This window comes from Dioscorea cayenensis, chromosome 3, assembly GCF_009730915.1.
Source record: "Dioscorea cayenensis subsp. rotundata cultivar TDr96_F1 chromosome 3, TDr96_F1_v2_PseudoChromosome.rev07_lg8_w22 25.fasta, whole genome shotgun sequence".
Classification (NCBI taxonomy): Eukaryota; Viridiplantae; Streptophyta; class Magnoliopsida; order Dioscoreales; family Dioscoreaceae; genus Dioscorea; species Dioscorea cayenensis.
The window spans coordinates 16,547,235-16,619,323 of NC_052473.1; the positions used below are offsets into that span (position 1 = coordinate 16,547,235).

Here is a 72,089-nt window from a genome sequence, read left to right on the forward strand (position 1 = left end):
AACCCCAGTGGGGCTATGATGCATGTGCACAACCCACACACCTCTACGACTCCTGTTACACTCTCCAAAAAAATTGGACGAGCAAAGACTGAGCTAAGAATAAAAAAAGAATTCGACTAAAAACATTGAGTCAACACACAAGAAAATACCGAAACACCACATTATCCATATTATTAGTGACTCCTCGATTAATGCCGAGCCTTCCAAAAATGAAAGAAGTATATATAATATAATTTTTAAACAATAATTATAAAAAAAAGGTTCATAAGCAATTCTATAGTGTTTGCACATCTCCTATTGATATCATACAAGATAAACAAACCTTAATTGCATTAAAGTTGAATAATATCCATTTATTCAACTTCTACTTAGGTTGAGATATAAGTAGAATGCAAAAAGATGACAGGCAAAAAAAAATTTTCTTGTAAAAAGAAATAAATCACATGGAGTAGAGTACAAAATGACAACAAATAAAAAATAACTAACTGATGTAAGAAAATTGATGCTAAGTACGACAAAACCACCTTGGATCCACAATGGCGAATGTAAGTATAACGAAAAATTGATCAAACATATAGGTAAGAATGACGACATTAAGGAGATAATTGTTGTGGAAAATCACTCTTCATAGAAAGATCAAAGGAGATCAAATAAACAATATTTTCTTCTTCATAATCTAAGTAAATAACACAATCCAAATGCTAAAACCAATCAAAGTGAAAAGAATTTATATATTTTATTTCAGACTTTTAAATATCAGAAATATTGGAGATACCACAATGCCCTTCTGCAAAACACTCTTTTTTTCAGCTTCCTTTTTGGATTTTTTAACTCACTAAAAGCACTCTAACAATATTGAAATGATTGTTTCTACTTCAACAATCACCTTATAAACTTATCTAAAAATATATATTCAAAGAATTGTTCTCAGATAAAGAATGGAGATCTCAAATTTGATTCTTACTTGATTGGATTGAAGTTTAATCCACATGCATAAGAGATGAAATCATTAAAATTCTAACAAATTTGGAAGGTAACAACTCATTGATTCTATATAATTATTTACAAGCACTTCAAATCTCATCCTTTAGAGAACAAACAGTGGTGAAGCATTTTCCATTGCTAATGTGCATAAACTTAGTAAAGATAAATACATACTCTAAATGTCACACTGATTACTTTTCATGTGACATGTCTACGGATTTTAAAATAAAAACCTTAATATGTTTAATTTGAAAGCAATGGTGACAACAAAAAAGCAAGAAAATTTTAATGATCACAATGAAGTTGACACCAATTTGCTAATTAGAATGCCATTATAAACTCTAGCAATAGAGAGGAAAATGAAAGATTTGAGAAGAATTATGCAAGATTAGTGAACACAAATACATAATATAAATACGAGAAAGTTAAACATTCTAGCAAGGATTCTCAGTCAAAGAACTTACATTCTTGGTTGTCCTCTAGTCAGTTGGTTACACAACACAAACAAAGGACCATTTCAATGTATGGCAACACATAATTTAGAAAACTTCAATCTTCCTATTCCATTGTGAATAAGAACTATTGGATCCAAAACAAGAGGAAAAGGAATTCAACAACTTGTATCATATTATATCAACCTTAATTAACACACTTTCGTGCAATTTGTTCTTATGCTTGCCTTTTAGAGAATCAATTCCAACATCAACATCAATGATAGTTGCATGGTACACTTGATACTAAATTTGTTAATATGAGTTTCTTGCATCCTCTGTGTTGGCAAAATCTTATGTAATGGATTCCCTTAATACAAGTTAAGCTTATGGCCACTAATTAATTTGGACCTAATATTAATATTTTTATTAACCATAAACTCTAACGAATAGTAAAATGCACAAAAAAACAAACCATAGATTCTAGTGCAAATAGAAAGAAAAGTCTAAATTTACTCTTGTGTTGCTAGTTCACTCAGGTAAACAATAAACAATAATTGAAAAAACAACTAGAATAATTCTCTTTCCAAAGAAAAAACTTTAACAATGTTTAAGCCCCGCCACGTTCTATGTAATTTTTTAAATGTAGAGGAGAATTTTCACATACTGACTAGTGGTTTCTAGAGTACCCGTGGAAGATTGACCCTATATGAATATCAACTCCTAAAAACTGTCTATCGTTCTTACGTTATAGTTTTCATTCATAACATTTTATGTAGGGATGCCTCATTATTGCTTGTGATTACAACCCAGTTCTGCCTTCATGTTCAAATTCCATTTTGTTTTTATATGCTTATATTTACTCTTGTAATTATAAAAGAGTTGTAGTTTATTCACTTAGAGAAAAATAAAAGAAAAAATTTAACAATGTTACAAATATGAGAGTCCTTGTATTTCTTGGGGTAGGCATGGATGAAAACTAATAAAGACAAAACACTCCACTCTAGAGATGAATTTAAACAACTTTTCACTTTAGGGACCAACAACACCCTCAACTCAAAAGGTTAAAAAGTTATCAAGTTTGCGTGATCCCATTTGAAGACTTAGGTTTTCTCATATTCATGCTCCAAAATATTAATCAATCTAGGTTAAAATTAATAACACACTTGCATTCAAGAGAACAACCATATTTTAATCTAAATACGAAAAAAGCCTAAGATTTTTACAATGATAAATGTTATACCCAGTGTTTACTGTAGATTACTATAGCCCATTTCTATAGATTTTTCAGCCCTACATCAGTATCGACTCGATCCTGTAGCAAACCCGGTTCAGTAGCGACTTGTTCTCGTAGAAGCCTCGGGTTTGATAGAGGCTGGCAATCTGTAGTGCCAGTATCGTAGTGACCCGAAAATTTTTCCCTTAAAACATTTCTTCTTCTTCTTTTTCTTCTTCTCTTCTTCTTTTCCTTGTCTTGGCCGAACCTTCCCATTTTTTTCTTATTTTTTTCCGCGAAGTTTTTCCGGCAAACCAAGCATCCTATCTCTTCCTCCTTCACCATTGAGCTTGGTAAGCATAGATTTATGGTTTTATACCGTATTTATTCTTGTATTTTCCTTGTTTTAGTTTTTTTTTCAAAACCTAGAATTTCTCCATGGATTTGCATGTTTATAGGTTTAAATTGAAGCCATTGAATTGTTGATCTTGTGTGAGAATGTTGTAGAAGAAAATTTGTGATTTAGAGTTGTAAATTGGGAGAAAACCATAGTATAGGGCTCGGTTTTACTGTAGCAAGTTCGAATTTACTGTAGCACCGGGGATATTTAGTTGTTTCTTTGATTTCTTTGGATTAGATTGAAGCTAAAACCCCTAGGAATTCATTGGTAACCTTTAAACCTAGTTTTTGAGCTAATCTTATGATCGAATTAGGGTGGTTTGTTAGAAAAACTTAGGGTTTTTTTCTTGTTTGTTTGTTTTTTTGCTAATTTTTGTGGTGTTTTTGTTATGCTTTTGGTAAGGAGAAGAAGTCTTGGCTCGAGGCAAAAGACTTAGCCGAGGAGTAGCTTACGAGGAAGATAAATTGCCGATCCCGTGAGTGGAATTATTTAGCATAGCTTTTATTAGAAGAATGCCAATAGCTATATATATATATATATGCATTTCATGTTTTTAAGTAAGTTTTTATTGATTTATACTTGTTTGGTAATTTGGTGAATGATAATTATTGTTGAGGCAAATCTTGGATGTCTCTTTTGGCTTTTTGTTTTGTTATCGTGGAAATTGTGATTGATATATGTATCCATGAGTTTGTGAAATCTTTATTTTTGTTTGAAACTTGAGTTTTGTTATGGAAATCTTTGATTTGGTGAAATCCTAGGCTTGAAGCAAATTTTTGGATTGTTGAAAGGAAAAAGGATTTCCATGTTGTTGCTTGTGTTGGGACTTGCAAAATTATTTTTGTGTTAAAAGTTTGGGCTTTGCTTATGTGTTTATCTTGTCCTCGTGCAAAATGGTCGAGGTATTCTTGATTTATGATCATGGTTGGATATTGTACTCCGAGTGGAGTTGTATTTTATTGTGGTGATTGTTTTGGTGATATCCTACTACAGTAGGCGGTTTTCACGGCCAGCCTATTGAGGTGGCGTGTCAACCGGCTGATTACTACGAGGGCCGCCTCGTGGGAGTGTAAAGCCCCGATCGGATATTCATCGGGTAGCCGGAGTCACCAACCGGTGAACTCGATGGGTCAACGCTCAAGGGCATGAGTACCTTTGGCGGCTCTAAACCTAGTCATGGCCACGGCGAAGGTTTAGAGAGTTTTCTAGACCATGTTATGTTGGGTGAGTGTTGGGTATTGTGTTTATTTATTTCAAACCCATGATATTTTTGTTGTTTTTACTTGTATTTAAAAACCATGCTTTTATGATTTTTTTGTGTTGTAAACCCTAGTTGGGGTAAAAAGAGTTTTTCTTGGTATTATTATGTTTTTTTAATTCTCTTGAAGGCTTCTATTATATGTAATAATGTTTCTAAACTTGTATTACTTTGGTAAAAGCATTTATTTTGATGATTCATTATTATTATTTTTTTGTTGTTGGTGTATTTTTTTCTGCTAAGGTTGTGCTAATCCCTCCCTCACTCGAGTAACTTGAGTTACTCATCCCTCTTTCTTCCTCCCGCATCGCTGCGGTAGTAGGTGTGACCGTGTGGCAGCAGACTCGGCATTTACTACTATTCTATCATCTCGTTGTATTTCCTTCGGCTCATGTATGTTGTTGTTGTCATGGAACATGTTATAAGACCCTATGGATCCACTAGTGTGTAGAAAAACTTGTTGCATGGTTTAGTATTTAAATACTCTTAAACTTCGTGTATTACCATTTCCTCATCGCTGTTAGGGTTGTTTCCCGCGTATTTTTGTGAACCTCTATATTTTCTCGTATCCCTATTGTTGTTGTTGTTGTTGTTGTTGTTGTTGTTGTTGTTACTCGCTCGCTGTGTAACATTGTTTCTTTTCTCGCTCTATATCTGCGATATGTATATTGTTGAATTTCAGGTGTGTTGATTAGCCTTGCGGCATCCTGAGGGTTGAGTGGCAGGGTATCCCTCCTCGGGATTGCTGCAGCGATTGTCGCGTCCCGTGGGCCCGCGGGTCGGGGCGTGACAATAAATCAACGATTAGTCCATTTAAAAGACATCTTTTTTCATAGCAAAACGAGACCATAAATTGAATTTGATTCCACAAATGTATGCTCAATAGCATCCAAATCACTTGTCAATAGCAACAATGCAATGATACATATAGACAACAATACAAACTAAACCAAATATCAATGATGAAGTAGAAAATAAAGGTTTGGGATCAAACCTCCTCCACAAGCTCCAAGTTCTAGTATCTAAGAAGAGAAAGTGATCCTGTTTACCAACAAGGGCCATGTGCCCTTTTAGCAAATTGTTTCAAATTTAAGTCTTTTATGTGAAAATAGGCAAAGAGGTCTCATGTTTTATGAGGCTCTAGTTTCAGCACTTGTGAGAATTTTTAATAAAAAATATTTATGAAATATATAAATCTTTTTACAACATTTTAAACAGTAAAAAAATAATTTGACAACAGCCTCTTGGCCTCCTAATACTATGTCTATTTGTGTTTTTTTACAAAGAAGGCAAATTCAAATCTCAGCTCGTATAAGGTGAGAGTTCCAATGTATGAGGTATTAACTTCACATCTATACAAGCTATGGATTATGGCTTGTTCACTTATTTAAAAACAAATTGTAATGCTTAATGTTAAAAATATTCATATTATAAAACTAATCATGTTTTAACCATGTGATTTAATAATGCCGCAATAAAAAAACTGCTTATAAATGCTTTTTGATAGATGCTCCCTTGTTTCTAAGCAGGTTGCAAACAATCCAATTAATCAAAGTATGGCATTATGTTTATAGTATAAATATGTTTCCTCAAAATCCTACCATTATAATCAATTTGGATGGCATGTAAATTAACAAGATATAACGACCATTAAATTCAAATATAGAGAACTGTAATTATTAACAATTTAATGCCATCAAATATAGCTGATTTCCACATCATATTGTAATATTTTTCAAGAAGCATATTCCTGATACTATATACACAAAATATTTTACAACATCTTATAAACATAATTACTTGTTAACAAAATATTAATACTTGGCAAACATTTATCATTATTATAATCTAAAACCAAATAATTTGTTATATTAAAAATACTTAATTTTAATATGTATTAATTAAGGTTTTTTTTTCACAAATGCAGCAATCGTTTTAAAAAAAATTGTACAAAAAATGCACTAGTCACAATGGCTTAACGATCACGTATGAATTTATCATATCGGGTGAGTTTACACATGCGACAATAAACATCTACTATATATATATTTAAGATAATATCATAAATTATAAATTCATAGTAGTAAATTTTTTTTCACATATAATTTTAGAGAAATAAAGAATGCTTAGAATATAATTCATCTTGTCAGGAATTTATATTGAGATCTAATAAAATGTTTCTTCAGTGAGTATAGATAGAGATGCTTTGTTGAGGATTTCAGAATTCCACGGTTTGCATTGATTGTGAATTTGTGATATTTGGAGTGGTAGGTGTTGAAATTTATAACCATGTCCACCGGCCATTGTTTACATTTTATACTATCTGCATAAAGTCACTTTAAAAAAACAAAAGACAGTTGGTTTTTAGGATAAACATTTTCTTTACTGCAACAAATATACAATCAAATTAAATTGACACTTACATTATGGGAATAGATTTTTTACACAAAAAAATTGGAAAATAATTTTGTAATTTTAGGGTAAAATTTTACTTATGCAGTTAATTGAAATCCATAAGATTATTTTATTATGTTTCACACAACATGTCAATTCTAATAATAATAACACCAAATCAGTTGCCCTTTGACATCATAAACCACCTTAAAAATAAGAAAATTAATATTTGATTTATTTTTTATATTTGTCTTATCATTGCAACTAGATATTAGGAGTCACGTCCTGGTAGATTTCCTATATATATTTGAATTCAAAATTATTTACATAATCAATCAAAGCTTTTAATCAGTACCATTAAAACGTTGATTTTTCCAAATTGTTAATTTTTTATTTGACTTATATTAAAAATAAGTTTTTTTTTAAAAAAAAAAGACGATAAAGCACTGGAACTCAGAGACGTTCACATGTGAAGAGTAACGCTCAACGCCGACCCACGTGCTCTCACCTTACATAGGACATGAGATTCGATCATGGGTCTTTCTCGAAATAAACGTCATGCAAAGGATCAATACCAATTAACCTAAATTGTGTTGGTTATTAAAAATAAGTTGACGGTAATAATTAAAAAAAATCAAATTTAAATTATATAATTATTATAAAAATCATATAACACAATAATTCCGTTGCAGAGATTCCTGGTCATAATAAATATTGTCCCGGTTGTTGCATTCACTCACCAAAACTCCCAAGTCTCATTCTACGCATTGAAGTGGTTACCTTCTCGATCTATCTCCATATGAACGCCTTAGAGAGCTCCAGCTCCGATCACGACCCCCCTGCCGGCGCCGGCGCCGGCGGAGGCTCCGGCAGGGGGAGAGAGCTCGTTTACTCTGGCTGGGTTTATCATCTTGGAGTCAATTCTATTGGCTATGAGTATTGTCATCTCCGTTTCTTGGTTCTTCGAGGTGACTACGTCGCCATGTACAAGCGCGATCCCCATGATCATCCGGGCATCGTCAGTTCTCTCTTTCTCTTGGTTTCTTTGAGTTTTTTGAATTTTTGTTTTGGTTTTTGGTTGGTAGTGGAATTTCATTTGGGATGTACTTTGTGATTGATGATTTGGTGATGATAATATGTGATAGTATTGTTTGTTTAATTGTTTTTTTAATTTTATTTGGAATCTTTTTGTTTTGGGATGAATGAGTGGAATATCTTGAATGATTGATGATCAGATGTTTTTTGATAGTGTTGTTTGTTTGTTTCTTCTTCTTCTGTTTACTTATCTAGCAATTATTCCTTTTACTGTTAGTTTGGGATCTAAATGACTTTTCTGGATGTTTTTATTGGTCAGAATGATTTGCCAATGCTATACATGCAACAAATACTTCCCAGAAGTGAAGAAAGTGGTTTTTACTTAAATATTTTGTATATTTAAAATCATTTGGTTTGTTAGAATTTATAATAAAAGGAATAGTCTTTTACATTATTTCATTGGTTTGTGGAATTTGTTTCTAATCACTGTAGTTAAGAATATCTTATTTTACTAAAGATTTTTTATATTGTTATTAATTTATTTTTTTTTATTTTACTTCCTTTTGAGACACCTACTATAAATTTTGCTCTTTCTCTTATCTAATTCACTTAAAGATGTGACCAAATATTTGACCAAGTATCTTTCTCTTATCTATAAGTATCTGACCAAGTTACTGTCAATAACATGCTGTTGATGCTCATGATATGTGGTTTCCCTTTCATCATTCTACAGAATCCAATTAGAAAAGGAGTTATCAGTCATAATCTTATGGTGGAAGAACTAGGACGCAGGAAGGTTAATGATGGGGTAATGCTTGAAACATTGTTTCTTTCCCTTAGATAAATGGTTTAGATTCTTAAAAATATTTAATTTTAATTGCTGATGGGGAAGTAGTTTATCATGGTAGTATCTTTTTAGTTTGTGTATGTTCGAATATTTGTTGCTATGTATATCATTTTCTGAATACCTTATTTATATAGAATCTAATGACACTCTTCTTTTTCACCCAGGATGTTTATGTACTAAGGTTGTACAACAGGTTAGATGAGACTAAGAAAGGAGAAGTAAGTGATTGCTTTTCTGAAGTTTTTAATATGATAAATGAAAATTTATCATGGTGTTACTTATTCCAATTGTTTTGGTTATTGGGTGGCATTCAAAGGCGAATCAATTCCGTCCAATATGTTTGGTGTTGTTGAAACTAGGTAGTGGTTGGTAATTTCATGAAAATATGTGACATTGGTAGTGATAAAATAAAAATGCATCTGGACAATTTATTATTTTTCTAATGTTTCACATCCTATTTCATTCTTAAATGAAGATTCTACTCTAATTCTTCTCCTTATGCAATTATCCGAACTATCTGTTTTTCTATGATATTATATTCTGTGTTAGTAGGGTTTCTGTGAGGGCAATGAGAATTATAGAATGGATTGTTAATAATGCTTGAACGAAAGAAATATTATTGATTAATGTCATCTAACCTATAGGCAAACCTTCCCATAGTAAGGCATATGTTTCACCATAAGCAGAATAACTGACTTTATTGACATATTTTGCCAAGTAGATGCATTACATAACCAGAAAATTAGATTTACAGAGAGAACTAGGATAGGAGAGCTTAAATTTATTGAATTCTCACCAAATCTTTCTATTTTGAAAATCTCAAATGTAGCCATTGACATAGATAATATAAGAAAAACCAATTAACATGTTGGTGGGTGTGCAAATTTGAACTGAATCACCATGACACCATGTTGATGTTGGAGTATTCATGCATGTAATTCCTTTGATGGTATGAATACGGTATTGTTTTACATTGAAAAAGGAACGATAGTCTAATGGTACTATTGACTTTGAAACCTACCTCAGAGATGAAGACAAATAGAAAGGCTTTGAACATGAAAACTTGTTGTATCTTCATTCTTCGAATGAGGAGCTTTAACCTGATGTAACTGGTAAATCTATTGCTTAACTTTGCTAGATTGCTTGTGCTAGTGCTGGAGAAGCGCGCAAATGGATTGAGGCATTTGATCAGGCGAAGCAACAGGTGCATTATCTTTTCTTAACAAGTCAGTAAATTAGCTGTTACTCAAGCAATGTGTCTCCTTTGGGTGTTTCTATTTAGTAGTTGTATAACATCATATTTGTGTGGCTTCAGGCTGGTGTTCTTACATAATTTTGTGGCTTGTTGTTACTATATAGTTACACTGAGATAAAAGGCAGTGTCTTTTTCTTTTTTTCTTTTTTAAATTTTATAAACCCATCCTAATAGTCTGCTTTCTGCATACCACCACTTATCCAACATAGGCCAAGGGCCAAAACCATGGCCACTGGGCAACTGGATATGCATGACTGGAATGCATGTCAGGAGGAATGAAATTATACTGCTAGGGTGCATGACATCTGATCTGCAAGGCAGCCAATGTGCTTTTGCATCTGTTTGTCATTTTTTTAACTTTGGATGATTATTTGTAATGATTGAACTCTTTCTTACATGTTCTAACTTCTTTTTCCACGAAACTTTCAAACAGGCTGAGAGTGATCTTTTAAGGGGCAATAGTCGACATAGACTGAACACTGAGACTGAGTATGCATTAGCTATTAAATGTACATTACACATGCTTGAAGAGATGCTTTTTTATTATTTTTGTTAGAAATTATTCGGTTAATGGTTCATCCTTATTTTTAATCTCGTAAAACTTTTTCTCTATGAAAGGCTTAACCTTGAAGGACATCGACCTCGGGTGAGGCGTTATGCGCATGGTTTGAGGAAGCTGATAAGAATAGGAAAAGGTGAATATCTCACTCAGATTTTATTTAAAAAAGGATTAGATTAATATAGTCCAGTATACTAAGAGACCTTAACCAGTTGACCTTTTTCCTCAACTTCTGTTATGCTCTAACATAAAATTCATTGACTTATGCTATTGTTGTTTGTTTGTGTGTGTATATGCATGCATGCAGTGGATGCATGTCTCCACTACTTGATACTTCTCTTCTTTTTGAAATTAAATCTATCTTAATGCACTTATGGACCTCTTTTATGTTTTTTATCTTAACTTTTCTGATGAAGTAACAACTAGCAAGTGATGAAAGATACTTTGGGTGGAGGAATCAATCTTCTGTGAATATAGAATTTTAATGACGCCTGGTTATAACATGGTGGCCGGGTGGTGCACTATTTTATCAGAGTCTGCTTGTTGGCATGGAAATTTAGCATGTGTAGATCAAGGATCGGTGTATCCTTAATAACTAATATTCAAACACATTGTTATTGTTGTTTAATCACTGTGATACATAATCTGCACAAACCATATTGTTAGAAAACTTATTTCAATTGTGTGTTGAATGTTGTCTATGGCAATCTTAACAGTTTTGATCAATTTTGAATGACAGGTCCAGAGATGCTTCTTCGCAAATCTTCAGAAGTGAGGAGGAATATGCAAAGAAGCACAAATTATGAAGGTGATGTTGGAGATGCAATTGAGGCTCATGAATGGAGATGTATTCACACTTTACATGGTAACAAATATACTTTAATAGCACATCATGCATAAAATAGCAAGATATGATGAAAAATAGATATTACAAAAACTAACTGATAGTTTTTGAAAAAAAAAAAAACCCCACTGTCCATTGGTGTTATAGAGATTTCAATCCTTTTTCATCAGCAATATGGTCAAGAAAAAATCTGGACTTAGGTATTGTTTTCTTTGTGTTTGGAATGCATCTCTTTAGGGAAGCAAATTAAACAAAAATTTACAATGTTAACATTTGAGTTGCAAATCTTGAAATTGCATGACAATTCCTGTCAATGATGCATGGACTGGAAGTTTTGGATGAGGACTGAGGAGGGAATAAAAGTTGGGTTTAGGTTTTTCAGTATGAATTTATTTTGAATGGAAACCAAACCTTGACTTAATTAATTCTAATTTAAAAAATATTTTATGGATGAGATTATATTTTTCTAATTAATGGATGATGTGTATTGGTAATTAATGAAATTCAATATTAATTAATTATTTAAATTTTTTGTAAAAATAATTTCCTATTCGACGTTCCAAAGATGGTATTTGATTGGAGAGGTGTTTACAAGTTGGGAGATGATCAGGGTTATACCATAGGTCAAGCTGATAGCCTATAAGTTTTAAGCCAAACAGGCTGCATTGCTACTACTCAATTATTTTAATTAGAATTGCAATCAATTATGCAAACTCCTGATCTTATAGCTAGGGCAAGGAATTTGTTGGTCATGTTCAGTTGACCTCCTAGTCCTGCAATACATCTACAATGTTGGTTCTTGGAAAGTACTGACTGTCTCAGTAACTTCTTGTAATGTTCAATATTTACAAGATTTATTTATAGAATGTAAAGCTCTTAGAACATCAAGCACTTCCTCCTTTCCTGCTGGTTATCTAATGGTAATGTGATTTTTTGTTTACAGGAAATAGAGTTTTTGAAGATGTATCTAATACAAAGGTATTTTTCTGAGACTAAATTCTGAAGGTTTTCAATATAGCTTGCATAATTGTCTTTTGGTGAAATATTAAATTTGTTATTTTCGAGTTATGTTTAGTTGCAATCGCAGAGGTACCAGGAGTAATAAATAACATTTGCCCACTTGATATATTTTTAGCATGACCATAGAATGAGCAACTGAATCAAAGACACAGATAAAAGCAGAACATGTGGATCAGGATATTGAAGATATTATTTCTGATAAATTGGAAATAAAGTAATTGGATCAAATATACAGGAATTTTCATTTAAATACAGAAGCAATTGTAGAAATCTTAGTATCAAACTGGCAAGTCATACATTAGGCAAAATCTGGCCCACATCAAAGGTTTGATGTCTGGATGGGGTTAAAAAAAACTAGATGTTTGAATTTATTTCAGAGGAAAAACTTATATTTGAAGTTGACCATTGTGACTTATTTAATACTAAATAAAATAGATAAAAATTAAAATAGTAATTTTAAGATTCGGTGTTTATATTAATTATATTAATAGATTTATTTATTTAAATATTGTGAAGAGATGTCGGTAGGCTAATCACAAATGCTTGGGTTTTTGGTTGAAGGTTGGAGGATAAAATGGTTGAAACCATTTTAAAGCAAACACCACGAGTTGATGCAGATTTAAGATGACATGAATGTAAAAACAAAAGTAGGTTCCAAAGCCAATCAGGCTCATTAATTTTACAGTACAATATTGCCCTTTGAATCAAGATTTGTGGCCTATAGGATACCATAATGCTCTTCTTTTATTGATAATCTATTGTTCGACCTTGATGATTTGTCTAGACAAACACCAGGGCTGCCAAGTCTAATGGAACTCATTTATTAATATTATAGGCCCAACAGTAGGGTTGTTTAAATGGGGATGTAATTTGTCAGACCTTGATTTGTTCTGATCATGAACAAGTGTATTAACATTTCCAGTTGACACTTATCAGATTTATCATCACTCATTCGGATCTAAAATATTTGAGATAAACTTTGTAATCTGCATTAAACCAACCTGTACCTATCTAGTAGCAACTAATCAGATCTCAGAGGCTCATCACATATGAAAGTTCTGGCAATGGGCAGCTGTTAAAAATCTTTTTTTCTTTTGTCCCATTAGTCATGGACCATTTTAATCAATTTCCAAGAGCCATCTTTTTCCTTGTTTTTTTCACTTTTTTTTCTTTTAATTATTATGCACATTCTTTATGCATGGTCTTCAAGTCATCCGCTTCATTTATGACTCCATTAATGCTACTTTCTTATGTAGTTATCCTTTGGATGCCCCAGGAAGGCCATTTTTTGTGAGCAGGATCATTTTTCATCTATTTCACTATGCTGATTAAACTAAAACAAATTTGATGTTTGGATACAGATTTTGAATACAAATTACACATAATTCTGACGGCCAATCTTCTATTGACTTTTTATAAATTATTCATGCTCTGGCAGAATTTCTGTTACTGCCTCTTGTATAAATTATTTGCTTTAAAGAATATTTTAGAGGCAGCAAACCAGCATATTTCTTTCACTATAGTTTGCATTTTCACATTTGTCATGTTCAATTTCTTTCTTTTATTTTGTATTTACACTGTTAATTTCTTTCTAAGAGTTTGTTTTCTTGTAGAACTTTTCTGGAGTACTACACTTTTGATAAGCCCTGTGGTCTAAAAATTTTTTAGAGGTCGTAACCCAGCATATATCTTTCACTACTTATATCTTTATCTTGGTCATAAGCATCTTTTGCTCTTATACATGTTGAGTGAGGAATTTCAGATTTAAGTTTGCTTGATATTGAATAACTATGAATTTCCATCTAGGTTAACTAACCTGATTGGTTGATGAATTGCCTTGGAAAAAATGATTATGACCAGATTGTCTCATTTCTTGTAGGCTGGCAAAGGTATCCTTCTTAAAACGGTTGGTGTTATTGATGCAGATGTAGACACCATATTTGATTTAGTTCTCAGCCTTGACAAACATATGCGATATGAGTAAGTTAAGCAAATTGCATATTTGTACCTTCTACCATATGTGAATTGTTCTAAGAGTGTGCTTGCAGGTGGGACACATTAACAGGTGACCTAGAAGTGGTTGATTCAGTAGATGGGCACTACGATGTTGTTTATGGAACATTTGACCCGAAGCGGAAACATTGGTATGTGGGAACATTTTGGCATGTTGTGAGTAAATGTTGGGCAAGATATATAACTGTATTTAAATAATAGTTCTCATTATACGCAAAAATCATATATATATATCTTGTCCCTCTGGTTGTCACAAAATCCTTCCTATGTGACTTCACTGAGTTTACTCCTTACTAGACATGCATTTGTTTATGATCTTAATGTTTTTACTCAAAATTGCATTTTTTTAATGAGTTTTCAGTTACCATTGACCTAATTGAGCTATGTTTCTGAATTTTATTCATGCCTCGTGATATACTTCTTAGGCACATCACAATTTTCTCCATATTACACATTTCATTATGAGCCATATTACACATGCCAGTGACCCAATTCACCATGATTCTAAAGTTGGGTGACCTAATTGAAAATTTTTATAATTTAGTGATTTAGATAGGAGTACAGGAATAGTTGGATGACCAACCAGATAATTTACTTTTTTTTTTTTGTGCAACACTGTTACAAAGTAATTTAGTTGAAAATTTTGAATTTCGTACCTGTAACTGAGGACACTGAGATGACTTGTCTGAACCACATGAGTCTCACATTTGAAAACATAGAGCTGCCTGAGTATCAAATCGCAAATTAGTTAATGCTAGTTTTTGGCTGATCTGACCAGCCAAGTTGATCCAGTTTCATAAGATATTGCTTTCCAGCAGACATTTAATTCAACATCTCTTTCATAGGAAACCCTTCTTTGTTTCAGGTGGCATTCTAAGAAGGATTTTGTCTTTTCTAGGCAGTGGTTTCGTGGGCAAGATGGGGCATACAGTAAGTATTAATTTAATCTCTTTTAGTCTTCTGTAACATGGGTTTAATTGCTCATCCAAAGTGAATATATTTTATCTTTATTCCAAATCGTGATGACAGTAAGCTGATTTTGTTTATTTTGTTCTTCAGTAAGAAATATGAAATCTGCTGTAACTCATTTGCACTGAAACTGACTTTACTGACTTGATTCTGTTTCTGTGGTGCATATCTTGTTTAAAGATTCATTTGATGGAGTCTTGCTTAAATTTTTGATTCTATGACCAATCCTCACTTACTTCTTCTGTAGCTATTTTACAGCTTCCAGTTGTCCACAAGAAACAGCCTCCAAGATCTGGTTATCAGCGTATAAAAATTAATCGTAAGTTATTTTTGATATATCATTGCACTCCAATATTTTGTTGGAGTTGGTTTTTCTGTTTTACTGAATATTCGTGGTGTTCCTATTATTGATAGTGTTTGATTGTAGGATAACTTGGAATGACTTTGGTTTGCAAAGTCATTTCAAGCTATCTGACTAGGCAAAATAGCTTTGGATATGAGTAATTCCTTTTACAAAATTTGATCAATTTGATTGGTTAATGGTTTATTTGTTTTTGTGTAAATTGAGCTAATTCAATTTGAATTGAAAAGTATTTGTTTTGATTAGTACTTGGTGAATGCTCTTGATAATTTGGAAAGACAGGATAAAAGTTCACTCATATACATAGTGAAATTTCCTAAACCCTATTCCACATTGTAACAACTTACTCCAACCACAACCAACACCCTACTTCTTGCATGCCGCTGAACTCTTTGCCTTTGGCTTTGAGGAGGGCAACCTTACCTTTGGGCACCCAAAATTCCAACCGAAAACTTCCCTGCTTGACTTTATTGGTGTTAGTTTAATGATCATTGATCACCCTCCTATTGAACATGACTTGATGATTATGAAATATATATGGAAATATGAGCAATTTAAGTTGTACCCTGAGATGGTCCATTACAAGAACATTTGTTTGCTTAACCTATTCCTCCCTTGTGTAAATTTCATGATGCTTTTTGATTGCTTGCTGTATATGCATTCCTTTACAATCGATGTAGTGATCATAGACAATATTCAGACATCTAGTTTTATATTGCAGCTTCAATTTGGGAAATAAGAAGGCTCAACTCATCACTATCTCCTATAGAAAAATCACTTGTGACACAAATTTTAGAAATCCAGTGTTCTAGCTGGGACAAGTGGAAAAGGCATTACAATGCAGATTTTGGAAGAAGTATTCCCAATGCTTTATTGTGCCAAGTAGCAGGTTTGTCACCTATTCACAAATTCTAAATAGCATATGCTTGTGTATTTCCTTTTTCTTGGGATTAATTGATTATCTTCTTGCAATTTGTGCTGTCTGTAATTTCTTTATAATTTTGGTAGTTAATGTTCTACTTATTATTTAGCTGCATTAATCAATGTCCCAATATAAAGTATTTCATATCTAATTAATCAAGAGATTTTACGTTAATGTGTCATGACACTTTTATGAGTCTTGCTTCGAGTTCATTGATGTAAGCCTTTTCAATCAAACTGTTTCATGTATAGGATTGAGAGAATTTTTCAGAGCAAATCCTTCATTGACATTTGATGCGCCATCAACCAGTGCGTCTCCCAGTTCTTCTGATGCTGCAAATGTCCATACTGGATTTGAGGATTCTGAAGTACATGATGAGTTCTATGATGCAATTGCTAATGATAACTCTTTGGAAGATGAAGATAGTGATGATGATATTGAGCCCCCTAAGGTGCTGTCAGTGAACTATTTTTATTGATTATAAAAATAATATACTGCATTGAAATTCTTCATCATTCAATATCTGGATGATGTCTATATTTAACATTATAACTTATAAGTGTGTGTTTTCATCACAGGCTGGAAAAGTCAGGTTAAAGAACGTTTCATGGGCCATTGCAAGCTTGGCCTTAAAGAGAAGTCCAGGTTAGATTTGATGTCCACCAGTTTTTAATTAATTCTACATTCAAACTGCAGTCATTAATCATGCTAGACTTTCACAGGTTCTCCACTTAGCAAGTGACGCATGCTAAATGGATAGCATGAGTTCATTTCATTGACCTTCTCTGCAATCTTACAATAACTATTTTACTCTCACATTATATTTTGGATCATGAGATCATCTAGTCATTTCCTAAAGGGGAACCTTGGCTCCAAAGATATATGGACTGTCATGAAAAGTCTAGATTCTTGTTGTTGTTGTGTTGTTATTTATTTATTTATATTTTAATTCAGATCATTCCCAAAAGTTTATATTTCTCCAATCAGTAAATGCTTTGCTTAGGGAAAATTTACATGGTCAATATCTTCATATGCCTCAAAATCAATTTCCCTCAGATACCACGCAGGGCTAGTGGTTGTGCTTCTACTTCACTACTCCATTAGCTTATCATGATGTTTAGCATAGCCAGCCCCCGCCAGGGTGCCTCTCCATCACCCAACCAAGTGTTGAATGTGCTTTGCCTGTTTTGCCACCTCCATTGTCAGCTTGATGTAATCTTGAGTACAGCTGATAGTTATATCAATGCCCCCATAATACTTGGTGTTAAATGTGAGCAATTGCAAGAACCACTATTCTTAGTTTGCTTAGGGCCAGGGTTTAGCCAATGCTACACCTTGTTTGAGCACTTTCATGAGTATGTAGAACTCTGATTTTACATGCTCCACTGAATCTCGGTTCTTGCTTCTTGTTGATGTATTCCATGAGCTCACTTCCTTGAGATAGGACTGTAATGATGCTCACTGCACAAGTATTGCATTCACCTGTTTCAGGTGAGCACAATGTGCTTGGAGAGTTATGTTTTGAGGAGCTTGTTGTCTCCTTCTTAGAGTCATACTCTCCATTCCTTATACTTAGGTTTTAATGTGGAATTAGAACTTTAACTCCCAATGAATTGGTTGATTAAAGCTATCCCATGAAAACTGTGCACCTTCACTGTACAAGGTATTGACGACTATGATGGCTATGTACACTTGTTGATAATCTAAATTAAGAATATCTAGCATGGCTTCTGGAAACAAGATTTCTTGATGAGTAATTCATTCTTCTGTAAAGCTTCACTCTATGTTTCATGTAGGTATTCAAAATGTTCCTCTTTTGTTCTGAATTTAAATGTCATCATAGTTGAGAACAATGATTTTGTCAAGTAAAAGGCATGCTAATATTTAGATGTTGATAATAGTTGATGGTGGAAAAAGAAAGAAGTGAAAGTAGATATTCTTTAATATAAAATATTGAAAAGAATTGACGGACCCAATGGTGGTGTGATTTCAGTTGTTGGATAAACTAGGATTAGCAGGAATGAGAGTTTTGGAATTTGAATTTGTATTGATGGAGTGCAACAAGCCCAAGTTTCTCGTCTTGTTCTTACATCCATGGCCTAACCCCCTATTCTTAGGCATGTAACATCAACTTACTTCTTCAAGGCTTTTCTTGAAGTATTTAATGTCCTTGTTTCCCTCCTTCCTATTTCTTTGTATAAGCTTATCACAACTTCAAGCTTGGCCTTATCTTAGAAACTTCGTAAGTGACTTAGATTTCCGGAAGGCCAATTATTTTAGTACTCCTTCCTAACAGTGTCACAAAGGATTCCAGGCATGCAATGTCAATAACCTGCTCACTTATGCAGTGTTTTTATAGTTCTACTGCTTTATTGGTTGTACTTTCTCTAAATCTATTGACTGATTGTATTTCACTTTGTCCTACTGTTGAAAAGTATAATTCTTTGTCCTTGCAGTGTACAATTTGTTGTTCCAATGGATCTTTTTTGATTCATTTTGTTACTCACCTGTATTCAGATGCTTGATTTAAGGTTCTTTTATTGTGTACTCTCTGTTAGGTTCTGATTTTTAAAAATAATTCTTGTGTATAGACAAATGTTAAAGTACTCTTCAATTCGTCCATTGGCCCAACCTAATCACTGTATCCCCAATAGCCTTGAGTCATTAGTGAGCATGTATCATGTGTTAGATGTAAACTAAATGTATCATCTAGGCCTGGTTCAACCCAAAAGCTTAGCTTGTAGAATGAGAGACCCAGGTTCATATATTCAAATATATATTTTCCAAATTAACTTATTTGGGACTATTAGTTACGCTATCATATACCATTGTCACTGTTCCTCATAGATGTTTTTGTATCTTTTTGATGTTCAATAGTATTTTTGGTTTGCGCCTTGCATGAAGCAAGAGGGCATAGTTGTGGAACATTATAGTGGCTAGCCTCGCAAATGTTTCATACCAAAGACTTTGAACAAGAAATTTGTTGGGAGAGTCCTTTGCTGTTTTAGATCTGTTTTTCTTTTGAAACTTTCATTTCTTACTGACTTGCATCCATTCATGTTGAACTTCTTTAGAAGGGCAATTGTGTAGTTTTGAGACATAAATATTCCTTCTCTTAACTTGCTTTGATGCCAAGGAATATGCATAATACCTACAACACCCATCTCAAATCTCTTCATCATGTCTTTATTGAACTCAAAAGGTTTCTTCTCATCATTTCCAGTATATGTGAGATTAAAGACAAATACAAAAAACTATGGGATTTTTGGAGTTATTCTGAGTCTTTATAGATAGTGTTGGTTCATTTGTACTCGTCTTGAATCCTTAATCCATGTAGTAATAATTTGGCTCTGCCACATTTGTGGTTCTTGCTTTAATCCACAGAGAGCTTTTTTTGAGTGTGTAGATCATCAGCTTCTTTGTGTTGAATCGGCCATGTTTTTCTCTTTCCACCCACTTTCCTGTGCACTTTTGTTTCTGCTTCTGCCATCTTGATTCTCAAGTAAAATCTTGGTTACTGGGTTAAGGAAGGATTTTATCAATTCCCCAATGCAAAGGAAATGATATTTAGGAATTTACTATACCATCTTGAATAATCTTGGAATCATTTGTGGCAATTGAAGGTTTTCAGCTAGAAAACTATCATCTCCTTTTTATTCTGAATAAAATGTAAATTATCTTGTATGTTTTTGTTTTGTTTTGATTAAAGATCACCTTTTTTTAATGAGAATATGATAAGATGAAAGTGGACTTTTGGTCCCTAAATTGTACCCCTATATTCATGTTGGTCCCTGAACCCAAAAAAGATTGGTCCTTGAACTAGGAAAGAGTTCAGGAGCAATTCCTAAACTACAAAAAAGGTGAGTAGTTTTGGTATCTGTTCAAATTTTTGTTTATTTAATCCTTGAACAAAATGAACACTCTTTTTAGCCATCAAAATAAAATTGCAACTATAGTGTTGGCGAAAGTGCACTGATACCAATATGATAATTGATAACGCTAAACATCTAATGACCTTTACCACAAGCTTCTCCCTTACCTTAAGTTTTCTATTGTGTGCAGCTTCTGCTTCTGTAGAGAATGCTGAGTTCGAGGCAAACGTGCCCCCTATCAGCATCAATCTGAGACAGTTTCATGGTTCCTTACACCTGGGAAAAGGTGAAACTGATTCTAACTGTTGGTCTTCTCCTAGTGGACAAGGTTTTATGATAAGAGGAAAGAATTATCTGAAGGATTCCTCTAAGGTATGACTGTATCCATTCTTGAAGTTTCTATTTTACCATGATCTTAACCTTGTTTCCTTTACTGGTTACAATATTGAATGTTTGACAGTCACTTCATAAATGTACTGATGTATTAATTTAGGTGACTGCTTCATTAACAGTTTTTTTATTGGAACCTTGGAGGTATGCTAAATCTCCCAACTTCATAGAAAATATCATCTTAGACTATGAAGTAGTAAGATCATAATATCATATCCATCTTCATTGGGAGATTATGGCAACAGTAGTATACAAACGAAAATATTGTCCAAAGTCTATAATGAAATGTTCCAAGCTCAATCTAATCCTCTGACAAGCCATCCTCATGATCTGTAGAAAAACTGGCTGGTCCCATCCTTAATCCATACAAATTCTTGCCTGGCAATTACATGGGGCTGCATAAGACAACAGAAATAGGCCCTAATAGCAACCTTGAAAGGAACTAACAAAGCAGATGAATGAACAATGTCTGATGGGTTGATATGGTGCTGGAACTGCACCTCTCTAATTTGACTGTCATTTGTGTGGTGTCTTTACTTCTCACAATCTTCTGTCACCCCCTGATGTATGACCCATTCTGGTCATGCATAACTCTTTCTTTGGCAGGTCAATTTTTTTCCTTTAGTTAGCTTTGCTTCTTGAAGTTCTGCAGTTAAATTGGTAAAAATCTAATGATCCAAAAAATTTGGATTTCCAACAATAATGCTCTTGGAAGTTTTTTTTTCTTGTTGTTTTCATTTTTTACCTTCTAATTGCATGGGTAGCCCTGAAAATTTGTTAAATTTTTTATATAACATGCGAAACCAAGATTCTTGCGGATATTAATAATAGAGCTCATTTTTCATACATGCCTATGCAAAAATCTTGGTTTTACTGAGTTTGTGAACATATTATATATTATTTAGGGTTATATATGCATCTAACTACACAATTGTTTCATTGTTGTTTTTGAACATTTGTTATAATAACTATGCTATTTACTGGTTTAGCAGTGAATTTTTTTCATATATCTATGTGAATAGTTTGTTTTTTTTTTTTTCTGTTATTCCCTTGTATTGTAATTACGCTAGTTCACCAACTTATGTATTATCTACGATGGCTGCAGTTCATGGTTTATTGTTTGATCTTGATCGATGGGACCTAGTAATTGTGGCTGAAAGGAATTACATGGTCATCCTGTAGTATCTTTTGTAAGCATTTTATGACTTTAGTGGTTGTTAGTAAATTTAACATAATACAAAAATATCTAGCACATTTCTACTAGATTAAGCTGAGAGGAGAAATAAATGCCAATTTCTATAGAAAGCTAAAGAAAGGGGGAAATGGACTAAAGAAGGTAGCGGTTGGATGATTTATGATGTTGGAGAAATGAGGGGTTCCCAGATTATGTGTGCTGCAGCCCTATGGTTTGAGTGCATCATATTTTAATAACATAATCTCTTTTATTATTATTTTTACTGCATCATATTTTTTAATTAAAAATTCATTTTCTTACTATTCAGTTTTATTAGTTCTCATACATTAGAAACTGAAATAGGTTGTAGGAGGCGATCCCCTTTTGAAGCTCATAGCAGTTGATTGGTTCAAGGCTGAAAATAGCATCGAGAAGGTTGCATTGCATCCAAATTGTCTTGTACAGGTATGATGAAGAAATTTGTTTCTCGAGCTTGAATACTGTGAGTGCAAATTTTTGTTACTTTTAGATGACAAAAAATTTATCAACTAATCTATCAAGCAATATCAATTATTTCAACCTATGACCCAATACTTTTGAAGCTCTTAGTAGTTGATTGGTTCTAAACAGTTTGGTGGTTTTAGAAAATGGTTGGGTTCTCATGCTTTGACATGTGAATATATTTGATAACAAGCAATAAAAGACAACTAGCTTTTGCTTTATGCACATTTGATTATACAAAGATAGATCAGGCCTCAATTATCACTCGGGATAATTTTGCTGATGATCTGTGAGCAACTTGTGCCATTGAAGGTTATGCACAGAGTGATTCATCACATATTGTATTATTCCATATGTTCACAAAGTGGCAAATATTTGAACCCTCTTTCTCATGGATCGAACGTTATTATGTGACATAAACTTAGCTTTATATGATCATTGGTAAGAATTACAGAAAAGAAGAAAATTATTGTTTGCAAGTCCTTCAATCTTGAAATGGTTTGTTGACTGCCTTTTCACCTTATGATGCATCTTAGGAAGGTTATATTTTTTAGCAGTTGTGTGGCTATTGAATTTAGTTTAGCTAATTCTTTTTCTCTTCACCAGAACTCAGAATTGTGTTTGCTTTGTCTAATTCATTTTGTCTTTTTCATCAGTCAGAGGCAGGGAGGAAGCTCCCATTTATTCTGGTCATAAATTTGGAGGTATATGCTGATTGCTATCTTGCTTCTTCCCCGTGCTAACATTATATTGTGGTTGGTGTTTAAATTTATGAAATTTCACCTGTTATACTAATGTGTTTAGGTAATATCAATATCTACCAACACTGTAATGTTTTTGTTTTGTCAATGCTTGCACATTGCTCTCCTGCTGAAATTCTAGGTTGTTTAATGAATGCTTTTTTTGACAACACCTTCTGGCCAAATGAAATTTCAAATGTCATGCCAACTTGACTTGTGTTATTCATGTAAAAACTATTTTGTTGGGAAATGCAGGATGATGATGATGATGAGAATGATATTCAATTGATAAAAAATAATACCAAATCAATGTACCTGTCAAGACTCAGGCTTTTGAAGTTAATGCTTGTATCTCTGAGAAAAACTAAGCATGAAATTGGATAAACAATTGATAACTATATCTCAGGAGCTCAAATTTTGGATTACACTAGATAAATAATCCATGCACAAACACTAGTAGGTACTGAGAAGAAATTGTTCTACATGAAAATGCCATTTGAAGTAATTTTTGTTTGTGACATATCTTCAAGTATCCTAGATTGAGGTAGATTGTGGAATGTCCATGCAAGGAGGGCATCTAATTTTCTCTTTACTGAATTGCTAGACTTTATTAAGAATGTTGATATAATTTTAGTTGAATTATGTTTGATATTTTGGTATATTAGAAAGTCTATATATTATCAAAATATGATTAGTATCTTAGTAGATCAGGTGAGTCTATATTTGCTATTATTATTAGTTGGGAACAATTGCCTTATTTCCTGATATTGTTTTCAGGAAAGATTTTACTTCTAGTGGTCCAGTCCATAGAAGACTATCTGATATTATATTGAGCATGGAGGTTTATTGTATTGTTTTGGTTTTTATAATATATTTTCTCCATTTCTCCTCCTTTCCTCCTCTTTTTCTTTAATGCATGGCTCTATTTTCAGATGGACCTGATAGAAATGAAGGAAATGTTTCTTCCTTTCATTGTACAACCTTACAATTATATATACAGCTATAGATAACAGTAACTGATATGTACAATAATATAGACAATAATAGTTTTCAGTTACACATAATTTTAGGCTATAATTACTGTAACAGTAGCTTAATTTCCTCCTCTTTTTCTTTAATGCATGGCTCTATTTTCAGATGGACCATCATCATTCTCTTCTTTTATTTCTTCACATTAGAGTTTGGTTAATTGGTTACAATGTGGCTAGTGGAATAGACTAATTGGTTACATTAGTAGCTAATGGTCCCACATTGGTAAGGCCAGAAGGTTGAGAAATCTGAGACGCATCTCAGGTGTTCCTTATCTCGTTATATGTGTGTGGGTGTGTGTGTGTGTGGTGATAAGAACATCTTCCATCTTTGTTAGTTTGTTTCTTATTTCTGTCAGATTTCATCCCAATGCCTTTTGCTTTGTGTTATTCTATTGTTGTTTCATAAATTTTCAGATCCCCGCAAAACCAAACTACAGTTTGGTTCTCTATTATGGCGCTGAAAGGCCTATAAAAAAGGAATCCTTGTTGGGTAGATTTATAGATGGGGCCGATGTTTTTCCGTGATGCAAGATTCAAACTTATACCAAGCATTATAGAGGTACCAGTTATTTTACAGCCACCATATATCTTAATTTACTTCTGAAAATTGCTGTGACTCGTGAGGGCTTATTTTGTAACTTGATAATCTATCAAGGGTTATTGGATGGTTAAGCGAGCAGTTGGCACTAAAGCCTGCCTCTTGGGGAGAGCTGTGACATGCAGATACCTCCGCCAAGATAACTTCCTGGAGGTATGAACGTTCAGATTTGTTATTTCTCCATGATGTATTGTAAACTGTTACCCATTTCCTGGTTTTCTGTGGTCTAGTCACTTCTTTGAGGTTAAATTCTGTCTTAGGTTTATTTTAGTCACGTCTTAGAAACATCATTGATGAAAGCTCCTTCACAAGTTTACACATTATTCCTGAAATTACTATTGATGTGTGTTTGGAAAACATTCTTTTGCAGATTGATGTGGACATTGGCTCTTCATCAGTTGCAAGAAGTATCATGGGTCTAGTTCTTGGCTATATTACAAGCATTGTTGTGGATCTCGCTATCTTGGTTGAGGTAAGTGACTTTGTGATTCAATGTTGTAGTTCTTGAAATTTTATTTTATTTTTTTCCAGATTAAACAGTGATTAGTTTTCATATGATGACATTTTAACTTCAAAGTGCCAAGTATTAAATTGATTTTTGTTATTTCACATATTATTTGACTTGAATAATGGTATTATAACTCTTATTTGATTATAATAGCCCTCATTTGGTTTTTTTAAAAATAAAAGTAGATATACCAAATAAAATATATTAAAAATTAGAATTACATTAATGACAACAACAATAACAAGCCATTAGTCCCAACTACTTGGGTTCAACTACATAAATCCTTTTTTCCCATGTCGCTGTCTCAACTGCCAAAGACTACATAAACTAAGCTCAAATATATCATTTCGTAAAGTTACTTGTTAGGTTTACCTCTTCCTTTTCTACGACTGCCCACTTGAAAAGCTTCCACCTTTCTTATGGGGGCATTTACCAGTCATCTAGTGGACATGTCCATACCATCTTAATTGATTCTTTCTTAAATTGTTAGTAATAGGTGTCAATCTCAATCTATTTAAGATAAATTCATTTCTTAATTGGTCTTTCCTAGTAATTTCTGAAAATCCATCTCAACATTCTCATCTTAGCCTTGCTCATTTGTTGAGTATTTTGTTTCTTAACCACCCAACCTTCTGACCCGTACATCGTAGCTAGTCTAATAATCATTCTATAAAACACTTACCTTTCAATGTAAGAAGTATTTCTATGATCACATAGAACTCCAAAAGCTTCCCTCTATTTTACCTAAACTTCTTTAATCCTATTTTTGGCATCTTCTACAGTTTTCCATTATTTTAGGTTATAGAGCCTAGGTATTGAAAAATTTTGTTTCTACCAATCTCAATGTTGTTTATATTAGCCTGTCTCATACTTCTATTCACTTTATTATTGAAATTGCATTTTAGGTATTCTGTCTTTACCCTACTTAACTTTAAACCCTTAGCATCTAAATTGTTTCCCCAAATCTCCAATTTTAAGTTGACACATTCCCTAATTTCATCAACTAAAACAAAATCATCGGCAAAAAACATACACTAAGGGATTTGATCTTGAATATCTTTGGTCAACTCATCCATAACTAGAACAAATAGGTAAGGACTTAATGCCATTCATAAAAGGAAGAACAAAAATAAATCAAGAAATTCAAGACTAACAAAACAAGTACTAAAAAGTACGTAAGTTATCGCAAGTTCTCAAAACCTTGTGATTGATCTCTTTTGTTGTCAATCGAGCATAATCAAGCTTTGCCCAAGGAAAGGTTAGGCTCCTGTTAATAAGAGAATTGGCATCAATAATCTTTTGGTGCTTAGATGAATAAACTGCAAGAAAGGAGAAGGAAGTTGTGGAAAAAAATAGTATTCAAAACACATCTAGAATAGTGTACATGTAATAGATAATGCATTATGGAAAAAAAAAAAGAAACAAATCATACAGCTAATTCTCCTAATATTATAGAGTTGACTAAGCCATAAATTATGGCTCATCAATCCCTACAAATCTGTCATACGATTCGTGAGTTCCTAAAGATATGCCGTAATTTCTAAAAGATCAGCTATAGATCATTCTTCTTTTTCACACTTCCCCTCATTCTTGTTTAAATGTCTTTCATAGCCAGCTTGCCAATTAGCTTCTCAAATTGCTTTCTTAGGAAGTCTTTTCGTTAGAACATTTGTCACTTGTTCACCAGTCAGTATATAGTTCATACAAATCAGTCCATTCTCTTTTCTTGATGAAGTGCTTGTCTACCTCAACATACTTGATTCTATCATGAGGAGTAGGATTATGAGCTATTGAGATTGCAGTTTTATTATCACTCTACACCTTTATGAGAGAAGTACTTATGACTTTCAATTTATCTCAAATCCTTCTAATCCATAACACTTCACAAATTCCATGAGCAACTGATCTAAATTCAGTTTCTACACTGCTTTTTTGCCACTACATTCTGCTTTTTACTTCGCCAAGTAACAAGACTTCCTCCAACAAAAGTACAATATCCAAATGTTGATCTCAGCCCAATCTGCCTCTATGTATACTTCAATTTGTAGATGACCATGTCTTTCAAACATTAAGCCCTTCTCTGGTGAACCTTTTAAATATATTAGAATTTTGTACACTGACCTCAAAGTGTTCTGGACCTGGTAAGTGCATAAATTGGCTTACCATGCTCACTGCAAAGGCTATGTCTGGACGAGTATGCGATAGATAAATTAGTCTACCAATTAATCTTTGAAATTCTTCTTTTTTTCTTTACTTCTTTTGTTTTGGCATGTTGGAGCTTCACATTTGAATCAATAGGTGTTTTTAGCTGCCATGCATCCAAGTAGACCCTGTTTCTTTAAGAAGATTTATCATATACTTCCTTTGAGAGACAAAGATACCCTCTTTAGATCTAGTGAAATTCCATTCCTTGGAAATATTTCAAAGCTCCCAAGTCTTTGATCTCAGTCTTTTGCAAGAATCTTCTTAAGATTTTTATTTCATCAAAATCATCACCTGTTAATAACTTAATATAATAGCATCAACATAAACAATCAAAATAGCAACTTTTCCCTCCTTTGAATTTTTATAGATTGTATGATCTGCTTGACTTTGTGTATATCCATACGCCCTTACAGCTTTCCCAAAGCGTTCAAACCAAGCTCTAGGAGATTGTTTAATTCCATACAAGGATTTTTTCAGTCTGCACACTTTTCCTTCACCAATGTTCTTTTCAAAATCCAGTGGTAGACACATAAAGACTTCCTCTTCCACCTCCCCATTTAAGAATGCATTTTTCTATATCTAATTGGTGTAAAGGCCAGCCAAAACTCACAGCTAATGAAAGCAAGACACAGATTGAATTAATTTTCGCAACCGAGGCAAAGGTCTCTTGATAATCAATATAATGTATTTGTGTAAATTATTTTAACTATTAAATGGACCTTGTATCTCTCTATACTACCATCAGCTTTGCACTTAACTGTAAGCACCATTTACATCCTACCACTTTCTTCTCCTTTGGTCGATCAACTTTCTCCCATGTCCCATTCTTTTTCAGAGCATTCATTTGTTCCAAAACTGCTAAATTCCAATTCGGGATATCTAAGGCTTCCTGTATGTTCCTCAAGATAAACAAATTAGAGATGTTTGAAGTGAAAGCTTTATGCGAAGCGGAAAGACGATGGTAAGACACAAATTTAGCAATGGATGTCTGGTATAGGTTCAGACTCCCTTTCGAAGTGCTATAGGTACATTAAGATCAACAATAGTAAGAGTTGAATTTGTCAAAAAAGAAGGATCAAAATTACCTGAAGAGGTGGATGAACCATTGCCCTAGAGATAATGGTTGGTCTTGTGCTAGAGTAGTGGATAAGTCTTTACTTCGATGAGTATGTCTTTTAGCATAAACACAGAGCTCTGAGGTAGGATTAATAGGTTTTTGTTCTAGTATTTCTTTCTATATTTGTGAATCATCTATGTTTGACACTGGCAGATTAGTACTTTCTTTTCGTTGATTTTCAATTGCTTGACCACTTGAGGAGGGAAAAATAATGTTAGGCAAAGAAATAGATGTTTCTCAAAAATTATCTTCATTTCCTATCTCCCCCTGAAGACAATTTTTTCCATAGTATGCTTGACTTTCAACGAATGATACATCCATACTTATAAAAATCTTTTTGTTCAAGGATTATAATACTTACACTCATACCACACCTTTTCTGCACTAGGATCAAGTTTAGATCGAAAGTTTGCTAGGTATGTGGATGAATAAAGTGCACCCAAAGATTTTAAAGGGTAAATCAGAAAAAAGTCTACAAGGGTAAATTTTTTTGTGACACACTAAGGTGTTGAATATTTTAACACGCGAGTAGGCATCCTATTTATTAAGTAGCTTGCTGTTAAAATTGCATCTCCCCATAAGTATTTTGGCACATTCATTGAAAACATAATAGCACATGCAACCTCACGTAAATGCTTATTTTTTCTGTTTTGAAATGCTATTTTGTTGAGGAGTGTCATTACAAGTAGATTGATGTTGAATCCCCTTTTCTTTTAAAAAATTCCCCAACAAATGATTGAAATATTATGTTCCATTATCAGAATGAATTATCTTTATTTTTGTTTCAAATTGATTTTCAACCATATTAAAAAGTTCTTAAAGATATTTTCTACCTTAGATTTATCATTCATCAAATATATCCAACACAAATGAATGTGGTTATCTATGAAAGTTACAAACCATTTTTTCCTAAATATGTGGTGATTCTTGAAGGGGCCCATACATCACTATGAATCAAATTAAATGGTTTTGAGGCACAATATGGTTTTGGTCTGTAAGTAGAACGATGACTTTTTGATAACAGACAATTTTCACTTTTTAAAGATAAATAGTCCACATTTTTAAATAAATTTGGAAACAAAGTATTTCAAATATGAGAAACTAGGTTTAAGATGCCAAATCATAATTTTATCACAAACCGAAAGAGAACTCATACTAGTACTCAAGCCTTGACCTTGTTTATTTTTGAGAAGATTGTTTTCAAAGTAAAAAAGACCATCCACCATTCTAGCACTGCCAATCATCATCCCCGTGCTTAGGTCCTGAAATTCATAATTGCAAAATATAACATGACAATTAGAATCTTTTAGATAGTTGACTCATTGATAAGAGGTTACACGCAAGATTAGGGATATGAAGAACAAATTTAGGGTTATTTTTTCAGAAATCTTTACATATATTTTCCCTTGTAATAGGTGTGAAATTTCCATATGCAATTCTAACCTTTTTATCACTAAAGGCAAGGTGAGTATGTTTAAAAAAAAATGAGAAAGGTTTATCGTGTGGTCTGAAGCATCTCCTGAATCAATAATACAAGGTGTGGAAATAGAAGGGTAGGAACAAACATTATATTCTCTACCTGTTTGAGCCAGCGAAACACTAGGAATACCAGATAAGGAATTGGTCTTTAGTAGCTTTAAAAGATGGTCTATCTATTCTTTAGTGAAGGGACTCGAATTTACCCATTTACTCGAGTAATTTTGTTTCTAGATTTGTTACTTTTACAATTAGCAAATTTTCCATGAATTCTCCAGCAAGTTTTATGTGTGTGGCAAGGTTTGTTGCAAAAATCACACCATACACGTGGCATGTCCTCTACTTTGCGCTGGTCGTTGGTTGTCTAACGTGTGTAGATTGTTCTGGTTACATTCGCATCTAGTGCAACCAAGACATAATTTTCAATCAATCCCCCTAATTCCTTTTTACCAAGCATAACACTCTTGCAGCTTTCATTCCTTCGAACTTCAGTAAATGCCTCTCCAAGTGAAAGAAGACAACCACAACCAATTATCCTTTCCCCTTACTTCGCCAAATTATACATCTCCAAGTGAAAGAAGATAACCATGACCAATTATCCTTCCCCTTACTTTGGCAAATTCTACATTTAGCAGAGCAAATACTTTGTAAATACGATCATCCTCCACAATTTTCTTGTGGTGATTAAAATCATCCATAAACTTTCATTCATAGTCATTGAAAACATCAAAATCTTGCCTTAGCCTTTTAGGGATATTGAAGTATCTGGTGGCATTATCGCCTCCTTGTCTAATCTCCTCGAGTTTCATCTTCAATTCATACACATGAATACATTTGATGAATATTTTCCTAAAGCTCCTCGGTAGTTGAATGCCACGCATAGTTTGAAGCAAAGTCTTCTTCCATGCAATTACCAAGCTATGCCATAACCATGGAATTTTCTGCATCTCAAGTGGCGAAAGATGGGCTTTTCAGATCTGGCATCTTTGTATCGCCAGTTAACTACCCAATCTTTCTTCTCTCCCAAATATGCATCCGTACTAATTGCGACCAACACTAAAAAATTATCTCCATTGAGGCATATGGTGGTTATCTGGACATAATGGGATTTGAAGGTGGCAACTGCCATGGCCTCACGATTGCGCCCACGATCTCATTGTGCGGCGCTTGTCACGGCACCAAGGTGACAAGCCAGCCTACCAAGCTTCAGGTTGGAAAAACATCCCAAAGTACAATCAAGACGGCAAGCAAGCAAGCAACATCAAAGACATCACAAGGAGCCAAGCCTTGGGCCCAAGGAGTCCAACCCGTCCCCACACTTAAGATACAAGGAATCACAACCACAAGTCAAGGAAAATAGAGACAAAAGGTAAACTCTCAATTAAATAATCGAGTTACACCATGAGCTACCATAACAAAGCCAAGATCTTCATTCTACCAACGAATGAAGATGAACAAAGCTCCAAGAGATAGCTTTCCCCAAGTAAGCCAGTCTCTCTTCTCTGGCTCTCTAGCTGCTTTCTACCAAGAGGGAAGGAGGGGGTATTTGTTGTAAATCCCCTCCCATGGCTGATGACACCAAGTCCCCAATCCAACGGCCCAGATGTGTTTAGTTGTCTCATCACAACAAGCACATTGCTACAGTTGCGAGAAAGCACGATGCTACAGTGTCCTAGACTCATCCAGCCACTATCAGGATCGAGCTACAGTCCCACGCAACGGCATTGTTTACCCGCCCGGCCATTGTCTCGATATCACTCAGCCAATGCGCCCCATTCTATCGATATTGCTTGCATGTAACCTTGTTGAACTGATGCCTATCGGTAATCAGCTTGGCTCTCGGCACACCCTCTAGGTAACGCCTGGGCATCTCATGCTATGATGCTCACAGCTGGCTAAAAGCTCCCGCTCCGCCCACCCGACATGCCGATCGACCGTACAAGTCAATTAATCGATCGTACCACCTGTACTTACACCGACCCTGCTCATTGGCCTATATTTAGTCAAATATCGGTCCCCCGACCTATGATCATTCGATCATCCTGGTCCCTCAGTCGTGATCCCTCGACTATGCGCATCAATCCATGTGCGTTGCTTAGTGAGCTCTCGGTAACCCGCGGTATCACGCTCGCACACCGCTCGCTCGGCACTCCCGGCTGGGATTCTCGATTATGCAGGGTGCAACCCGTACTTAGGCCACCGGACGACTAATGTCTTGTTTGGATTTTGACCAATCTTGGCTTCATCGGTCATCTTCCCTCGGCAAGGTACCACCCACCGCCGAGCGCATAAGGTAGAACCTTTACAAACCACCCCCACTAGAGAAAGTTCGACGCCCTCGTCGAACGTCGAACGTGGCTAAGTAGATTCAATAATGTTATACGGCCAAACCAGCATCATTAATCGCTTTCCCATGGATATTCCAAAGGACGTCTTCTTTGGTCCGCATTCACTTGAATTTCCAACTTATGGCTTTATCCTAAAACTAAAGTGGAATCTTGAGGGCCCATCAAAGGACTTCAGGGTCATCAGCCCTCCGATGACGTCTTGACACCATGCCATGAGGAATCCATTTCTCACGTGTCAATACCACTACAGTCCACCAGTTCCCGCGCTACCTTCGTCGCCTTCCAATGGAATAGTAGGGTCTCGAAACCTGCTCTCGGCCAAGCAACATGTGCCCGTTCCTGCCCTATCTCAGCCAAGCACACCGTCCTTGCCTCTGCCCCTTCCCCGGCCAGACAAGCTACCTATGCTTCTACTTTTCCTGTGGCCTGGCGAAACTCTTGCTCTTGCCAAACAAGCTCCCCTACTTCCAACACACTTTGCTCTAGCAAAGGGACTAAACAACCAAAGAGCAAGTACACATTTCAACAAAGGGGTGACTGCCCCTATGGTTTCTTACAGAAGGGTGTCAAAACATACATGACTCAAAAGGATATACATACAAACATCACTCTTTTGACATATAAACCCCTTGATGCCTCTTCGGACCCTTCCTTGCACCAAGCAACGGAGCTTCATTCTCTGTCCCTACGATTCCCGTCACGTCGAACCCAAACGGATAGTGGATCCCTTGGAAGAGGGCTTGCTCTGGTGACCATCTCCATGGACTGGCACGATTGCCATCTTCCCCTCTGGATCCCTTCGAGCCCGGCTAGGACCAGCATCGCCACAGCAATCTGGAGATCAAGATCTTGCCGCCGAATGAAGAGACTCCTCTTGGGCCTCCTCCATACCACGAGCTCTCTAGCGGTACCACCTCTGTGTTCTGATCCTCCATATATTGGCTCTCATCACGGTTTTTTTTTCTTGGCATAGTTCCGACCTAATGGACTTCCGACGACCTCGATGATAGGGTTTCCCCTAACTCAGCCATAAGAGCCCGGACCTCAGAAGTCAACACCTGCACAGAGTGCTCCATCATTGAACCGTGCAAGTGTAGGTGCATCAACCTAGTGCACACGGATCGGATGGGCACTCGTCATCAGCCTCGCCGAAGCAGCCTAGCGTCTCCTCGAACCGCGCCAGCGACTATTCGATGAGCTCTATGCAAGCTTCTAACAGATCTAGCCTCTCCTCTATTGTTCTAACCATCAGAACAACACTCCTTGTTCTGTTTCCTTGCCTAGCAGCAAACCGTCACCGCCAGCATTGATCTTCTCTGGTGAGGAGCACACAGGCTCTAATACCAACTATCACGGCCTCACGATCGCGCCTACGGTCTCACCATGCGGCGCTTATCATAGCACCAAGGCGACAAGCCAGCCTACCAAGCTTCATGTTGGAAAAACAGCCCAAAGTACAATCAAGACGACTATGCAATCAAGTAAACAAGGCATACAAGCAAGCAAGCAATATCAAAGACATCACAAGAAGCCAAGCCTTGGGCCCAAGGAGTCCAACCCGTCCCCACACCTAAGATACAAGGAATCACAACCACAAGACAAGGAAAATAGAGAGAAAAGGTAAACTCTCAATTAAGTAATCGAGTTACACCATGAGCCACCATAACATAGCCAGGATCTTCATTCTCCCAACGAATGAAGATGAACAAAGCTCCAAGAGATGGCTTTCCCCAAGTAAGCCAGTCTCTCTTCTCTGGCTCTCTAGCTGCTTTCTACCAAGAGGGAAGGAGGGGGTATTTGTAGTAAATCCCCTCCCATGGCTGATGACACCAAGTCCCTAATCCAACGGCCCAGATGTGTTTAGTTGTCTCATCACAACAAGCACATTACTACAGTGGAGAGAAAGCACAGTGCTACAGTGTCCTAGACTCATCCAGCCACTATCAGAATCTACCTACAGTCCCACGCAACTGCACTGTTCACCCGCTCGGCCATTGTCTCGGTATCACCCGGCCGATGGTCCCACTCTATCAGTAGCGCCTGCCTGCAACCTTGTTGTGCCAAAGCCTATCAGTAAATCAACTGGCTCTCCGCACACCCTCTCGGTAATGCCTGGGTGTCTCGTGCTACGATGCCTCATGGCTGGCTAAGAGCTTCCGCTCCACCCGCCCGACTTGCCGACCAACCGTACAAGTCAATTAATCGACCGTACCGCATGTACTTATGCCGACCCGGCTTATTGGCCCATACTTAGCCAAATATCGGTCCCCCAACCTATGATTATCCGATCATCCCGGTCCCTCAGTCGCGATCCCTCGGCCACGCGCATCACGCTATGCGCGCTGCTTAGTGAGCTCTCGGTAACCCGCGGTATCACGGCACGCAGCGCTCGCTTAGCACTCCCGGCTGGGATTCTCGATCATGCAAGGTCACAACCCGCACATAGGCCACCGGATGACTAATGTCTTGTTTGGACTTGGATTTTAACCAATCTTGGCTTCATCGGTCATCCTCCTCGGCAAGGTACCACCCGCCGCCGAGCGCATAAGGTAGAACCCTTACAGCAACCCTAAAGGAAGAAGGGGTTGATTCAGATGCAACTTCTGACATTATGATAGTCTAGGGTTTTAATTTTTTTATAGAATGTCATGGAAAATAAAAATCATGAACTTGGCTCTGATATCATGTGGAGAAAAAAATGATATTCAAAACACATCTAGAATAGTGTACATTTACAAATCTTATAGGCAACGCAAGATGCTAAATCTAACCATTTTGCATGCCAGCTATGTGCAACTGATGCCAAATTGTGTTGCTTTTATCAGACCAAGCTCGAATACCTTGGCTATATCATATCAGAAAATGAGGTGGCAGCCGATGCAGAGAAGGCCAAGGTCATGGATGAATGGTCACAAGCCTAAAATCAGTGGTTGAGAGGTTTTTTAGAACTTACAGGTTACTATGGATGGTTTGTTTGCAATTACGGTGAAAATCGCAGCTCCTTTAACACAACTTTTGATGAAGGAAGGTTTTGAATGGAATCATGGTCTTAGCTTTGCTAGATTTTGATGAGCCTGTCAATGTCAAGACGGATGCTTCAAGTATTAGCGTAGGGAACGGTTTTATCTCAGAAAGACATACTTATATTTTTTTTAATCAGGCCTTGATAGGGAAAGCCTAGTTTAAGTTGGCCTATGAACATGAATTAATGGCAAATGTGATGGCTATCCAAAAATGGTGTTACTGTTATTAGGCCAATGTTTTATTGTGCGAACGGATCAACGATCTCTTCGTTACTTGCTGGAACAACACATGATTGCAAATAATATGCGGTGGCTTACAAAGTTAATGAGTTACAATTTTAAAGTACAGAATTTGTCCAGGAACTGATAATAGAGCTACTAGGGCCTTTTTGGGATCCATGACGGTGTAATTACAACCTATTTCAACTCCTACATAGGTAGACTGGGGCCAAGTGAAGGATGAGGTCATTAGAAACCCTAAGTTGAGTTCCATTATCGAAGGCCTTTAAGAGGAACACACGTATGGGATTCTCTATTATAAAGGAAGGATAGCAATCCCTAAATCATGCTCACCTCAATCCTGGGCTCTCTCTTTTGCTAAGGGGATGCAATTACCTTTCTGGCTGGCTCTACAATGCTTGTTTCCTCTATGAACATTGTCCTCTAGTTTTTTTCTTTCAGTTTTTTGCTTTTTTCGAGCTTCATGCTCTCTTCCAAAAATCCCTAAATCATCCCCACTTACTCATAAATTTTTGGAGGAGTTTCACTACAACTCTATTGGGAGACATAGTGGCAGGGGCGGAGCCAGGATTTAGGTAAAAAAGGGGCGAGATTAAATAAGCTTGTTTTCCACACCTTCCATTGATGATAAGTACGTACAGTATATATCTTACAAGATTGGGATGGCTGAGGATAGTTACCACTTGATGCAACCCAATATTTGTTGGAGAAGATAGCTGTAGCAAACTGTTGTTAATCAGGTTGGTGAGCAGATCTTTGCTCCAAGTTTGTTGGTAGACACAGACTGATTGGACAAGATAATGGAAGGCAATTTCACAGTTCCTTTAGCTCTTCATGATACGAACACGATGATATAATATCACTTGAAGATTTACTTCAAATTTTGATCGAGGTCTCGTAGCTGATACCTCTGTTGTAAAATTGAGAAGTTGGACAGCAAACTAATGGAAGGACTAAACTATACATTCGATCTAGACTATACAGACCACTCTGTGCCATTTGGAGGTATTATGAACATCAAGTAAGAAATTTAATTCAAAAGGTGATAAGAGATGATGTGTGTATGTAAAATCAAGGAGTTGGGATGAGAAACTAACAAGACTAAACAATTTCTTAGATCTAAACTCCATGGGCCCTCCTGTTCTGTTTGAAGAGTAACTTAAGCATTAGGTGGCACATTTACTTAAAAAGGTGATGGCCATGAAAGGACTAAAAAATGTTCAATACAAATTTTATGGACAATTCTCTACCACTTGGAAATTTGAGAATTTTGTAAGACATACAAATAGAAGGACTAAATCAATGTTCAATCTAAACTTTGTGCTTCACTCTGTAAGTTCTTTACATTGGGACTGAAACGATCCAATTTGGGAGTTTTTCATTATTTAATCTTTTTTTATTGCTACTCGAGTCAAGGGTTTTTATTTGGTTGATATATTATTTATATATATTTGTTCTTGCTATTCTAATTGGACCAAATGATCAAATGTTTTTAAATGCAAATTCTTAGAGTTTAGACTGTATCAACTTCCCCCATGAACTTACAAATGTTCACCAGTTTAAATCAACGTCCTCTGCTTAACATTACTGAAGTATAGTACTGATAAAATTCATCTTTGCAGGCTAAGGAAGAGGATGAACTGCCAGAGTATATCCTCGGGACCGTTCGATTAAACCGTGTGAGGCTTGATGCTGCCGTACCATTTTCATGAAGTTTTATTCTGCATTGAGGTCATTTTATACAACACCAAATTGTATCGTTAAAATCCTATTTGAATTCGTATAGACTAAAATGTATGTGAGTAATGCACATTTTTATGCCCATTGTTTCGACTCAGATTTTTTATTAAAGAGGATAAAATACTTGTCTTGATTTGATCTTGTGCTGTTGCTAAGATGTGGTTGACGATCATAATATTATTTTATTAGCTCAGTTTGAAATCAAAAATATTGTGGATTGTTAGACATGTTTTAGTGCTGTCATATGTAGTTTCACAGACAATAGTTCTGAAGAAGAGAATTTTTAAGGGTGCTTTACTTTTAATTATAAATTTTAATTTAAATTATACATTTGTAAATATGATAACTATATTCAAAGCTATTGCATGATGTGGAAATATTTTTCATCCTATCACTCATACAATAAGAGAGTATTTTCTTTCTCTAACCTTAACCGTCCAGATTTAAATTCATGGTATAAATAAATAAATAAATATATATATATATATATTTATAATTACTATTTTTATATCAGGAGGGTTAGTATTTCATTTTCCTCCCAACTTCAAAATCAAGAGTTTTAATCCATAGTTTATCCACATTTAAAATATAAATTTCATATATTCTTTTCACATCCTTCTATTGTTTATTTACTTGCATGCAAAATACAGGCATATAATAAAAATTAGTCACATATCAATCAAGTATTAAATTCACATTAAAAAAATAAAAAAAAAATTTTGCCCTTCACAATTAGGGATGGCCATAGTGTGAGAAATTTTTGTATATATATATATATAAGTGAAATAAATAATTAATGAAATATCTAATTGAAAAATCTAAAGAAACAAAAAAACAATTAAAAGTTAATTCTCCAATTAATGTCATGATTCTATGAATTTATAAATATTATTTGTTTATTTATTTTGATTAAGGGTGGGTGGGGCAGAGGCTTCCTCATCCTTAGTTGCCCAATCTAGATAGGAACAAAAAATTTCCGTTTGATTCGGAGAGTGAGTGAGGAGGAAACTTGTTATCCCCACTTTATGGCAATTAAGCAACCAAGATAAAGATAGAGTATCTCCATTTGATTCGGGGTGTGAGTGGGAAAAAACTTCTTGTCTCTATTTTGTGGCAAATTTTGTTAACAATGATGTTAAAAAAAAATTTAAAAAAATTAACGATGCTATTAAATATAAAAGTAATATATATATATATATATATAATTTTATTTATTTATTTTAAATGTACCAAAATGAATCATAATCTAAACTACAGTAGTAATTGTTTTAGTACATGAGTTACCCATTAATTAGATAATATATCATCAAACCAAACATTTTACAATACATATAACAAACTCTTACATCAAGTATACATACATACACACATGCACAGACAACTAGCAAACTATTGCTAAAATTAAAATTAAACTAAACACACCTCCATCACATATCTCCATTTCTCTCTCAAACCATTTATATCAAAATAAAAACAAGATTAAAAAAATAAATAAATAAATAAATAAAACATCCAACGAAGCTATCCTGAAACCCCGGTCCACCACAAACTTATACCGAACCCGGTCCAAACCGGACATGGCGGGCCCCCACAAGCATTGCTCCCTATAAATATTCAACCCTTTTCCCTCCATTCATCCTTCGTCTCTATTTATTCTCTGTTCCTCCAAACAGGATTGGAAGATAACTGTACAACAGAGAGGGAGAGACATCTCTCTCTCTCTCTCCCTGTCTTTCTCTTTCCCCTTATCTTCATCTCTACTTCTTGACCTCCAATCATGCCTACCAATGGAGGCACATCCTCTTTGGAGGAGATCAAGAATGAGACTGTGGATCTTGTAAGTCTGTTTTTTTTATTTCTTTTTTTTTTTTAATGCATTTGATTTTGTGTGTGTGTGTGTGTGTGTGTTTTTCTAAGTTAGTTTCTCTTTGGTTTGATCAGGAGAAAATCCCAGTGGAGGAAGTGTTTGAGCAGCTGAAATGTTCCAAAGAGGGACTTTCCTCTGCTGAAGGGGAGCAGCGTCTTGCTATCTTTGGTCCTAATAAGCTTGAAGAGAAGAAGGCATTGAAATTTTCAACCCTTAATCTCTATATATATATATATATATTTATATATATTTTTTTCTTTTGAATTTGGTTTTTATGGAATGTACATTGAATTTGATGGTGTTGAGTATTGTTTTTGGCTTTGGATTTGTAGGAGAACAAGTTGCTCAAGTTCTTGGGATTCATGTGGAACCCTCTCTCTTGGGTCATGGAGTTTGCTGCCATTATGGCCATTGTTTTGGCCAATGGTGGGGTATGTCTCTTCTTCTCTTCTTCTTCTTCTTCTTATTATTATCATTCATGAAGCATTAATGATTGTGTTTTCCATGTTTTTTTTTTGTGTTAACAGGGTCAGCCTCCGGACTTCCCGGACTTTGTTGGTATCGTCATCCTCCTCTTCATCAACTCCACAATTTCCTTCATCGAAGAGAACAATGCTGGAAATGCAGCAGCTGCTCTCATGGCCGGTCTTGCCCCAAAAACCAAGGTTTGTACTAATACATCTGTGCTCGCAGAATTAAGCTTTTAGATTGAATTGAGTCCAGTTAATATATGACACATGATTTTGTGCATAGGTTTTGAGGGACGAAAAATGGTCGGAGGCAGATGCAGCGATATTGGTCCCAGGAGACATCATTAGCATTAAACTTGGTGACATTATACCGGCGGATGCCCGTCTTCTTCAAGGTGATCCTTTAAAGATTGACCAAGCCGCTCTCACTGGTGAGTCACTCCCCGTCACAAAACACCCCGGCGATGAAGTTTTCTCCGGCTCTACATGCAAACAAGGTGAAATAGAGGCTATCGTCATTGCCACCGGTGTTCACACTTTCTTCGGCAAAGCAGCTCATCTTGTTGATAGCACCAATAATGTCGGCCACTTCCAAAAGGTCTATTCGATTTTTTTTTCGATGTGATAAAACATTCTTATAATACTTTCTTAAACTACCACTTACATATTTATGCTAAGTTCAGGTGTTGACATCCATCGGTAACTTCTGCATTTGCTCGATTGCGGCCGGTATGCTTGTGGAGCTATTGGTGATGTATCCGATCCAGCACCGAGCTTACAGAGACGGCATTGACAACCTTCTTGTTCTCCTCATCGGTGGCATCCCCATTGCCATGCCTACTGTGTTATCAGTGACAATGGCCATCGGTTCACACCGTTTGTCACAGCAAGGAGCCATCACCAAGAGAATGACCGCCATCGAAGAAATGGCCGGCATGGATGTTCTTTGCAGTGATAAAACCGGAACTCTCACTCTCAACAAGCTCACCGTAGATAAAACCATAATTGAGGTTCGGTTATCATATTATATAAGCATAGGTCTCTCATTTTATTTATCGTTCTAAACTGAGGATGTATATTTTTGTTTGATCAGGTGTTTGTGAAGGGAATGGACAAGGACACAGTTGTGTTGCATGCTGCCAGGGCTTCAAGGATGGAGAACCAAGATGCTATTGATGCTTCCATTGTTAACATGTTGGCTGATCCAAAGGAAGCAAGAGCTGGTATCCAAGAGATTCACTTCCTGCCTTTCAATCCAGTTGAGAAGCGCACTGCTATCACCTACATTGACTCTGATGGCAAGTGGCACCGATCCAGCAAGGGAGCACCCGAACAAGTATGCAACTTTTATAGTTCATATTTGATGCATCACCGATTAATTTGAAAAATATGGATTTGAATATATAAGTTCCTATTCATCTAATTATATCCCTAAAATTTCAATGAGGTTGATAAATCTTGTTATCTTTTCTTGCGGTAGATCATTGATCTCTGCAACTTGAGTGCGGATGCAAAAGAAGAATGTTCATGAGATGATAGACAAGTTCGCCGACCGTGGACTTCGATCTCTAGGTGTTGCAAGACAGGAGGTCCCAGAGGCTACTAAAGAGAGCCAGGGTTCGCCGTGGGAGTTCATGGGGCTCTTGCCTCTTTTCGATCCTCCGAGACATGACAGTGCGGAGACCATCCGTCAAGCACTCATTCTCGGTGTCAATGTTAAAATGATCACCGGAGATCAACTTGCCATTGCTAAGGAGACCGGCCGGAGACTTGGCATGGGCACCAACATGTATCCCTCTTCTTCGCTTCTTGGTGAGAAGAACGATGATATCACCGGTCTACCCATCGATGAGCTCATTGAGAAAGCTGATGGCTTTGCCGGAGTCTTCCCTGGTAAATATATATATATATATACTTAAATTAAATGCCGGACTATTGAGGCGATTATGTCTAATGCCACAAACTTGCAGAGCACAAATATGAAATCGTCAACAGGCTTCAAGCAAGGAAACACATTTGCGGAATGACGGGAGATGGTGTGAACGATGCGCCAGCGTTGAAGAAGGCTGATATCGGTATAGCAGTGGCCGATGCAACGGACGCAGCTCGAAGCGCATCTGACATTGTCTTAACAGAGCCAGGCCTGAGTGTGATTGTGAGTGCAGTTCTAACAAGCAGGGCAATTTTCCAGCGCATGAAGAACTACACAATTTATGCAGTGTCCATCACCATCCGTATTGTTCTCGGCTTCTTGCTTCTTGCTCTCATCTGGAAGTATGATTTCCCTCCATTCATGGTTCTAATCATCGCTGTGCTCAACGACGGCACCATCATGACCATCTCAAAGGACCGTGTCAAGCCTTCTCCATTGCCTGATTCTTGGAAGCTCTCCGAGATATTCGCCACCGGTATCATGCTCGGTACTTACCTTGCAGTCATGACTGTCGTATTTTTCTGGATTGTTTTCGAGACCGACTTCTTCACCGTAAGTAATTGACAGTCAATCTCAATATCAGTGATTATTTTTTTCCGGTGTCATGCTCAGTGATTTTGTTTGTTGAGTATAGAAGCATTTCGGAGTGAAGCCGATTGGGCAGGACAAGGAGCAGCTCACTGCTGTGCTCTACCTTCAAGTGAGCATAATAAGCCAAGCTCTCATCTTCGTCACCCGGTCACGGAGCTGGTCCTTCATTGAACGCCCAGGACTGTTGCTCGTCGGCGCATTCTTTGCTGCTCAATTGGTATCAAAACTTCGATAATCATGTGTTTATATATATATGGATGTGCATTGCTGAATCTTTGGCAATTACAGGTTGCGACATTGATCACCGTGTATGCGAACTGGAGTTTCGCAAAGATCAAAGGTGTAGGATGGAAATGGGCAGGAATTGTGTGGGTGTACACCATCATCACCTACTTCCCTCTTGATGTTCTCAAGTTCTTTATCAGATATGCTCTGAGTGGCAAAGCATGGGACAATCTCCTTCAAAACAAGGTATGTGCATCACAAGATCATCCCTCATATTGAGAGTATTTTTTAATAACAATATTTGAACTTATATATAGATTAAAATATATTCCTACAATTTTAATCAAGTATGAATCATGTTTGTCTTTGTGTTTGAATGTAGACTGCTTTCACTTCAAAGAAAGACTATGGAAAGGGAGAGAGGGAAGCACAATGGGCATTGGCTCAAAGAACTCTGCATGGCCTTCAGCCACCAGTAGACACTACTGGTCTTTTCCAAGACAAGAACAGCTACAGAGAGCTCTCGGAGATCGCCGAACAGGCAAAGAGACGCGCCGAGGTTGCCCGGTAATATTATATATATGTTAAAATTGCTCATATGGAACTATTAGAACACTATTATCTCTTGTATGGTAACAATGTTTTTGAATAATTTGATTGATGTTGCAGGCTTAGAGAGTTGCACACTTTGAAGGGCCATGTTGAGTCAGTAGTGAAGCTAAAGGGACTTGACATTGAGACAATACAACAACACTACACTGTTTAAATGAAGATGAAGGTGAGGAAGCTTTAAATGAGAGATCAAGAAGGAGAAAAACAAAGTGTTGATGAAGAGTGGACAAATTCAAGGGATCATACATTAAAAACAAAAAAAAAATTTAATAAAACCTTTTGTAAGTTGGCAGTTGTATTGGATTAAAGAACATGAGAATTAGAGTGTTGAAATAAGATAAAATGAGTTATGTTTCTTGGCATTCAAAGTGTCAATGTTGTCAGCTTATGCTATATTTGTATGTGCTTTCTTTGTGTTGATGGAATAAATAAATAAATAAATAAACTGATGGGCATATTTGGAAGGCTATATTAATTTTACAAAACCTCTTAAGTTATAAGCACATACTCTTGGTCATTACTCCACCCCTATGTACTAAGGTAGTATGGTTCAAGCCTGAGAGCAAATTTAAATCTATAAATTATAGAAATTGCATATAACTTTTAAACTATATTTTTACAAATTATATATATATATATATATATATATATGCACCATTTCAACCATAGTTATCGAGGCATTAGATTAGACTGAATAATTCAAATAGTGAAAACAAAGAAAACAAAAACTCGCTTCAAGGGGTAAATTTTTTAACTGAAAATCAAACTATAATCTTTCCTCATTTTGAGGTCTAAACTTTAATTTGAATCAAAATAATTACTTAACTTTAATTTATTTTACTAGGTGGTTATTGAAAAGATTCCGGTATTTTTTTATAATAATGTAGATATTGAAAATTCCCTGTCAGGACATACATGTCAGGACATACATGGCACACTGTCCATCCAACTAGCAATTCCATCTCATTTTTTAATATAAAATTTCCAACATCAAATCATCAAAAATATGTCGGATTCCCTCGGGTGACTACCTAGTAAAATAAATCTAAAATTGAGTAACTATTTTTGATTTCAAATTGACGTTTAGACCCCACAATGAAAAAATCATAGTTTGATGACCCTATTAAAAATTTACCCCACATACTAATTCTCATAAACTTCAGATTATTTTCTCTCAATTATTTTGATTGAGATACAAAATGTGGTTAATTATATCAATAATTATATTTTTCAAAATTCAAAACATACTAATTCTCATAAAACTTCAGATTATTTTCTCTCAATCATTTTGATTGAGATACAAAATGTGGTTAATTATATCAACAATTATATTTTTCAAAATTCAAATTTATTGTACAAGTGATGAAAGGTACAAAAGAAAACATGATTAACACAAGATCAACATATTAAATATGAAGAAATGAAATTTAAAACCTTAAAGTGGACACTTGTAAGTGGTATAAGTGAGATTTTTAATAAGAATTCCACTTAACTCAAACTATTATATATATATATATATATATATATATATATATATAATTCTTTACAAAAAAGAAGAAACTTTATAAAAGAGAGTATGATATATCATACATATAAAACTAGAACTTACCAATGATAAATTATTTTCTTCATGCAATCTAATAAAACTTTATGCATTCAGATGTACTAATAAGACTCTGTTTTGAAACCAAAGCCGACAAGGCCTCTCTTCAATGTTATTTGAGGGCTGACCCTTTTGCAATATATCAACCAATCTATGAACAACCAATCAACACTTGTAAAAATAAATTTATAAAAAAATAAAATAAAATAAAAAATCAACATACCAATTGTTAAAAGGGAAATTTCATAAGTTGAAAGTTGCATGCATTCATTAAAAAAATAACTTGAGGTCTTCCAATTCCAAAGTGTTACCAAACAAATTTTTAAGTTAACAAGAGGCAACAATTTTCGTTCACTGTCCTGTGACTTGCTTGCATCAGATAATATATTTAAAATTGAAAACTTTTTTCATAGAATGTGAGACTGAGGGCTGATGACATCTCATTAGGAACACAAAGACTTACATTAAGAGAAGTGACAATTGTTTTCCATGAGTAATTCAGAATGAGTTTGAAGTTGAACAACACCCATCAATCCATCCTTCCTTTTAATGTCCTCTCCAGAACTTCAGTTGGTGTCCTGCAATACATACAGAAATAAATGTTAAAATAGCAAATAATATTAATAAGATGCTTTGTCAAATGACCAATTTCATTTTCTTTTCATGTTATACATGTAAGCTCTAACAGTAACAGAACCATGATATACATGTAAACCAAAGTGACAACTCTAATGATAGATTTAACAACCAGGAAGACTGAGTCTAGAGAAGAACAGCTGGTGCAAAGTGCAGTTATAGATTGAAGCAAGAAGGTGTATTTTGTGTTTGCAAGGAAGAAGAGATGTATGCTATGCCTTCCATGGATAGAGCATTTGTGCAAACTGAATTAATATTATAACAATAAAATGCGCATAACTAGAAGATCCCTGTACAAAACTTGACTAGAAAATAAGTACTTGACTGGTTAAGCAACTGATTGAGATTAGTGTTAATTATATGTAGTTCATATGCAAGGCTTTAAGCAGAAACTGGAAAGGCAAACAAATAAAATTGCCAGGCATCATTGGAATAATCTGCTGTTCCAAATACATGTATATGATAGATATGATGGTGAGAGAACTATCATACCTAGAAATTTTTGCAGTTAATAAGCAGAGGACAACTTACAACTTTCAACTTTACATGATGTTTAAAAAAAGCTATGATGATAAAGCTACTGTAGAGAATGAAGCGGATCCGAATAGAAAGATGAATAACATGAATGAATTTTCTTGCAGATTTAAAGATTAGCATCTCTGCATTCTACTAACGGATGAACCATAAGTACTTCTTGCAGATTTAAAGATTAATATCTATGTAAACTGGTATAGATAGCCATAAGTACTTACACAATGAGGACATGACCTCCCCAACCACTCAAACAATCACGATCCACGGATGCAAGAAGTGCTTGTGATACAACCTCAAATAATTCATCAGGTTCCTGAGATGGAAAAAAATATATTTCTAAATGAGAAAAAGGGCACAAGTGACACTTTTATGGAACCCAAAAGTATCAAGGTAATTTATTTTTTTACCAAAAAAATTTATTAAGATAATGGCATAACTAAAAGAATGCATTCAACATTTCCAAAAGAATCATGCCAGTCTTCTCAGAAAGGTGTTTAGCAAATCCCCCTTTTTCCTAATCATCATAAAAACCTCTTAACAACAAAGTAAGACAATACACATGAGTTTGGTTAACCAATAACTATTGATAATTTAATACAGATGTTTATTAAATAAACTTTAACTAGAACCATAATTCATCCTTTTGTCAAATGAAATGTATAGATGAAATAATGTGGAAGTTGCACAACCAATGAAAGGTTTCTACCATGGTAGTATCAAATTTACATTAAAAGTAAATGCACTTAAAATAAATCAGGTGATTCAAAACTTCTGATTGAACACAATCATGAAGAACAACATTCAACAGTTTCAATCGTTTCCTCCCCTTCCAAATTGCTTTCATTCCTTTCAATTCTACAGATAATATTGTGCTTCTATGTTTTAAATGTTTTCAAGTAATTAGTACTTGTAAAGGTGATGGTCAGGTTTCATACAAGATTGACTCACAATCTTAAAGCTAAAAATATACTCTTTGTCAACCAGATGAACCGTGAGCTTAACAATAGGGCTAAAGAACTAAAAGCATGCTCGGAATAAGTTCCTCTTCAATAATGCTTGTCAGAATTAGTATTAGAAAGGGGTAGTTGCTAATTACATCTAAAATAGCTCTATGTATTAGTTAAAACTTACGTAATAAAGGTCACAAATTTTTTAAATAAATTAACATGAAGCTAAATGGTACACAATTCAGTGCAGTCTACCAACCAAGTCAGGCTTGAACATAGACTCGCAAGCACCATATAAAGACTCTGATGCAGTACCAGAAACAACAAAGTCTTTAGCAAGTTCCCTGCACACGAGGCAAACAACTACAATATAAGCATAAATGCAAATGTCATGATCAGAAACTTTAAAAAATACCCAAATATCATCTATGGAAAATGATTTACCTGTCGTACAAAAACTTTAAGTGTGAAATTGATGCATACATCAAGTTGCCTAAAGCTAAGTGTGCCTGTGAATTGCTGCTGCTTAGTTCTATACTACGCTTTAAAGTGATATTACCTAGCCAAACATAACACTCCCTAATAGAACCAAATCACTTATTCATCTTGAGAGAACTCCTTTTCTCTTTTTCTCAGAATTTATTGAATTTATTGTATTTCTGGTACAAGGACAAAAAAAAGCAAGACTCCCTCTCATATGAACTTGAATCCCAGTAAGCAAATTCAAGGCCAGCTTGTTGAATCTCAATTTAGGGTGTGTGCCCACTCTAGGACAACAGCTCGCTGCCAATGCTACTAAAAAGCAACAGGATCTATCACACATCTGCTGAACCCTAATCCTGCAACACTGGAATAAAGTATGGGCACCAATGCAGCAGCTCTACAAGGCAACCATAAATAATTTACTTCACTCTACACTTAAAGACTGGGGAGGGACGCGTAACCTAAACACTTTGATCCAAACAGCACAGGCTACCATAGACTGGGGAAGAACTGAGTTCTTTTAAGACCTCAGGAAAAATAAAATTCATCTCACAGATGAGTTTATTGATAAGTGAGTTCTTTCATTATGATCACATGACCACAGATTCTTTGGTTCAACTAATTTCTCCTATACGAACAAGAAACCAGTTTACTTACACCTAGACACACTACTATACACAGCAATAAGGCTGACATTGATGGATCAATCTTTTTTTTTTCAATGCTACAATTTACTCCTCTAAAATATGCAAGATTTTACCTGAAAAATACACAGATGAAAGAGAACCTTTCTTAGCATTCCTTATTTTCAGACAAAGAATCCCCCGACTTAATTTCTAATCTTCACATTTTCATCCTTACCAACAAATCTCTACACAATCATAAATCTAAAGTTCTCCCAATACCAGAGTGTTTCTTACAGAGAAGCATGATAGTAAACTACACTAAGAATATTGAACCATCAAATAAACAGATTAATAAGATTGCTGCATTTATCTAGAGGGTGAAAAAGAAGCATACTTGGCGCCAATGCAGTCCATAGTGCAGATAAACGGCTTATTATCATCTCCTAGTCCAGCAATTACAGGCTGGCAGAAGTATGGCCCAAATCTACAAGATTAACGGTTTAGAAATTAGTAATTAGAAGCGACAAAGAAAACAATATGGAAATTGTAAATCAGTAATGACATCAATTAGTGAAAATGGTCAAACCATTAATCACATAAAGAACTTAAAAACATCAAATTTAACATAGTATGTACTATCACGAAATAAAAATTATAAGAAACATTATTTCACACCTCATCCTTGAAGTGAGCTAGACTTCATATACAAGGTAACAGATGTAAAACACAAAGAACTTGATGATTAATTTGAAATAAAAATAAAGTAGGCCATGTTAATACCGATGTGAGTGCATATTAAACCCTCTCATTTTTGTCAGAATGTTTATGTCAGGACGAGTGTTAGATTTTCCAGATTTGAACTATATATACCAATCAACAAAATTCCCCCGTTAGCCTACTCGGCAACAAATGAAAGTATACCAAATTATGTTCCAAGACTGAAATTTCATAAGCAAATTTCGAAAATTTCCACTAAGGAAATGCGAATCACGGGTTTAATTGTTAGATAAGGAAGACAAGAACAAGAAGAACCCAGTGAGGAACGGAAAGTTTTAAAAGGCTTCCAAGAAATTCTCAGACATTTCAACGCATCAAATCTAACCAGTTTACGTAATAACCCAATTCCTCTACAAACACCGAAATTTCACAAAGCACGAACCTTTTCTCATAGAGAATGGCAGATACAAGGCTGGCAAAGGTCTCAGGCCTCATGTCCCTCTCCTCCCGCAGCTGGTACAGCTTGTGCCGGAAAACAAGCCGCTGGTACCTTCAAAACCCAAAGAAGAAAAACCATCATCATCATCATCATTATCATCAGAATCAGAAGAAACATCAGCTAGGGTTTCCATATAAAGGCAACAGACAAGGTCTGGGCATCAGTAGCGAGGCCAGAAAGACCAATATAGAGCTTTTCATGGATCTTGTAGATCCTCTGAAAATCGGTGGCAATGGTCTGGAGGTTGACTCCAAGCCTCCGATCGCTGGCGATCGCGAAGCAGTTCTTGCCCACCATCGCCACCACAGCACTTCCATTATACTCAAAGATCTACAAAGAAGCAATTAGGGTTAGAGATCCATGAGAAAAACTTCAACGGAGATGAAGAACGAGATACTCACAGACATCCTTGCAACGAAGAGAAGAGAAAACCAAGCGAGTGCGAGCGAGAGAAAGAAGAAGAAGAGGAAATGAGGGTTTATATAGAGAATGGGATTGACTTGGGCAGCAAGCTTGAGAAGATATGAGGCCCACAAGCCCATTTATGTTGGCCCATGATTTAATGCGCCTTAACAGCCCATTTGGTACTTTGAATTTCCTTTTGTATTGGATTACTAAACTTCATGTTATTTTCATTCATAGTTACAAAACTTTTTTTTTATAACACAAAAGTCACTTAACTTTTTTTCCAGTTGTACTTGTGGTCATAATAGCCTGTTTTAAGGCCGTTTCCGATGAGTTTGTTGATGTGTAATAAAAAAAATTTTGTTATCATAGCGTTATAAAATGTAAACATATGTGGACATAAGTGAAATCAACCCCTAAACTTCATTTCTTCAAAATAAATGTTTTTTTAAAATTAAATTTTTAAATTTTCCTGATTATACATATAGTACTTACGTAGGTATATTAATATTAGTAATTTTTTAAAATAAAAATTAAATATTTTTATTTAAATAATTAAATTTGTTAAAGTGAGTAACTTTGAGTAACATTCCCTCTCAGTAGGCACTTCAATATTTGACTTAATTGACTTAGTTTAAGATTTAGTAATGTTAAATATGTTCCAAGTTTAGGAATAAATGATTTTTTATATTCATTTGAATTTATTTATTTGTTGATAAGTATAAATTATTCAAACTCACTCAGTAGTCAACATATCATGGTGTTATGTTGGCTAAAATAACTCGTATCAAATTATAAATGTATTATATGTTACCTTAAACTAAAAAGTCTACCTAGGGCGCAAAATTGCAATGAGATTAAAAGAATTCAAAACACAACTATTATTAGATATACAATATAATTTAAATAAAAAATATTACCAAAAAAAATCCTATTTCTATATTTTATTCTAATCATATAGTCTCTCACTTATTCATTTTTTTTGTCTTTGTTTTTTGAAATTTTTCCTAATTAATCCCATGCTCTTGATATTATAATAGAATGTCGGATATATCTCTAGTACCAATAATAATAATAGAGTACAGGGTCAATCAAATATGAGCTTGCCTCTTTGCACACAGGGGCGGAACCAAGGGGGGGCTAGCAGGGGCTGAAGCCCCCCCTCGGCGCCGGAGAAAATACTTTTTAAACAATATAAGATTTGGTGGTTTTCGATTTTTCTATACTTAATTTCATATAAAATACAATATTTGGACATATGAAAGTGTAGAGTGTGGGTGTGCTTGAGTGGTTTGTGGGTTTATCCATAAGGTTTGGGGGTTTTTTGATCCACCCAAGTTCAAATCCCTCTTGGTGCATTTTTTCACATTTTATTTTTTAATTTAAAAATTACTATTATTTCAAAATTTTAATAAAATAAATCTTATATACAAATTTTGCATTTTTTCACATTTTTTTTAATTTAAAAATTTCTATTATTTCAAAATTTTAATAAAATAAATCTTATTTACAAATTTAAGTAATTTAAAAAAAGTTTGAATTGATCATGAGGCCTAACATATATACATGTATGTTATAATATACCATATATGCTAGAGTGAAACAACAAAAAGTTTTTTTATAAACAATAGTTTGGTTGTTTGTAGTGAGGATGATCAATTTTACTATATTTAATACAAACTTGAGATGTATTCTTATTAGTTGAATTATTGAAAATCTCATATATTTTTCTATCGGTAATAACAAAAATTTTTAAATTATACTTTTATATTTTTTTAATATGAGTATTCAAATTTTTGGTTATATTAGACATTATTCTTTATTTAAAATAATTATTTTTGTTAGATTATTTTTTTACTTTTTTTTTTGTTTTGCCTTTAGGCTTCAGCCCCCTCTACCATCAAGTCCTGGTTCCTTCTCTGTTTGCACACCAAGTGCAAGTGCATGACTAAGGGTAATCATATATTGACAAATAAATAAAGTGGGAATAATTTTGTTATTTTAATTTAATTTGGATTTAAAAGTGAAAGTTTTGAAAATAATGGATCTTTTAGAATTTGATAAATTTAACGGACTTTGTAGAGAGTGGAAAAGCTAGATCGATCTTCAATTACTTCCCTCTTTAAATTAAAATAAGCTTATAAAATTCTAAATTCTTGAGGAAATTTGAAATTGATAACATGTAAAATTAGTTGATTAAAAATAAAATGTAACTACTACAATGGAGTACTCTATTTGTTTGAGAAGGGCATTTGAAATTTTAAGAGAAAATAGAAAATTTAGGGAGTTTTTTTTTTTGTATTTTTTTGCTCTTTTGATTAACAAAAATACATGCCATTATACGTGAGTAAATAATCAATAAATAATCTTAAAAAATAGCAAATAAGATCATCTTACTTTTATAAAAATTTTATATATAATTTTATGAGTAAAGGTTTAAATCGCTTAAACAAATAGTTTCGAGTTCAAATTCTTATATATATCTATTTATTTGCATAAAGTTCTGTCATAATTTCATTATTAAAAACAGTTGCATATCTCATGTCTAGTGATATAGCCCATATCTAATGATTTATATTATAATATATATAAATAAATACAAGTTATGGATTATTTTGAAAGTGAAAGTGTGGCAAGGGAAATTTTCAATGTTTTTGGGGCGAAGAACTAAAAATCAAAAGAGAAATCAAGTGCTAATGGAATAAGTAACAGCTAAAGGTTGTAAACTTGTAATTGGAAAAGCTTCAAATGCTTATGAAAAGTACAATGAATTCATTGATTAATGTGAACCGGTTATGATTAAATTAATTTTTAAAAACTATATATAGTTCCTTAAATTTTAATAATTTTTTTAACACCCAACTCTACCAACTCAAATAATTATACATATTAATCTTCCCATCAAATAATAATAAAAAATCATTCCAAAAAAGATTATTTCAAATTCCACTGGTACTATAACCAATCTCATTTTCTATAATTAGTCCAAACATCCACTTTTTAATTGATACAAATTATATTTATTAATTTTAAATTTAGAAAAAAACATTAATGTAATCCAAGTACCTCAAATGAAAGCCTCGCATATATTTATCTGTAAATATAGAGAAACATAATTTTAGAATAAATATGTGTGTCAGTAGGATTATATAGAATATTTCTATCATAATCTTTTTTAAAAAATTTAAGCCAAAGACATTTTGATTTATTGATGTACATTCTTTATGTAGAGTTTTTTTGTCTTTAGAAGGCGAGAAGAATGTGAATTTCAACTTGACTGAGAAACAGGTATATTAAATCTATGTTCCATAAAAAAATAGTTATTAAAAAATTTAAAAAAAATATATTTTGTTTTCTTTTAATAGAATAGAGGATAAATAGCTAATATGATTTTTTTCCTTCTTTATGTGTATATGTGTAGTTTTAATTATTAAATTGTTAAACAAATTAACATGGTACAATATTTTTGTAGATAATTTTTATTATATAAATAATATGTAAAAGCGATGTTGTGTGTCTTACTCAACGTGCGTGATTTCAAATTTAAATTATTATATATAAAAAATATTCATTATGAGAGGTTTACCTTGTAAGGCTCCAGGCTGGTTCTGTAGGTTAATTAAAAAAATGTAATTTCAATTAAAATAATTTGAATAATTAGAACATTAGATCTCTAATCTTACCACTTGATGGTCATAATAGATTAATCTCATTACTTGAGACCAGGACAGTACATATTTTTGCTTTTGTGGGAATAGTAATTACAAAAATGACAGATCAAAAACTTTATTATTTGTTTATTATATAAAAAAGAGAAAATTTTAAAAATAAACCTTGTGATTGTCGGGTTTTGCAAAATAGGGACAAAAACGAAATTTTTTTTATTTACTATCCCTGTGATTTCTCTGCGTGGCAAAAATAAGAAAAATCATAACGGTCGTTAGCACTTGCTTATGTGGTAAGGGCAAAGTTATCATTTAACATAAAAAAAAATCATAAGTTAGTCTGAGTTGGCTAATCACCTTCAGACAAAACCCAATAGCCATCCTCCATGATTGCCATCCTAGATTGCTTGGGTTTTTTTGGATCATTCAAGCGTTGCAACTCCAAGGTGCTTTCTCCCTTGCCGTTGTTTACCCTTCATTTCTCTTCCACAAGCAAAGGTGTAGAAACTTAGCCTCAAATTTTTTTTTTTCAAAGTTAAGATTCAATAGTAAGAGGGAAACATAATATAGTATGAAGAGGGGAACTAAGGTGGAGACTTATCAGAGCATGTAGGTGGAACAAGGTGGCAGGTGTTTATAACAAATTTTGAAGATTTTTATGCAAAGTATGTAATTATTGTTGAAAATGTTGTTGTCCAATAAGTTTGTTTGATTATAGCTTGCAATTAATGATTTCCGATTTTAAAAATCTCTTAATCACTTGTGTAAGTAATTTTGAAAAACCATCAACAAGACATGATCATTTGATCATTTAATCATACATTTACCTGTAATCAGTTTTATAAAAATAGCAGCTCCACATTAGGATCATAACAACCATTAACAAAACCACTCAAAGATTATTTAATCATTTAATCATATAATCACCTATTTGATAGTGTATAAACAACATAAAAGATTATGGGAGTGTTTGGTTGTCAAGAGTAGATTGGGGGAGGAGTGGAATAGGAGTGAGATGAGGGGGAGTGGAGTAGGAGTGAGAATGAATGTGTTTGGTTGATAAGGATTGGAGAGTGTAATTTATTGGGAATGGGAAAAGTAAAGAAGGTAAATATGATAAGATGACATTTATGCCCTTTATTCAAATGAATATTATGTAAATTGAAAAAAATAAATTAATTGTTATAAATAAATATTTCAAATTTTTTTGTTAATATCATTAGTAATTAATTAACTATAATAAATAATTATATCAAATTGATAATCAAATATATTTTTTAAAATAATTAATTAATAATTAATTAATGAAGAAATATTATTAATTATTTATTATAAATAAATATTTAACTATAATTATTAGTTATTATAATTCCATTTTAATTATTAATTATTATTAAATTATCAACTTAATTATTATATTTAATTAAATTATTATTATTTATTTAATAATTATTGTTAAAATTAATTAATTAATTATTATTTAAATTAAATTATTATTTTAATTATTAAATAAAAGGGCAAATTGGTCATTATCCCAAGGAGTGAGGGAGGAATGGGGGGATTGCTCCACTCCTCCCTCACTCCCCACTCACTCCTCATCCACTCCTCTCTCACTCCCACTCATGACCATCCAAACAAAAGCTTGGATTCACTCCCCTCCCACTCCCACTCCCACTCCCACTCCAATCCTGTTAACCAAACACTCCCAACAACTTGAGAGAAGTAGCAATAACAATGTAAAAGAGCATGGATACTGCAAAACCTTTAGCGATGTCACGTCCGATCAAATGAAAAAAACCCTAGCTTTACTTTTAAGAACTTCTTCTCTGTCTGAATATTGGGTGCCAATCGAGGTAAATTTCTTTCAACAATGAAGGTGTGTTTAATTAAAACATTAATTAGCAACTCAAAAGTGATTAGCCAACTTGGACTAACTTATGATTTTTGTTTATGTTAAATGACAACTTTGCCCTTGCCACATAAGCAAGTACTAACGACCGTTACGATTTTTCTTATTTTTGCCATGCAAAGAAACCACATGGTAGTAAATAAAATTTTTTTCGTTTTTGTCCCTATTTTGCAAAATCCGACAACCACAAGGTTTATTTTTGAAATTTTCCCTATAAAAAATCATCTCAATCTTAAATCAAGTTATGACTATAGTTGTATTTTTTTTTTTACAAAATGGACAACTTACGTCAAGGGTGTGCACAGGAAAAAAGTTATATTTCAACTTACTTTTGTCCTCATCTTACATGAGTTGAGGTTCGAATTTGCCTTCTCTGCAAGATTTAAATTAACCTGGATAGCATGTATGACCTTAAATGATGATCAATTATTAAAGTTGAATATGATTCTTGGATATGTGACCTTGTTCATAAAATGACCAACCAAGAGCATTGAAATCCTTCAGCAACATGCACAGCTTTAATCAAACAATGGTGGCCCCCTTGAGTTCCAATATGAGGAAACATTGGAAAAATTAAAGTTACATTTGGTTTGCTTGGAGATCTCCCCATCCTTCCCTACCTTTACTTGCTTTATACTTTACATCATTAACCCTTTGTTATATATAGCCTTGGAATACCTTCCTATTGGAGGAAAGCCTCCAAATATTTATATATTAAAATATAAATAAAAATTAGGGGAAAAACAGGTAATACAAGACAACAAATACTTCATTTTCAAGGATTGGTTGCTAAGGTTTGAGGAAAATGATTTACAAAATAATAATAAAAAACTTTTTTTTTTTTTATATGGTACTTAACATAATTATTAGTTAGTAGTACCAATAAGAGTTTATTTATTATCTTAATTTATGGTTAATAACATCTCTAGTTGATTTAATAAAATCACTCAAGACTTTTTATGCCATTGGGACGAATCCGAATGATGTCTAATATTATTTATTTTTTTTATTTTAACATTATAATTTTTTTAAAAAAAGAGAAAGAAGAACTATGGACAAATCAAGCGTCAAAGTATGCACGGGTATAAAGTTAATTAGTCAATATATCTGTGCTCTTATCCTACATAAATTGAAGTTTTAATCCCACTTCTTTAATAAGGTCACTAACATTTTATATAGGGAATCATGTGTCAATAAACAAAAAAGTTGCCGGCCCTTATAATTGTTTATAATTAAAAAATATTAATTTCACATTTTAAATATTTAAAAAAATTTGAAAATTATCTACAAGTGAATATACATTTCATATCAATGTTTACTAACAAATATGTATTTATGACTAGATCACCATTTCTCTCATAACACAATAAAAAAAAAATATTTAGTTACATAAAAAAAAATTAAATGAGTTTTCTGACATTCATAATTAATGATAATATTCACATTTGTTTTTGGTATTTATAAAATATCGATTAAGATCTTTAATGTCTACTCAATTTAAAGTTTAATATTGTGTTTTTCTTAGGCCAGTGAATTAAAATGTATATTTACAAGATATATTTAAAAAAAATTGTTTGAGAAAATTAATATGAAACGAACACACTTTACTTCAATTAATTCCAGGCAAAATTATATATTTCAAACTTACATTTTTTTACTTAGTTAATAATAAGTGTTTACCAACTCTTTGTTTAAAAAACAAATAAATTTAAATAATTATTCTCTATAAAAAAAACTAATAGAATATCTTCAGTTTTTTACTATCTCACTAATCAAACAAATCCAAATTCCCAAACAAATTAATATGCCAAAATTGCGGCCACTTAAAAAAAATATTAAATAAAATTATTAGCAAAGAATTTACTAATAAAATAACATTAGTCTTTTTGATAAAGTGATCATGTTTTGCTAAATAAATAGGTTTAAATCTCAACTTACACAAAATAAAGGCATAAGTATTGTTGAGCTAAGAACGGAGCTATAAAAATATTTTTTTAGGGGGAACAAATAAAAAAAATATATATTCAATTTTTAAATAAATTAATTTAATTAATTGAAGTTGCACTTTACTCTCTCTCATACAATTGAAATCAATTAAAATTGAATCAGAACTAAATTAGATGATGATGTTTTAAATTTAGAGAAAGGAGTTTACACTTTAGTAATGGATGATAATTCGCCTTGAATCAATAGTTGATTTCTTATTAATAATTTGTGAATAAAAATTAAATTTTTTAATTATGTAAACAAAAAAAATCACATAATTTTGATTATAAATACAGATTAAAGAATAAATATAAAATGATAAAATACTTTTTGTTTTAATAAACAAATAAAAAAAATTTAACGGCAAGCTTGAGGATGCCCAAACAATTCAATGACCATTAGATTTTAGTTAAATTTTATAGCAAAAATCAACCATCCTAATGACATTTGGATAATTTTATTTTAAATTATTAAATTATTTTATTTAGATTTTTATTAAGGATAATTAAGCTTACTTTACTATCATCTTTATCATTTAAAGATTTTATTAGAGATACCATATGATTTTTTTTTAATCTATATAACTTTTACATAATTTTTATATAATTTTTATGCAATATAAGAAGAATTTTGTAAAATATTGGGGGCCATGATCCCTTTCGCTCTCCTTAACTCCACCCTTAATTATAGTTGTTCCACACATATTTTATTTACATTCGTAAAAAAAAAATCAATAATTAGAATCAAATAAAAATACAAAATTGATTTTTTTTACAAGGACAAAACTACATTTCATCATTAAAAAAATTAAATAAATAATTTCTTTTTTATTTAAATTTAAAAAACAAATCACAAACAAAAAATAATAATTAAAATTAAAATCCGGAAATCTAGAAGCTAGCCTACCCTACCGGTGGCATTCTCGTAATTAGCCCAATAAAAGAAACCACGAGACTCTTTTTAGAGAGAGAAAAACAGAGACATAGAGAGAGAAATCAAGCTTCTTTTGAACGTTAATAAAACAAAGATCCAAATAACGCCCACTCCTCCCCCTCCTTCTCAAACCCATCCAAACAAAACCCTAAAAAAAAAGTTCAAAGCTCGAAGAAGTCCATCAATGGCGCCCAGATCCACCATCATCTCCTCCTCATAGCCTATTCCATCTCTCCTCTTCCTCCCTTCCCCGGCGCAGGTGCTGGCGCCACCGTCGCCGCCATGCTCGGCCGTGTCTTCTCCAGCAAGCGACGGGATGGATCCGTCCCAGTATACCTCAACGTCTACGACCTCACCCCCATCAATGGCTATGCCTACTGGCTCGGCCTCGGCGTCTACCACTCCGGCGTTCAAGGTCAGTCTCCGATTCTCCCATCTTGATTCTTCTCCCAAAACCCTAACCCTAACTCTGGATCTCCACTCACCGCGCAGTGCACGGCGTGGAGTACGCTTATGGTGCGCACGAGAACCCGACGACGGGGATCTTCGAAGGTGAGCCACGGCAGTGCCCGGGATTCGCTTTCCGGAAATCGATCCTCATCGGCCGCACCGATCTAGGGCCACGGCAAGTGCGGGAGCTGATGGAATCCCTCGCCGAGACCTACACCGGCTCGTCCTACAACCTCATCTCCAAAAACTGCAACCACTTCTGCGACGAGGTCTGCCTTCGTCTCACCTCCAGCTCCATCCCTCGATGGGTCAATCGTCTCGCTCGATTAGGTTTTCCTCTTCTTTATCTCTCTAAACCACTCTCAAACTCTTCGATCCCAATCTCATCATCGATGTCCATCTCCGATCTTCGATCTTCTCCTAGGTTTTCTCTGCAATTGCGTGCTGCCGGCGGGGATCAGCATGGAAGCCGTTCGCCGGAAAGGATCGGAGAACACGGCGAACAAAGACGGCGAGAAGCGCAAGCTGAGGAGCAACTCAAGCAGGTGCATCCCTTCTACTGCTCCTCCTCCTCCTCCTACTCCTACTCCCACTCCTTCTTCTACAACTACTACTACGACGACGACTTCTAATCGTGTCACGAGAGTTCCTTCTTCGAGAAGAAGGAAGTCTTCGTCTCAGGCGCCGCCGCTCGCCGGAGCGTCGCCGGCAGGGAAGGGCTAGGCCACTAGCCCTAGACCTAGACCTCGGCCTCGGCGGCGGGGAATTTTTGGGGAGGATCCGAGGAAAGAATACAAAACCTTTTTACTTTTTTTTTAAAAAAAAATTAGATTTTTTTTAATTATTTATCTTTGTAACTGCCGACATTTAATTTTTGGCAGCTGTCACTGCCATTCTCGCTGAGTTTCTCTGTAAATGCTGGCATTTTGTACGGAAAATTCGTATTTTGTTTTTCTTTTTTCTTTTTTTTTTTAAAATTTAAAAAAATTGGGTGGGAAAGGGGGACTAGTGGGGTTGGGGTGTGTCGCACGTGCGGAAGAAGCGTGTTGCTTTCGGCGCGGGGGTGTGGGCTCCACTGTGTAAGCGAGCGGGATCACCGCGCCTTGTCCTCTGGGTGGTGTTGTGGTGGTGGTGGTGGGATTTTACAAATACAACCTTAACTTTTTTGGTTTTTTGTTTTTTTGGTTGATTGTATAATTTTTTTATGAATTTTAAGATTTGTTCTTGGGGCATCCTAATTAAATTATGTATTTTATACATGATAATTATTTTTTAATCACCTCTTATATATATATATATATATATAATTCACCTCTTATTAAACTCATGGCTTGTTTATTTTTCAAAAAAAGAAAAAGAAAAAAGCAGTCATACCTTAATTGCTTATCTTATCCTCTTATTAAAGCTTATCTGATCATGGGTGGAAAATGGATGGTGGAATGCATAAGATAAGATGATATAAACTATTTTAGCATACGTAAAATAAGCTTTTTATGTATAAATAATGTAATCTGCCGTAAATACATAAATAAAATTGCATGTAAAGACTCAAAATTAATAGTAATTTTAATATTATTTTATTTTATTTTTGATCTATTTAATTTTTTAAATTTTTAAGAGCCATAATCTCTTAATCTGCGACCAACTTTTATTTGAAAAAGATATATAACATTATAAATAATATGTAAAATTAATTTGTGTTATATTACTTCTTTTATATTTATATATTAAATTAATATTAATATAAAATACATAATTTTAATTATACTATAAATAATATTTTTTTTGATAAATCTATGATAAATATTTTACTATTATTATTTTTTTATATATTTTTTAAGATGTCTTGAATTTGATATCTTTAAAATGTAAGTGTTGATTTTTAAAATAATAATTTTATAAAGTATGAAAAAAAAAATGTGGAGGCTGAGACGGAGGAAGCAAAGGCGAGTGGTGGGACACGTGGGAAGGCATGCATGTGGGTCACAATCGTCGATGATGACGTGGCAGTGAGGTGAGTGGAAGTGTTTTGTAACTTTAGTTAAAGGTGATGATTAGGGCTGTTCAAAAATCGAGTTTAAACTAGTAAACCCGGATCGGACCCGGTTTTTGAACCGCTGATCCGGTTCCAACCGGTTTCATTATTAACGGTCCGGTCCGGTTTTTGAAAGCCAGTTCAGGACCCGGTCCGGTCGGTTCGAGTTTTTGGAACCGCGATCCAAACCGGGACCGGACCGGTTTACCAGTATTTAGTTATTTTTCGTTAAACTCTCTCTCTATATATATATATATATATATATATAGAATTTTCTATTCTTAATGAAAGTTCGATTGTTTGTTTTAACTTCTATATATTAAATGACCCAATTCTATTAATTTAATTTTTAATTCATAAAAACCGGGATCGAACCGGATTGGACTAAATTGGTCCAAAACGGTCCAAACGGACCGGACCGGTCCAAAAGCGGTTTGGACCGGGTCCGGTTTTTCTCGATATTTAGTCCGGTCCGGTTCGATAATAAAGAAACTGCTTAACCGGTCCGGTCCGGTTTTGGACCGGTCCGGTCCGGTTTTGGACCGTGCACAGCCCTAGTGATGATGGAGATGAAGCAGAGCCATTAGATAAAAAGGAGGTTGAGTTTTTGAAGGGAAGGTGATTGATCATTAAGTGATGGATGAGTCGGAGGGGGACTTGTGTGGTGGCACAAGGGACTGAAGGGAGGGAAAGGTTAGTTGAGTTGGGTGGTGTTGACGTGGAGATTCACACTTGGATTTACAAGTCTTTTTCTCGGATGGATGCCGTTTTCTGTTCTACTGCTTCATCACGTCATCACCTCGTGACTATCTACTTTTTCAAAGATAAACAAAGTAATATATATGCATATTTATTAAAAAATAATAATAATAAACAATAATGATGTATTTACTTCAAGTCACATGACATAAAGATGTTTGATTATAAACTTTAAATGATAATTTAATGGTTACTGTATGTATAATACCCGAATTGGTCTCTATTTTTCTTTTTTTTTTCTTTTGGTCCCTCTACTCAAAAATACGCCCCACTAATCCATATACTCTTGAAAATGATTTTATTTAGTCCATTTTACTCTAAAATGGGCTATGAGATTAAGGGTAAAAGGGACTAAATTAGGTCATTTTCAAAAGTAAAGGGATTAGTGAGGCACATTTCTGAGTAGATGGACCAAAAAGAAAGAGAGAAAAGTAGAGCGACCAATTCGGGTATTACACCTATATATATACATTAGAATAGGTTTAATTTTTTTTTTTTCAATTTAGTAAAAGAACTTTTACGAAAATCCTTCTCAAATTAAGTTAAGAATTTGTTTGTATTTTGTGTTTTGATATGTTAATGCAAAAATGATTTTATATTTTTGAAGTTGTTTAAATGTGCATTCGTAAAAAAGTTTATTATTTAATCTATGGATAATTTATTAATATATATACGTAGTATATATATTTATTTCAAAAGTATATGTTTTAGTTTTATAGCTTTTTATAAATTAGTTTAAAAAAATATAAAATTATATTTTTAACAAAGTTTTTGTAAAAATTTATTGTTTGTCCTTGATTTTTATAAATTAAACTACAAATTAAGATATAAATAAATTTTAAACAAAATTTATAAATATTTTATTAATTATTTTTTATTGTAATTCGGTCTCCTACCCTTATAATTTTCTGACTCCGCCTCTGTTTCTAGTAACAAATTATTAAAGTGGGTATTCATTGAATTATAATAATATCTCAATTAGTATGCATTTATCACATGGGGTGGCGAGGAGCGAGCAAGAAGGAAGGCTTTCAAATCTTGGATACAGAAAAGATTGGATGTAAATGCGAAAAACTTGTAGAGAAACTTTAAAAACTTATGTCATTTTTAAAATTTTATAATTATATATAACTATTTGTGTAATCCAAAATTGTTTCTGAAAAATTGCTTTTTTTTGGAACCATCACGTGATTAGTTTTCTGAAAAAAAATTGTTTCTGTTTTCTTTTTGTAGCTTCTATTTTATAAAGAAATTAATTCAAACATTTTTTTGAGCCCAAAAATGTTTAACTTATAAAAAAGAACGAGTCTAGTCTTTTCAGATAAAAAAAGACCTATATATAATTATTAGTCAACATTGTTTAACATTTTTAGTACTATGTATAAAATAACAATAGCTGTTAGATTTGCATCCAAAAGCATCGTGAAACATTTTAATGGATGAGCCCTCATTTAAAAAATATATCAAATTATGTTGGATTTTTGGCAAAAATAAATCATAAAATAAATTTTTAAAAAATAAAAAACAAGTGTAAGCATAAGAAGTAAAAATATGTCAGGATAACGGAAAACAATGCAATAATTCACACAATTTTGTATAATAATAATAATTATTATATATATATACTTAATAATTTATTTTAAAATAATATTATTAATAAAATTATTATTATTATTATTTATAAAAGTAAAAATTTAATTTTAAAAAAATTAATTTTTATTTTTGAAATAATTAAATCAAATTTTGGCCATCTCATTATTTTTATTTATTTATTTTTTTGAGAAAGGGTACAAGCACCAGAACCCTAGGGACATGCACGTGTGGGGAGCAAGACTCAATGTCGACTCAGGTGCCCTCATCCTACGTAGGACATGAGGTTCGATCCCGGGTCCTCTCCAAAACGAACACCTTACGCAAGGGACTCGATATGACTCAAAGGCCGTTGGTAAAAAAAATTTTCATCCATTCCAAATTTTTTTATTTTTTTTATTTTTTTAACCACCCTCTTATCTTGGACCAAACATAACATAAATTTCAATAAAAATTTGTTTATAGAAGGTATAATATATGAATTGGTCTCTCTACTTTTCTTTCTCTTTCCTTTTGGTCCCTTTACTCAGAAATGCTCCTAAATAATCTCTCTACTCTTGAAAATAGTTCTACTTAGTCCTTTGTACTCTAAAATAGGCTAATTATTAGCAGTATTTTTCAAAAGTAGAGTGACTAGATGGAAAAAAATTAAGAGTAGAAGGACTATATTAGGTCATTTTCAAAAATAGAGGGATTAGTGGGGCATATTTCTAAGTAGATGGACTAAAAGGGAAGAGAGAGAAAAATAGAAGGACCAATTTGGGTATTATACCTTTATAGAATTATTAAATCTAGAAAACATTAACAATTCATAATATGTTTAATAAATATAATATTAAATTTTCTGCATAATCTAATGAGAACGCACGAGCTGAATAAATAACTATATATATATATATATTATAAAACATCAAATGGTGAAATGTAGACTGCTTAACTATGACAGTAGAATATTTTTAGTTTTTTGTGTACAAGTTTTTCTACAAAGTAATTTATGTTATTTTTAGAGGGGTTGAGGTGTTTGCACTCTATATTTATGTGAAGTTATCTGCCTTGCAAACTATTTATAAAAAAAAAAATAAATAAATAAATTATAAGACATCATGCCTATATATTGAGATATAGCTTTTATTTGCATTGTACTTTTTTTTCTTTAATTTTATTTAAATTTAATAATCAATGACTTTAAAAGACAATAACATCACTTTTAAGGGGTTTTATATGGTTTCACCATCAAAGTTAGTTAAATTAGAGTCCAAATCAAGTGAATGGAAATCAAAACTTTCATCCCCCTAAAACAAACCTTTTTTAGTAAGTCATATATATACACATGTTACTATGATTGTGCTATATATAGGCATTCATAGCTTGTATTATGGGTGCTTAATGCTTGCTTTGAAATAAATTCATCACAGCCTTGGATTTATAAGATACAAAATGATTTCAATTTGTGTCATTTATAAAGCAAGGTTGTCCGTATGACATATATAATATATATGTAAGATTCATTGTTATAAGTAAAATTTATACATATAGATAAAATTCACAGCCTAATGGTATGACACCAAAATATAAAGGAGGAGGTCATAAGTTTAAAGAGATCATAGATTCAAATCCCTCCCCTGACAGTACTGTTCTCCGTACTGTTTATATACTATTCACCCGAGATTTTTATATTATCTTTATACTGTACATCCGGATTTTAGTACTGTTTGGTATTATTTACATTCATAAAAAATTGGTGCTTATCTCCTATTATTCAAAAAAAAAAAAAAAATTCATTGTTGTGTTGATGATCTCATTAATTTGCTTAATATCTTTATTTATTGTTTTAAAATAATAATAATTGATTAATGTTTCTAATCGAATTTATACACTTATTTAAAATAGGTATTTTGACTGTATTTGCATAGAAAATGAGCAGGGAGCAAAGTAGTTAGTTCAAAAATAAAATTGAAATTTCAAAATTTTTGATTTAAATCTTAATTACCTTTTAGCACTTATTTAAACACAAATGATGTATGGTTTTCATTTACGGGTTTTTTTTTTTTAATTTGAATTTTATGACTTGCAAAAACAATCATAACACTTGTGTATATAGAATTTCAATGAAAAATATCATTTAAATTTTGTAAAAAATTTATATAAAATACTTAACAAATACTATGACTACATGAAAAACATTAAATTATAATTTTAAACCTTATTATGTTTCTGTATTGAATTATACTTGCATGCAGTGGCTTGCTTGGTTCGCCCAAAAACAAAATCAACTAAAATAATTCAGTTTTTGATAAAAGACGTTAGGTTAGACCTGTCAAAAATGTATATGTATGGGAGAATTCTAATGGTGAATTTGATTTTACCAACAAAGAGCACACTCAACCGCCATGCATCCCCATCTTTTACGTTTGAGTTTTATCTAGTGAAAAACAAATTTGGATCAAAATACCACTAGACAAAAGACCTTTTGCTATAATTTGTTTTTTTTTTTAATTAAAAACCATAATTTTAAATTTATGCATTATGATAAAATTCAATAAATTATATTAACAACAATTGACAAAATTTAGTTCATGTGTATGTAATTGCAAATATAAAAAAAAGGAAACAATGTGATTCAATTGCCAATATTGTAGACTTCGCAGCTCAATTTAAAAGCAAATTACAAAGTTCAAATTAATTTTCCAAAAAAAAAAGAAAAAGAATTCCACTTTCATTAATAATCCTTGGAGTTTTTAATATTTATAAAAAATCCCTCCTTTATCCAAAATTTACTTTTGAATGTTTTCAGTCGAGATTAATTTGTGCATTATTTATTTATTTATTTTTATGAAACTTTATGGGAAAATTTTATCATGACAAATGGGCAAGTTCTAAAATTTTTGATTTTTTTTAATTGACGATTGATACATTCGAAAAACAAAAATAAAAATAAAAACAGACAAAAGTAAAACTAAGTCCCCAATTTCTATCATAATAAAATATTTATGTATTAATAAATAATTTACTTTAGCCCAAACATATTAAAGAAAAAAATATGAATGCCTATAATTTTGGCACTATTTTTAAACATTCATTTAGATTATTTTCTTTTTAACTTTATCGAATACATGAAATAGAATAAAATAAATATATTTATGTAATTTATAGGCCAATATATATACATTTATTATATGTTTTTTTTTCTTGTAGACTTCCACCTCTTCAAAAATATAAAAGTATTTGATAGCAGTTGTTAAATCATAATATTACCGTTACTATTTCTAAAGATAATATGCAGATTTTACTATTGTTACTCTTATATGGCATTGTTGTTAAGTAATGTACACTACTATTAACTAATATATACAAACAGACAACTAGATGCAAATCTAGCCACTACTATAGATCTAGGGATGAGCCCCTCTGCCATGCAACCTAAAGATGAGTAACAACGTTATCTCCCACATGAGACCCATTAGGGGTGGTAACGGGGCGGGGCAGGGGCAAAGAGGCCCCTCCCTGTCCTCGCCAATGGAAGGGATGGGGATTTCCCCATCCCCAATTTTTTTGACGGTGGGAATTTGCTTCCCTATCTCTATCTTTGCGGGGATTTCTCTATTTGCAACATACTATTACATTTTGAAACGTGAAAACTAATCTATATAGAAATATACATAAAAATATGATGACATCAAAACTATTCTCTCATTTATAATTTTAATTGTTATTAGTTTAAAATAAATAGTATATGTGATTAGTCCAATTAAAATAAAATTATAGTTTTTTATATTATTACTTAGCATTTTGAATTTTTTAATGTTGGAAAAAATTATACATACATTCACACACAATATATATATATATGATCGGGGATCCCCATAGGGTGAGGAGGGAATTGCCCACGCTCCACCTCTATTCCCATTTAGAAAATAAGGACAAATTAGTCCCCATCTCCGTTCCCACTGGTAGTGGATTCAAGGAATCTACCGTCATTGTCTTGTCGAGTCTCTATGGGGATCAATGATTTCCCCTCTATGACCATTCCTCATATCAATAATACGACCACTAAACAGTAATGATGAGTTTAAAACTGTTGCTTCCATTCCGATGCGCATTTTGTGATATCTTACCACTAGACTACTATTTATATATATATCATTTAACATATTTTATATTTTTATGTAATTCATAAACTAAAATCATTTACTATAATCTATTTGAGAATTATTCAACCATAAACCCCAGCAAACAAAACCCTAAACTCTCTCTCTCTCTCTCGTGCTCGTCGCGATCGCGCATTCCATGGCTCGTCTTCTCCTCTCCGCTCGGCGTGCCCTCCAGCTCCACCTCCAAACCCTAGCACCATCTCCATCAATTCCTTCCCGGCGCTCCTACATCACCGCCATGCGCCAATCCACCTTCAAAGACAACCTCCTTCGCATCCTCCGCACCGAGATCACCTACGAGTCCGAACACCGCCCCCCTAAACCTCCGTCCCCTTCCTTCGGCCCCTTCTCCATCGAGGACAACCCCGGCGAGCAATGGGTTCGACTCCGCCGCCAGATCTCCCCCACTGAGCACCTCCAGGTCGACGCCACCATGTTCGATGGCGCTTCCCCGGTCCCTGACTCCTTCGCCAAGAAAGTCGATGCCATGGACTCTGACGGCGCGCGCCTGCACATCAGCCTTGCCGTCGAGGTCTCCAAAGGGGAATCTTGCCCTTGGGTCCTCCAGTTCGTTTGCTCAGCCTGGCCCGACGCGCTTGACATCGAGAAGGTCTTCCCGATCGCCAAGGACTCGATGCCACTCCGGCCATACATGGGCCGTGATTTCAAGTAATTCTTCTCTTTACTTGATGTTTGCCTTCAAGGTGTTTGTTGTTATGCCTGAGAGAGTGATTTGAGTTGTTTTGGTTGGAAGGGAGCTGGATGATGAGTTGCAGGAAGCCGTGCGCGGGTATTTGGAGGAGAGAGGAGTGGACGATGATCTGGCTGAATTTTTGCATGGGTACATGGTGAACAAGGATAAAGCTGAGCTTGTGCGGTGGCTTAGGAATGTTGAAGCTTACGTCCAGAAATAAAGAGGTTTTGAGTATTAATTCATGATTTCATTTGAATTTTCTTCATAGTTTTGTTGCTTTTCATAATTGATCACAAGAAATGATTTTTCGGCACATCTTGCTTGTACTCATTGCTAAGTGATGTAGATGTTTGGTGTTATATGTGAAATATGGATGGTGAGGTTTTGTGACTGAAGAAATTGTTGTCTTGAAAATGTACCTGAGAATTCATGTAGAAATTGAGCAAGTTGTACTTCTTTTATGCTTCAGTGCTTTCTCACATATATAGTAATACAAGGATGAATGGGCAGAACAATGTGCTCGGTTAGATAATATATGAACTGTATCTTTGGCGTGTGCTTGGTATGTACTATGTTTTACTCTGAGTTTGTTGTGAACTGATTCACCTTGCAAATTTTAAACTTACTAAGTTATAAAGAATGATTTTTTGCACATCTTGTAGCAAGCCCTTGTTAAGTGATATTCTTGTTTGGTGTTGTTATATGTAATTTATGGATGACAATGTTATGAGAGTTGAATAAATTGTTGGTCTAGTAGGTTTACCTGATGATTCACGTAGAAATTGAAAAAGCTGAACAATTTTTATTCTTCATTACCTTCTCATGTTTGTAATAAGACAAGGATGAACGGATAAAACAATATGATTATTTAGATAATATTCTGAGTATCGTTGGTACTCAGTATATTTTATTCCAAGTTTGTTGTGAACGGATTTGCCTTGCAAATGTTAGAATTCATCCCTGTGGTTTGCCTTTTATCACTACCACTTAAACTATTAACAAGAGCTAACTGTTAATGCCCAAACATCTAATTTTTTGAAGTTATTCAAATGCCCAAACTATCTTTTGTTATTGCTCCGTATTAGTAAAGCACACAACACAATTTGGGCAACCAATCCAACGACTAAAAGTCACAAAGAAACATATGCTTGACATATTTATATCAATATGTTTTTTGTTTTTGGTGGGGAATTATCCTAATTTTCCTTCAATAGTTGCACTCTGTGTACATATCATGGGTTGTGGTTTCATACAGATTACTTCTGTTGGTCAATCTTTATTATCATTTGGTTACGTTATCTTAGAAAGAGAGAGATTTGTAATGTCAACTTACATATCCTAGCTCCTATGGGATGAGGTGGTAAGTTTTATTTAGCTAGCTGCTTTTCTTCTCATATTTTGAATGTGCAATGTGTATGCAAAAAGTGCCACAGCTTATGTACAAATAAAGTAGTTAAAAAGCATTTGGGGTAGGGCACAAACCAAGCCAAAGAGCCATAATATCAATGTAGAAATACCCACAAGAGTCTGAAAACAAACTATACATTCTACATCAGGATTTGATTATTCCAAACCAAACATGGCTTGCCTTGTGGTCAAAATTGAGATTATAGCAGAAGCAATCTAGACTTATGATTGTTTAGTATCATGAAAAGATAATTTAAAATGAAACGGTAGTATAGTATAATAAATGGCATCATAGTATAGATCCAAGAGTTCCTTGGTATGAATACCTTAATTAACCTTCAAAGGCTTCTTTGATTTAAATTTATGGGTTAGCTCATTGTTTGGATACACCTCTAGTCATTACATAGAAAATCTTGATTGTCATCATTATTTCCCTAATAGATTTTTGTTGACAGCACTATAGATCAACTGATGGAATAATGAAACTTTTATTCAGCTCTTCTTTTTTATTTCCCCAATTATATTAGAATTCTACCATGTCTTCTTAATTGAGCCCCATAAAAAGCCTTTGAATTCAACTGAGAATCTTTATAATTGCTTATATGCTAAAGTAGTGTTTCCCATCCTATTATTGAAACTTACTTGCATGATTTTCATGAAATGATATCTGGTATCAAATCAAAACATTCACTTGCAGCAAGTAAAAATTTCAGTCTCTTGTGAAGGCTTGATTTAGCAAGTTATTAGAGTGTATTATATATGCATGAATAAACCGGCTTCGATTTATGGCTCGGAGGTATTAATACTCTTCTTCTGCAAAGCCTATCAACAATTCCGCTTTTCAATATATCATATGATAGAGTAGATTCAGATTTATAAATGCCTTTGGAGTTAACTAATACTGCCACTGAATGGAGATTGAAATCAGACTGGTTCTCCTCCGACTATGATAATCTCATATTCGGAATTTCTTGACACCGAGAAAGTCACTCAACATCGGAACTCATCAACCGAAATTTTGCAATTTTCTCTGAGTCTTGATTATTTAAGGTGTGCTTTCTTGTGAGACTCTTGGTTTCTGCAGTCTATCCAACTTGTCAGTAAATGAATGTATAGGAACAAGCTATAACATACCCAGTTTCACATTTTTTCTGCTAAACATTATTGATTTCGATTAAAGCTCGAAACTTTTGATATTTGAAGTATATCTAGAATACCTTGTTAGAATATGCTCATTGTTTGATTTCATATTAGGTTGATCATTATCCTTCTCTTGCTATCTTAGGCTGTCATATTTCTTTTTTCAGCTTAAACTAGCTTTACAGTCTTTGAAGACCTTTAGAATTAAACAGGAAATTCCACTATTAGGGAAATTAATATGTATATATATATATATATATAAAATAGATGTGCACAGTTTCTATATAAATGTAATAATTATATATGAGGGATTTGCTTGTGTTTTACATGAAAATAAAATAACAAGTTTCCTTACCCAGTGTTCCCATACTCTGACTTGCTATTTCTTTATGTTTCCATTGAAATCTAATAATAATTTACAATAATAATTTAATAATGGTGAAGTTATAATTAATTAGTAAACATTGCCTCTATGTTTGTCAGTCATTAAATATTTACATATTTAAAGGATGTAGAAAGATATTTATCTATTAAATTTAGAAGCAATTATCATATATATGCAATAATAAAATTATTACTTTATTTGTTATTTCCTGAACATAAACTTAGGTATACAATTCTATGTATAGAAATAGTTACTTAAAAGGATGTTTATATGAATATGCACAAATACTAAAAATAATAATATATACATATTTATAATAGTTACTTTTAGACCTTATTAGTGTTCATCTACAAACATAATTAAAGGGATTCATTACACCATATTTAGAAAATTCCTCCTCCTTACTATTTCAACCTGAATAATATTATTTTATACAGAAACAAACTTACCAATTAAACTCAATTTCCTAATAATTAATAACCATTAACTTTTCCTTAAAAAAAATTAATTATTTCAAAAATAGTGTGAAACCACTTTCCACTCTTGGACACACAAACATATGTATAGTAAGAAACATATAATAATAATAATTAAGTTACATTTTAAATCTTAATTTTAGACATAATCTATGGACTAATCATAGTCTATATATGCTTAAAAAATTTCTAACAATAATTAACTTAATTATCACCATCCTAACTTCTCACACTTCTCTCTCTATATATACATACCTTCAATACCTTAACTCAATGCCTTAGCTTTTCTTTGTTCTTATTCATGGAACTCTCTACCTCCATGAAAAACAAGAAGCCTAAGATGGTGCTTGAGCTTGATCTTATAAGTTCATTAGATACCGGAAAAAAGCCGGAAAATAAAGAAGAAGAAGATGATGATGATGATTATGAAGAAGAAGGAGAACAAGAAGAAGGAAATCTCCGGCAAAGGTATTATTCATGTAGTCATTGTTCAAAGATATTTTACAGCTCTCAAGCGCTTGGTGGGCACCAAAACGCTCACAAACAAGAGAAGTTAATGGCCCGGCGTTATGCATTCCGGCCGGCGTTGGTGCATCTCCGGCCACCACCTTTGCATGGTGTTCATAAACAGTTGATGGTACGTAGGCCTCTTCCTGTGAATTTTGGTATGCATGCGTTGTTGCATGGAATGCATGGGTGGAGACGGTGGTACACGTCAGCTATGAGGTTTGATGCGGTGGCTCCGGCGACGGCGGCGGCGGTGGCCGGTGGTGGTGGTGGGGTGAGAGCTGAGCAAGAGGAGGTTGACAAGGTGGACTTGACTTTGAAGCTTTGGTTTTAGTTATTTGGAGTTTTATTTTTTTTAAATTTTTTTTTTTTAGTTTTAAGTT

General features: G+C 33.9%; 4 protein-coding genes and 1 pseudogene across 5 annotated transcripts; 4 read left to right on the forward strand and 1 right to left on the reverse strand.

The window, feature by feature from the left end:
• The first annotated feature begins 7,411 nt into the window (after positions 1-7,411).
• On the forward strand, positions 7,412-37,609 carry LOC120283956 (protein ENHANCED DISEASE RESISTANCE 2). Its single transcript, XM_039290780.1, is given in 23 exon segments — positions 7,412-7,701; positions 8,452-8,526; positions 8,730-8,783; positions 9,704-9,769; positions 10,254-10,309; positions 10,439-10,515; positions 11,119-11,244; positions 12,167-12,201; positions 14,123-14,223; positions 14,292-14,387; positions 15,122-15,186; positions 15,473-15,544; positions 16,308-16,475; positions 16,760-16,959; positions 17,087-17,153; positions 20,571-20,752; positions 22,308-22,409; positions 23,102-23,149; positions 24,631-24,732; positions 24,734-24,775; positions 24,872-24,967; positions 25,185-25,286; positions 37,354-37,609. Coding segments are annotated over 23 exon segments (2,241 nt in total). The 5' UTR covers positions 7,412-7,482; the 3' UTR covers positions 37,444-37,609.
• Positions 37,610-39,165: 1,556 nt separating this feature from the next.
• On the forward strand, positions 39,166-43,430 carry LOC120283964 (annotated as a pseudogene).
• Positions 43,431-45,018: 1,588 nt separating this feature from the next.
• On the reverse strand, positions 45,019-49,714 carry LOC120282366 (proteasome subunit beta type-3). Its single transcript, XM_039289175.1, has 7 exons — positions 49,616-49,714; positions 49,363-49,544; positions 49,158-49,265; positions 48,393-48,482; positions 47,149-47,233; positions 46,161-46,255; positions 45,019-45,350 (listed from the first exon to the last, which is right to left on the reverse strand). The coding sequence occupies exons 1-7, from the start codon at positions 49,619-49,621 to the stop codon at positions 45,302-45,304; spliced, it is 615 nt and encodes a 204-aa protein (XP_039145109.1). The 5' UTR covers positions 49,622-49,714; the 3' UTR covers positions 45,019-45,301.
• Positions 49,715-58,076: 8,362 nt separating this feature from the next.
• Positions 58,077-59,731, forward strand: LOC120282434 (deSI-like protein At4g17486). 2 transcript variants are annotated; one of them, XM_039289261.1, is made up of 3 exons: positions 58,083-58,527; positions 58,605-58,892; positions 58,987-59,731. In XM_039289261.1, the coding sequence occupies exons 1-3, from the start codon at positions 58,395-58,397 to the stop codon at positions 59,283-59,285; spliced, it is 720 nt and encodes a 239-aa protein (XP_039145195.1). In that variant the 5' UTR covers positions 58,083-58,394; the 3' UTR covers positions 59,286-59,731. The 2 variants fall into 2 exon arrangements, with proteins under 2 accessions (XP_039145186.1, XP_039145195.1); XM_039289252.1 differs by having other exon boundaries at positions 58,077-58,527; positions 58,605-59,731.
• A 7,442-nt stretch (positions 59,732-67,173) lies between these two features.
• LOC120283576 (uncharacterized protein At2g39795, mitochondrial-like) lies at positions 67,174-68,323 on the forward strand. The gene is made up of 2 exons (XM_039290286.1): positions 67,174-67,766; positions 67,852-68,323. The coding sequence occupies exons 1-2, from the start codon at positions 67,234-67,236 to the stop codon at positions 68,009-68,011; spliced, it is 693 nt and encodes a 230-aa protein (XP_039146220.1). The 5' UTR covers positions 67,174-67,233; the 3' UTR covers positions 68,012-68,323.
• Positions 68,324-72,089: the final 3,766 nt, after the last annotated feature.

Bases quoted from the DNA above. Each gene is read 5' to 3' on its own strand.
- LOC120282366 (XM_039289175.1), bottom strand. The intron at 48,483-49,157 runs GTTCGTGCTTTG...TTAATCTTGTAG, and splicing joins GCCATTCTCTATGAGAAAAG to ATTTGGGCCATACTTCTGCC. The intron at 45,351-46,160 runs GTAAGTACTTAT...TATGTATTGCAG, and splicing joins GGAGGTCATGTCCTCATTGT to GACACCAACTGAAGTTCTGG.
- LOC120282434 (XM_039289252.1), top strand. From the start codon at position 58,395: ATGCTCGGCCGTGTCTTCTCCAGCAAGCGACGGGATGGATCCGTCCCA. The intron at 58,528-58,604 runs GTCAGTCTCCGA...CTCACCGCGCAG, and splicing joins CTACCACTCCGGCGTTCAAG to TGCACGGCGTGGAGTACGCT.
- LOC120283576 (XM_039290286.1), top strand. From the start codon at position 67,234: ATGGCTCGTCTTCTCCTCTCCGCTCGGCGTGCCCTCCAGCTCCACCTC. The intron at 67,767-67,851 runs GTAATTCTTCTC...TTTGGTTGGAAG, and splicing joins TACATGGGCCGTGATTTCAA to GGAGCTGGATGATGAGTTGC.